The sequence below is a fragment of the Lipophrys pholis genome (genome assembly GCF_963383615.2).
Source record: "Lipophrys pholis genome assembly, chromosome: 23".
Taxonomy (NCBI): Eukaryota; Metazoa; Chordata; class Actinopteri; order Blenniiformes; family Blenniidae; genus Lipophrys; species Lipophrys pholis.
Genome location: NC_137645.1, coordinates 4219693 through 4287948, shown reverse-complemented (window position 1 = coordinate 4287948; position 68256 = coordinate 4219693). Strand labels below are relative to the sequence as shown.

General features: G+C 45.4%; 6 protein-coding genes across 12 annotated transcripts in view; 3 read left to right on the top strand and 3 right to left on the bottom strand.

The window, feature by feature from the left end:
• The window catches only part of LOC308127941 (uncharacterized protein), a 17214-nt gene extending 11964 nt beyond the window's left edge, over positions 1 to 5250 (top strand). For all 3 annotated transcript variants that reach the window (XM_080493374.1, XM_080493373.1, XM_080493372.1), the window contains 17 exons: positions 1 to 47; positions 135 to 242; positions 336 to 389; positions 466 to 519; positions 624 to 785; positions 865 to 972; positions 1056 to 1163; positions 1615 to 1668; positions 1751 to 1858; positions 1955 to 2008; positions 2100 to 2207; positions 2302 to 2355; positions 2941 to 3048; positions 3384 to 3741; positions 3827 to 4017; positions 4201 to 4443; positions 4623 to 5250. The exon at positions 1 to 47 is cut by the window's left edge and continues 7 nt beyond it. In XM_080493374.1, the coding sequence (XP_080349500.1) occupies positions 1 to 47; positions 135 to 242; positions 336 to 389; positions 466 to 519; positions 624 to 785; positions 865 to 972; positions 1056 to 1163; positions 1615 to 1668; positions 1751 to 1858; positions 1955 to 2008; positions 2100 to 2207; positions 2302 to 2355; positions 2941 to 3048; positions 3384 to 3741; positions 3827 to 4017; positions 4201 to 4443; positions 4623 to 4769 (2066 nt within the window). In that variant the 3' untranslated portion in view covers positions 4770 to 5250. The remainder of the gene's footprint in view (positions 48 to 134; positions 243 to 335; positions 390 to 465; positions 520 to 623; positions 786 to 864; positions 973 to 1055; positions 1164 to 1614; positions 1669 to 1750; positions 1859 to 1954; positions 2009 to 2099; positions 2208 to 2301; positions 2356 to 2940; positions 3049 to 3383; positions 3742 to 3826; positions 4018 to 4200; positions 4444 to 4622) is intronic.
• A 7714-nt stretch (positions 5251 to 12964) lies between these two features.
• On the bottom strand, positions 12965 to 19344 carry LOC308127848 (calcitonin gene-related peptide type 1 receptor-like). Of its 2 annotated transcripts, XM_080493211.1 has the most exons (13): positions 19144 to 19344; positions 18062 to 18137; positions 17331 to 17481; positions 16753 to 16860; positions 16569 to 16681; positions 16389 to 16480; positions 16177 to 16303; positions 15951 to 16104; positions 15802 to 15862; positions 15652 to 15718; positions 15222 to 15440; positions 14999 to 15040; positions 12965 to 14889 (listed from the first exon to the last, which is right to left on the bottom strand). In XM_080493211.1, the coding sequence occupies exons 2-13, from the start codon at positions 18110 to 18112 to the stop codon at positions 14683 to 14685; spliced, it is 1392 nt and encodes a 463-aa protein (XP_080349337.1). In that variant the 5' UTR covers positions 18113 to 18137; positions 19144 to 19344; the 3' UTR covers positions 12965 to 14682. The 2 variants fall into 2 exon arrangements, with proteins under 2 accessions (XP_080349337.1, XP_080349336.1); XM_080493210.1 differs by having other exon boundaries at positions 12966 to 14889; positions 15951 to 16303; positions 19144 to 19282.
• Positions 19345 to 20182: 838 nt separating this feature from the next.
• fam171b (family with sequence similarity 171 member B) lies at positions 20183 to 27483 on the bottom strand. Its single transcript, XM_080492687.1, has 8 exons — positions 27026 to 27483; positions 25657 to 25893; positions 25169 to 25261; positions 24894 to 25052; positions 24219 to 24389; positions 23786 to 23920; positions 23574 to 23697; positions 20183 to 23484 (listed from the first exon to the last, which is right to left on the bottom strand). Exons 1-8 carry the CDS (start codon positions 27246 to 27248, stop codon positions 22179 to 22181), a joined length of 2448 nt encoding a protein of 815 aa, XP_080348813.1. The 5' UTR covers positions 27249 to 27483; the 3' UTR covers positions 20183 to 22178.
• Positions 27484 to 28693: 1210 nt separating this feature from the next.
• LOC308127937 (SLAIN motif-containing protein 1-like) lies at positions 28694 to 35062 on the bottom strand. Of its 2 annotated transcripts, XM_080493365.1 has the most exons (9): positions 34578 to 35054; positions 33542 to 33678; positions 32517 to 32654; positions 32275 to 32394; positions 31408 to 31557; positions 30721 to 31086; positions 30177 to 30326; positions 29452 to 29770; positions 28694 to 29333 (listed from the first exon to the last, which is right to left on the bottom strand). In XM_080493365.1, the coding sequence occupies exons 1-9, from the start codon at positions 34976 to 34978 to the stop codon at positions 29258 to 29260; spliced, it is 1857 nt and encodes a 618-aa protein (XP_080349491.1). In that variant the 5' UTR covers positions 34979 to 35054; the 3' UTR covers positions 28694 to 29257. The 2 variants fall into 2 exon arrangements, with proteins under 2 accessions (XP_080349491.1, XP_080349492.1); XM_080493366.1 differs by lacking the exons at positions 32275 to 32394; positions 32517 to 32654 and having other exon boundaries at positions 34578 to 35062.
• Positions 35063 to 36732: 1670 nt separating this feature from the next.
• LOC308127665 (glycerol-3-phosphate dehydrogenase [NAD(+)], cytoplasmic-like) lies at positions 36733 to 39691 on the top strand. 3 transcript variants are annotated; one of them, XM_080492856.1, is made up of 9 exons: positions 36782 to 36862; positions 36955 to 37230; positions 37582 to 37759; positions 38039 to 38179; positions 38271 to 38409; positions 38516 to 38628; positions 38713 to 38946; positions 39101 to 39207; positions 39290 to 39691. In XM_080492856.1, exons 3-9 carry the CDS (start codon positions 37643 to 37645, stop codon positions 39384 to 39386), a joined length of 948 nt encoding a protein of 315 aa, XP_080348982.1. In that variant the 5' UTR covers positions 36782 to 36862; positions 36955 to 37230; positions 37582 to 37642; the 3' UTR covers positions 39387 to 39691. The 3 variants fall into 3 exon arrangements, with proteins under 3 accessions (XP_080348981.1, XP_080348983.1, XP_080348982.1); XM_080492855.1 differs by lacking the exon at positions 36955 to 37230 and having other exon boundaries at positions 36733 to 36888; XM_080492857.1 differs by lacking the exon at positions 36955 to 37230 and having other exon boundaries at positions 36737 to 36862.
• Positions 39692 to 55446: 15755 nt separating this feature from the next.
• LOC308127583 (nck-associated protein 5-like) overlaps positions 55447 to 68256 on the top strand; it is a gene marked incomplete at its 5' end in the record, with an annotated part of 59208 nt that continues 46398 nt past the window's right edge. The window contains 2 exons of the mRNA XM_080492715.1: positions 55447 to 55524; positions 58646 to 58719. Of these exons, the coding sequence (XP_080348841.1) occupies positions 55447 to 55524; positions 58646 to 58719 (152 nt within the window). The remainder of the gene's footprint in view (positions 55525 to 58645; positions 58720 to 68256) is intronic.

Sequence of the window (68256 nt, the reverse complement as noted above, 5' to 3'; positions counted from 1 at the left end):
CAGGAGAGTCGGGTCCCACCGGTGCTGCTGGTTTCGCTGGACCTCCAGTAAGTCTCAACAACAAGCACCACCAATGACCCGGTACACCTTTACTCTCTCAGGCTGGAGGCTTCATCTTATCCCGTCCTTTACAGGGTCTGGATGGGCAGCCCGGGGCCAAAGGAGAAGCTGGTGAGCCCGGACTGAAGGGGGAAGGGGGACCACCCGGACCACAGGGGACGGCCGGGAAATCTGGAGGACAGGTAGGAGGTTTGAATGAGGGTTGTTGAGTCGGTGGGTTCACCAGAAGTCCACATCCTCTGTGTTAGATGATCAGCCTGTGCCTGTGTTTCCAGGGTCCAGTTGGAGTGACCGGACTGAAAGGTGGAAGAGGGACTCAGGGTCCAGCGGTGAGTCTATCTCCACATCACCTCTGTGCTTATAATCAAAGCAGCTCTCAGCAGGACGCCGTCTCTCTTCCTGTAGGGCTCTGCTGGGTTTCCTGGGTTACCTGGAGGAGTGGGCACACCTGGATCTCTCGTGAGTTACAACAACTTGAATTTGGATCATTGCAGACTGTTCTTGGTCAACTGTTGGTGTTGTGAGGAATGCTGGCTGTTTCTAAACGACACCATCTGTCTCAGGGTGCTGTCGGGGCTGACGGGCCTATAGGTCTTCCAGGAAAGCGTGGTCCTCCCGGGGTCCGAGGAGAGAACGGAGGTGTGGGACGTCAGGGTGAAAGTGGGCCTCCGGGTTCCGCGGGCGGTCCAGGGGAGAAAGGAGACTCCGGCGAGGACGGGCCTCCGGTGGGTGATTAGATAATCTGTCAGTGAAGAAATCCTGAGATGTTACATCTGCTGATGAGTTCTGCTGTACCGCCATCAGGGTCCTGATGGACCTCCAGGACCGGCTGGCACGGCAGGACAGCGAGGTGTGGTGGGACAGCCTGGACTCAGAGGAGAGAGCGGCATGCTGGGACTTCCTGGTCCTGCTGTGTGTATTCTAATGTTTCCTGTTCACTGTTGGCCTCACAAGGCTGGTTCTTTGTAACTTACTGGAGTTTGTGTGTTCCTTAGGGTCCACCAGGAAAGCCAGGATCTGCTGGTACTCAGGGGGGCAAAGGTCCAGCCGGTGGGGTCGGTTTACCCGGAGCCACAGGTCCCAGAGGAGAGGCCGGGCCGGAGGTTTGTCCTCCTCAGCTTTCAATTTAAGGCTTTGAATGACAAAACTGCCTGGATTAGTTATTACAGAAGAGAAAGAGATTCTTCAAACACAGTGGGTATCAAGGCCTTTTGTAGAAATGTCCTGCTACTTTTAGTATCACCAAGAAGAAGTTTATTCTGTTTTGCACCTCGTTTTTCAAATGACTGCACAACAGTTTTCACTCAGATCTTCACACAAGAGGCTTCCTGTGTCTTTACATATGTTCAATTTGTGATATAAGTTGACAGTTGTCCTGATTTTCTCCCCAGAAGAAGCAAATGTTAGAAATTGTATTGATGTTGGTGATTTATTTGTAGATTATTTAATGTCATTTCGATAACTTCTTATCTGCTACTTACGGTCGTCAGGTGTACAGTTTCACTGAGGTCTTGTTGTGAGAAGCCTCTCTAATCTTTTGTTGTGACTCTGCAGGGCATCGCTGGAGCAGAGGGGCCTCCTGGCAAAGATGGTCTGGTGGGGCAGAGGGTACGAATGAATTCAACAAGCATTTTTGAGGTCAGTAAAGCTTTTGATGTCCACTGATTGCTTGTATTTTCTGTGACTGCAGGGAGACAGAGGAAATAGCGGTCCAGAGGGTCTAGCTGGTGTTTCAGGGTCTCCGGGGACGGAGGGTCCAGTGGGAATGACAGGTAGTCCCGGTCCAGAAGGCGAAAAAGTGAGTCTCACAAACAGAATCTCAGCTATTTTAAAGCTAAAGTAGCATCTGCTACATTTTCATCATGAAAGTGTTTGTCGCTGTGTTGCCCTTCAGGGTGCTAACGGTTCACCTGGAGTTCCAGGAGGAGCTGGAGTTCGTGGAAAAGTGGTAAGTCAAAGGCTTCCTAGTTCACAATCAGATCACTACACAAACAAAACATTTTCCAGGGTCCATAGCGTCCCCTTGTGTCTTCTCTCAGGGCCCTCAAGGACCACAGGGAGAGAAAGGAGCTGCTGGAGATTCAGGAGAGAGGGGTCAGAAAGGCCACCGAGGCTTCACCGGACTCCACGGCCTGCCAGGAATCACTGTAAGAACCATGTTAAGGCTTCCCATGGAACTTCTCGCCCGATGGTCCTGTTTGTGTGGCGACGCCAATGTCTGAGGGTTGTTTTCTGTTTCAGGGGGCAACAGGAGACGTTGGAGCTACAGGATTTTCTGGACCTGCTGGACCAAGGGTGAGTGAACATCAGACATTCCTAACAGGGGTCAGGAGGGAGTCTGTTGGTCTCCAGAAGAATGAAGAAAGAACAGGGTGTTCTCCTTTGCTTGGAGGCTCAGTTTGATGTAGTCTGGATGCTATTCAGGCCAACATTACGGATGACGTGATGTCAGAAGCTGATAACAGACATCCATCCACCGACCAACAAATTGGTTCCCAATTTGAAAACTGGAAAGTGTTTTTTTTTTAAATTTATATATATGTAGAAGAGTCAAATCTACAAAAAGTTCTTAGCAGAAGTGTCCAGCCTTGACACTATTCAGTCTTTATCTTCTAATAAAGCTGCACCACAGCTGCAGGATTACTAACTTGTGACTTGATCAACATTACATTCACTAACGGGCTTCACTGTTTAAAATCAAAAGTGCCAGTGAATGGCTGTGTGAAAATTTAAATACTGTTCAAATTCCACAAAACGTTACTTGTAACTGCGTAAACAATTCACACACGTGTAGGGTTCGTTATCACATATAGGTCAAGACTAATGTCAAACACTGACCCTCCAGTGAAGCTCTCTCTGATGATCTCATCGGTGTAACAGGGACCTCCAGGAGTGGTGGGCCCTCCAGGAAAGGAGGGGAACATGGGGCAGCCTGGACCGATGGGCGCGCCGGGCAGCAGAGGAACCGGTGGAGACATCGGAGTTCAGGTGGGAGCAGGATTCTTCTGCTGGGGTTCACGAAAACATCAAATCAGGATTATTTACCACAACCAAAATCAATGAATATTTCTAGTATTTTTGAGTTTACAATGGGGGTGTTACTGTACAACTTTCCAATTTACAAAAAATTATTATTATTTCTAGCTTAAATCCAGTTGATAATGTACAAATTATTCATGAAGATATGGATATTTCTTCATGGATAATTCTGTCCTCTTTCAGTCAATCTGACTGTCCAGCTGGTGGGACAAAAGATTTTCGAACTTGTCCAACTCTTTTAATGAAATTTGTGCTCTTCTGACTGGTGAATCTGTTTTCATCAGGGCCCCCCTGGAGAACCTGGACCTCCAGGTCTTCCAGGCTCTCCAGGGCCTCCGACTGCTGCAGTAGAAGACCTCTTCGCTGGGCTGGTGGATTATGACTTCAATGGTGGCATTCCAGAGGCTGTGGAGTTCACAGAGGATGACGCTGCGGCCGCCGCTCCTCTTCTCCCAGAGTTTAACAAGGACGAGGCTCTTCCCAACAAGAAGGCGGCAATCCTGCGCGCCGACACCGGTGTACACGCCACGCTGAAGACCCTCAGTGGACACCTACAGAACCTGCGAAGCCCCGACGGCAGCAAGATGAACCCGGCCAAAACCTGCCAAGATATCCAGCAGTGCTACCCTCAGAAGAAGAGCGGTCAGCCTCAAAACTCAGTTCCAGCATGTTTTCAGCTCCTCCATGTCACAGCAACTTCGCAATAACACTTCTCCCTCTGATGCAGGAGAGTACTGGATCGACCCCAACCAGGGAAGCACCAAAGACGCCATCAAGGTCTTCTGCAATATGGAGACTGGAGAGACCTGCGTGGCCGCCAATCCAGCCAACGTTCCCCGCAAAGCCTGGTGGTCCAAATCCAACCCCACTGCCAACAAACCGGTGTGGTTCGGCGCCGACATGAACGCTGGAACCAAAGTAAGAGACCACCCAAATTCTGGGGCAACATTGGTTGAGGAACGACTAAAGATACAGCACAAACCTGTTAACGTGTTAGCCAGCCTAACCAAACACTGTCGCACAGCTCAAACCTCCATAAAGTTGAAAGACACAAATCTTTAAAAATGTGCACGTCCTGAGTGGAATCACATCTGATTGCAGCTGCGATACGGAAACAAGGACGAGCAGCCCAACGCCGTGTCTGTGCAGCTGAAGCTGCTGCAGCTTCTGTCCAAGGAGGCGCACCAGAGCATCACCTACCACTGCAGGAACAGCGTGGCCTACAGGGACGACAAGAACGGCAATATGAAGAGGGCGCTCATCCTCCGAGGCTCCAACGGCCAGGAGGTGCGAGCGCAGGGAAACCCGCGGCTGCGCTACACCGTCACAGAGGACGGCTGCTCGGTGAGTCACTTAGAAAAGTCTTTAGAGAGATGCTGAAATAGAAATGTAACTTCACTTCACCTGCAGGTTATACAGCATCTCCTACTTCAACTTTACCAACTTTTTACATTTAGCTACGAATAAAGTCACTGCACTACTTTTAAGAAGACATAAAAGTGTAATGCTGTGTTTCTGCTCAGAAATCAAACGGGGAGTGGAGTAAGACGGTGATAGAGTACAGGACGCAGACTCCAGCCCGGCTGCCCGTTGTGGACGTGGCCCCTCTGGACATTGGAAGAACCGACCAGGAGTTCGGTCTGGACATCGGCCCCGTGTGCTTCTCATGAAAACACACACTCTTTCCCAGTGTAGCATGGACACACACGCACACACAGCCCAGAAAAGATGTGGATCTCTCTGTGTGTGTGAGCAGCTGAAGATAATTTATTCACTTCACCGTCACATCATGATCTGAAGCTGCAAGAAGTGAAGCATGAAGCCTGAAGGTCACTGACAGGAGGCATGAACTGGAAAAATGTGGGATTTGGGGGGAATATTTTAACTGATAAGTGAAGATTTAAAAACTTTTTATTCTTTACAAGTGAGAACTTTTATCCAGTAAATGCACGTGCAGAGAGAAAAAAAAAAGTTTAATTTTAATAAAATGAAACATGCAAATGGTGCTTGAACCTAAATTATTTAAAGTTCTGTGCAGGAACGCTCTTATTTACTCTTTTTTTTCCTAATTTTTAAAGCTGTAAATGGAAAATATGACTGTAAATTGTTGCTTGTTGACTTTGGATGTGGAATAAATGTTAATTCTTTGGAGTTTAATGATATTGTCAGATTAACATGAGAAACCCACTTCCTCCAGGAGGGGGAGACAAAAGTTTTTATTTCAGACATCCAGCCTTCAGCAACATGTTTGTGTAGCTGTTTTAGCAAAAGCTTTCGAGTAGTTCAAAGAATTTAGCTTCATTGCTGGATTTAAAAGTCTGGGTGACTTTTAAACAAGTCCTGGTCAAATTTCATAATTATTAAATTTTTTTTCCCAATTAGGATGAGGTTTAAGGGTTAAAACCAGCAACGGAGCCAGATGACACTACAAATGCAAGCACGGAGTATTAGAGTTAATTTGTAAGATGTAAGGCACTAAAGCAGCAGAGATCTATAGTTTGAGTGTGGAAATATGGCCTCTGTGTGGTTGTGGGTGTGAGACTGTGCAGAGAGAGGGAGCGAAAAGGCGTCCTGACAGGAAGAAAAAGAGCCAAAGATCAGGCAGCACATGTTCATGGCTCGACCTCTCATGTCCTCGCCCGCTGAAAGACGTGACACTCTCACCGTTTCCTGCAGTCCGGGCCTGCTCCACATCTGTCGGCTCGGTCATTTTTAGCCGGGGCTGCTATTTTCATATCCACTGTGGAAAGTTCCAACACATAAAAAGGTTAAAATGAAGGTGAGGGGAATCTAAACTACACAGGTGTGTTGTAGTTTGAAAAGAGTTTGAAAAGCTGAACAAGCAACTCATTAATGAAGCTGAAGCTGCTCAAGGTGATTCATTAAAGCTCTATATGTATTGACATCAAAATACTGTTATGAACACATCATATACTGTCTTTTTCTTCACTAAATCTTGCATGTTTAGAACATGCTTGACCACCAGAAGGCATCATTACAGCACACAATATGCAGATGACTCCATTACTTATCTCGGAGGCTATAATGTTGCTCTGATTTGGGCTGCAAGTATTCACAGATGTTCTCCAGGTATGAAGAGAAAAACCTAGTGAAGCTGCAACAGTGTTGAATTGTTGCTTTCTCTCTGAAAACTACAGACCAGAGTATATTATTGTGAGTGATATAAGTGCTCACAACTTTTCTAAAGATATGAGGAGGGAACAGCAGCTTGTTGCTTGACTTCCCACTGAATATTGTAATAAATATCAAAGTTCCACTGAGCTGCTTTTGGCTGTAACTTCAAGTCATGGGGCAGCAAGTATAGAGATTTAAGTGTTCAAGCTCTTCCACAGATGGCAGGAGCAGAACAGCGGTTGTTACTACAGCAACTGTTCAGTATCAGAGAGCGTCCCGGGATTAGTGAATACTCAAGTGTGCTGGAAGAGATAGAAAGTTTCAAAGAACCTTTATCTGTACTCAAACAAACGTTTCCAACAAGGCGTCTGTTTCTGAGTTTTAAAGAGTCCTGTTCCTCTGCCCATACGAGAAAAACCCACCCCCACGCCCCCCACTGCCCCCCAACACCACAGCGGCGCTCCTCTTCAGCGAACAGGAAGTCCCTCGCTCCTCTGCCCGTTTCCTGCCATTGTTGTGCAGCCTGCAGCAGGCGCTGACTCCTCCCAGGATCTGGGAAAAGGTGGGAAGTTAGAGTTTCCCCTTTGATCAGCTCCGACCTCACCCGGGGGGAGGAGAGAGGATGAGAGACGGGGGAGGCTGCAACTCTTCAATATTAACTGTCCTCAGAGGGGAGCAACTCACTAGAAATACTTTGAGTCCAGTTTTTAACACAAATATCGTATTCTTTGCTCTTTTTTTGTGCGAATATCCAATAATTGTGCATTGCTTCTGCAGTATTTTGACTCGAGTTGTTACTGTTGCTATTTTAAACCCAGTCTTCAGAATGTGGTGACACTGGTTTCCAACAGGTTGGGTTTTGAACTGGGTTTTGGAAGGTGTGTAAAGACATGAAATGAAGTAAGAGATTATCATCCACTGGGTGGATTCTTTCGGCTGGTTCCCACCTCTCTTTGTTTACGGAGAAAAACCGACTCCGATCTGCCAACTGTGGGAGCAGTTTGAACCTTTCTCAGGGTCTCTTCCCGGTCTTCTTAAGTGTTTTCAGAGGGGGCGTCGGTGAGGGTGTGGTGGGGTTGGAGGGTGCAAAGGAAGGAAAAGGAGTAGCTGGGAAATCTAATGGAGGCTCCTCAGAGAGCAAGAGACACCCAAGTCCGGATCTGGGCGTCGCTGCAAAGTCATCACGGGGTCGCAGACTCCAGCAGGCTCGGAGAGACGAACCCTGAGAGGAGAGAAGATCCTCAAGGGTTTACACAGTGGACATGAGCTCAAACACTTCAAGAGATTAACAATGACTTCTTGTTCTTCTTCTGTGAGATGAGCACAACAGGAAGTGAAACAACCTGGATCACACGGACCGGTGAGCTTCAATCTGCTCCAACTGTCCACCACACTTATGAAAACTTAGAATATTCTCCTCTCTTGAGGTGGCACATAAACAGCACAGACAACATTTTTTTGTAATTATTTTAAATACACAGATTTGATTAAGATAAAAAAGATAGGAAAAAGTTGTCACACTGTAGAAACATGTAATTTACGCAGATGTCACGAATACTCAAAAGTCATGAGAACACAGTCTCTGTGTTTTAGAGTCCAAATACCTGCATGAAGGAGTCAAAGCTTCTCTGCCTGCCAGCCTGGAGTGGTCTTGGGCAAAGATTTATTCCCTGGCTGGATGGTCCATCATTGTCTTGAGTTTGTCTGTTAAAAAGAATAAAACATAAATGTTGATCAAATACTTCAAGCAGAGTAATTTACTTTTCCTTATATGAGTCTAATTTAAAGATCAAGAATTACAATATACTTAAGAAATATGAGACTTCTGACCATTCATGCCTAAGCTGAAAAACATTTTTATAAAGGTGGAGTAAAACAAACATATTGATGAATTATCAGACAACATGTTCAGTGATCCAGTGCATCAATTTGGGCAAAGTTGAAGTGTTCATTATGAATTAATTTACCTGGAGGGCCAACTGGGCTTCATGTCATTCATTTGTTTAAAAACTAGAAACTATCCAATTCTTGCGTGCTCTCACGTTGTCTTTATTTTCACAAGTGCATAATTTTCTATTTACATGCAAAAACAACGGATACTGAAGGACGTTGGTTACCAGTAAACAGGGACACCAGTTAATCCGTAACACCAGTGCAACGCTCTGCGTCCCGTTAAATCGGTCATAACACACAACATGTGAGACATTACAACATCACAGAAGTTTCAGACAAGTTAATTGATTACAGGCTTCAATTGAATTGCTTTAACTAATAATAAAGAGCCCGAATAACGCTTCCATAGTTGGGGAAAACTTTAGCGAAACTCTTAATATGTTTGCTAAAAACATAGCTGACGCTAACAGTCATAATTAGTGATATAAAGTCAGTTACACATATTAAACTTCTGCAATTATACAGTCTTGAGGTATTTGTCATTAATAAATGTGTAGAAGTATGATGATATTATCACTTACCAATAATTAATTATTGTTAATTTTTAACATGGCGACGCAGGTGGTGCTGCAGGTAAAGTGTCCGGAAGTGCTGCTGTCACGGTGTACGAAGGTTCCTACCAAGATCATGCTCACTTCAATTGCGACTGTGGCAGCATGCTGCGTGGGGGCCAAGGAGGGGGCCAAGAATTAACTTGAGGTGGCCAAAAACTAGGTAAAAACTAGCCTGTAACCAGTACAAAACCAGCTTTAATCTAGTCCTAAATCAAGCCCAAATTTTCATTTGTGTTTTTAAACACCCGGAATATAGAAAACAAATAGCCTGAAACCAGTCAAAGTCCAATGCTAGTCTGAAACTAGTCTTCTCAGCAAAAATACATTATTTGTTTTACAACCCATTAATGTTTAACCCATGTGTAACCTGAGGAGGCCCCATCACTGCTCACATTGGGTGGAGATAGAAACTTAAGGTGTCACTTTGTTGTTTTACTTCCTAATTAATAATAGAGGACAGAAAATGAAGATCCACTGATGTTCCACTGAACAGCTCACAGCTGTTTTACAGGAGAACAGAGGAACGTGTGTGTGTGTGTGTGTGTGTGTGTGTGTGTGTGTGTGTGTGTGTGTGTGTGTGTGTGTGTGTGTGTGTGTGTGTGTGTGTGTGTGTGTGTGCATGGACAGCAGTAGACACCCAACGGTGACATCACTGCGATGATTCGTGACCCCGCCATTCATCAGTGGGCTTCCTGCTGTCCCACCCACACCTTGGTCACGTCCACATGGCTGGGCAAACCTACCACACACTCACACTCACACTCACACTCACACTCACACTCACACTCACACTCACACTCACACTCACACAGAAAGAGAAAGCGAGAGAGACAGAGAGAGAGAGAACACAGCCAAGAACTCCATCTATTGTTCTTGTCAAGAGGGAAACACTCAGTATGCGTGTCTTAGTATATATATAATATATATATATATATATATATATATATATATATATATATATATATATATATATATATATATATATATATATATATATATATATATATATATATATGTATGTGTATATATATATATATATGTATGTGTGTGTATGTATATATATATATATATATATATATATATATATATATATGTATGTGTGTGTATATATATATATATATATATATATATATATATATATATACAGTGGGGCAAAAAAGTATTTAGTCAGCAACCGATTGTGCAAGTTCTCCCACTTAAAATGATGACAGAGGTCTGTAATTTTCATCATAGGTACACTTCAACTGTGAGAGACAGAATGTGAAAAAAAAATCCAGGAATTCACATTGTAGGATTTTTAAGGAATTTATTTGTAAATTATGGTGGAAAATAAGTATTTGGTCACTTCAAACAAGAAAGATCTCTGGCTCTCACAGACCTGTAACTTCTTCTTTAAGAAGCTCTTCTGTCCTCCACTCGTTACCTGTATTAATGGTACCTGTTTGAACTGGTTATCTGTATAAAAGACACCTGTCCACAACCTCAAACAGTCAGACTCCAAACTCCACTATGGCCACGACCAAAGAGCTGTCGAAGGACACCAGGAAAAGAATTGTAGACCTGCACCAGACTGGGAAGAGTGAATCTACAATAGGCAAGCAGCTTGGTGTGAAAAAATCAACTGTGGGAGCAATTATCAGAAAATGGAAGACATACAAGACCACTGATAATCTCCCTCGATCTGGGGCTCCACGCAAGATCTCATCCCGTGGGGTCAAAATGATCATGAGAACGGTGAGCAAAAATCCCAGAACCACACGGGGGGACCTGGTGAATGACCTGCAGAGAGCTGGGACCAAAGTAACAAAGGTTACCATCAGTAACACACTACGCCGACAGGGAATCAAATCCTGCAGTGCCAGACGTGTCCCCCTGCTTAAGCCAGTGCATGTCCAGGCCCGTCTGAAGTTTGCCAGAGAGCACATGGATGATACAGCAGAGGATTGGGAGAATGTCATGTGGTCAGATGAAACCAAAATAGAACTTTTTGGTATAAACACAACTCGTCGTGTTTGGAGGAAGAAGAATACTGAGTTGCATCCCAAGAACACCATACCTACTGTGAAGCATGGGGGTGGAAACATCATGCTTTGGGGCTGTTTTTCTGCTAAGGGGACAGGACGACTGATCCGTGTTAAGGAAAGAATGAATGGGGCCATGTATCGTGAGATTTTGAGCCAAAACCTCCTTCCATCAGTGAGAGCTTTGAAGATGAAACGTGGCTGGGTCTTCCAGCATGACAATGATCCCAAATACACCGCCCGGGCAACGAAGGAGTGGCTCCGTAAGAAGCATTTGAAAGTCCTGGAGTGGCCTAGCCAGTCTCCAGACCTCAACCCCATAGAAAATCTGTGGAGGGAGTTGAAAGTCTGTGTTGCTCGGCGACAGCCCCAAAACATCACTGCTCTCGAGAAGATCTGCCTGGAGGAATGGGCCAAAATACCAGCTACTGTGTGTGCAAACCTGGTAAAGACCTATAGGAATTGTTTGACCTCTGTTATTGCCAACAAAGGTTATATTCCAAAGTATTGAGTTGAATTTTTGTTATTGACCAAATACTTATTTTCCACCATAATTTACAAATAAATTCCTTAAAAATCCTACAATGTGAATTCCTGGATTTTTTTTTCACATTCTGTCTCTCACAGTTGAAGTGTACCTATGATGAAAATTACAGACCTCTGTCATCATTTTAAGTGGGAGAACTTGCACAATCGGTGGCTGACTAAATACTTTTTTGCCCCACTGTATATATATATATATATATATATATATATAAATACATATATATGTGTGTGTGTGTGTGTTTGCTTGTGTGTATATGTGCCTGTGTGTATGTTGATGGCTACGTGTGTGTTTGTGTATAATGTTAATGTTAATGTGTGTTTCTTTTAAATGTGACTCACTCTTCTTCTTTAACAACAGTAAACAGTTGCTGCATGTTTTGGATTAAAGAGGAGTTTGTTGTCTGGTAACCAGTCACACACTCTTTCTTGAACCATCTGCTCCATCACTGCACAGCACTCAGCCAATCACAGCGGAGACGTGACTCCTCCTTCCTGTGTGTGTTCCCCACATTCCTCCACCTCATGACGAATAGGGACTTTCAAGCTTTCAGAGAGGAAAAGTCTTTGGTTTGACACTTAATAAGCTTGAGTCCCATCAGACTAGAATCTGCTGTCCTTAAACACTCATAACACTTTCTTTGTTTTGCAGCACACTTGAGTCTGCACTGATCCCTGGATACTCTGTCCTACAGCAGTGTCATGCACACGGTAGATATTGTTCTGTGTTTGCTGTAACATTCAGATCCCTGCACATGGCTGCAGAGCTGCTGTCTCCTGTCCGGTGGAAATGTCCTTGACGGACTCCCAGAGCAGCCTCCATCTGAACAAGTCCTCAGCGGCTGGACACTGCAGCTTCCAGTGGAAGCTTGCGGAAGTGGAGGCAGTAAACAAGAGTTAGTCATGAGTGCGAGGAAGTGTTTTTTGCTCGCTGAACACTGAAGCACACGGATCAAGAGTTCAATGGCAAAGTATTCTTAGAAACAGGAAGCCTGCAACACATCCACGGCTCTGATTCCCACCGAGGTAAACAGCAGCTCCTCGCTGCTGCTGTGATCAGTAAACAACACAAACACCTCTACTCAGATCGGTTACATGTTTTCACTGCAGCTTTCCTCTTCAGCAAAACCACCGCACAGTTCACTCAACAGGACCCAAAAGAAGGCTGTCAATTTACATGAGCAGGTGGTTTGTGAGAAATTTGTCCAGCTAATAGTTACTTCTTCAAAAAATTCTAAATCACATTACTCTTCAACGCTGTATAAAAGTAATTAGTAACTTGTCTGACGATGACTGATTCGCTCAGTCATGTTCATTACTCGTGGACGTGATGGATTCTGCCTTACAGAAACTTCTGGTATTCTGGTTTCAGATCTGCTCGGGGCTTTTACAGCCGGCTTGGTTTGATGGATGATGCCCTCAGAGGGGCAGATAGGGCTCTTTTCCTTTGGGACTTCCTCCTCATACCTGTTCACATCTATACGTGCTTGAGTGGAGGGGCAGACAGCGACACACCCGGCTTTGTCTGGAAACAATATTCACTGGAGTGGGAAAGGTCATACAAGGAAATCCCACCCTTCATTAACCATATGTGACGGAGAGAGAGAGACACTCAGAGGGTTTCTTCTGTTTGTCTTTCAGGGAAATGAGACCACTTATACTCTGGAACCAAACAGCCTCTTTTTATTTACAGAGCAGTGGGGATCTATTCACACAACTATGCAACACAAATACTGAGGAAACCACACCATTCACTTTGTTCTCTCAAACTCATTCTTTTCTTGTTTCATTGAGACCATGTTTACTCTTTTTTGGTCTAGAATGGACTAAAACTCCTTGTAATTCCTGTTTCTGAAGGCTGAAACCAGCAGCTCTTCACTCCTGACAGGAAAACCTCAACTTTAAGGGGCACAATATTCATCTACACATTAAAGACCAATTCATAGCACGAGATGGTGATAATCAGTGTAAAGTCAGACATAACAATTCAAGTGAAAAAAGCAATAAAATGACATTATTCCCTTTGTTTTTCTCAGATTTAACCAACTGTACTAAATATGTACAAATACTGTCCAGCATTTTGGAATAATCAGATACGAAGTGTAAAACCAGTGAACGTCAACTCATTTCTTTTTCCTATAACTTAGTAAACAGGAAATATAACATAAATACAGCACATATGTTATATTTCTAACATAAATAATTTGCCTCCGAGAAGAGTTCAGCTCTCGCCCTGTCACTCATACCTTTAATTCAAAAGGAGCCAATAGCATTTACAGAGCGACAGTAGGTGGGTATGTGGCGTGTGAAAACAGGCAGCATGAACTCATTTCATCACGGTTTTCTTTTCTTCAACTTGAAGAAAAAGTGCTTAAAAAAAGATTCACTCCAGAAAAGAGGGCTTCCAAAATCTAAGTGTTTTACAAAAAGCATAAAAACAGGAGTCGTGACCTTATATATTCCTGCCAATTTCTTTTAACTTATAAAAAGGAGAAAATAGAGAATTTACCTGAAAGAAGAGTTCAGCTCTCACCCATTGGCGCATCCTTCTAATTGTAAAGGAGCTAATATCATTTAGCAGAATAAGCTGGTATTTATATGTGTATATGACTGTGAGGTGACCTTTCCCATCTAGAGGACATAAATATTAATCTATGTAATGTTTTACATCCAACGTTTCAGCATACCATTAACTCAAGCTTGTGGCATTTAGTTAATTATGTATTAACTCTGTTTCCATGTTTTTAAAGGACCATTTTGTTGTATTTTCACATGTGAGACAAGATAGTCACTCCAAAGGTTTGACCCTGCGACGGTTTAATTTCTATTCTAGCGAGCAAAACCTGGACGTTTGGCTGTGACTCCGCCCACTAAATGTGCATTAATCAATGATATTACAAGGAGGGGACTTAAGAGGGTATTCGAACACTAACTGACCCTAAGGTGGACATTTCACCAGCCAATACGACCCTTAGGTAGGATGACCGCGAACCTCACAAATAAACACACACAGCTGCATATAGTGCTGAAGCAAGCCTTTTTTCTCCAAACCAACTTTAGTCACACAAATTCTACGAGGGCTTTAAAAAGTGGAAGTTCGGTCCTGCATGTTTCCAGTGTTCCTCTGCAAGAGGAGTCAGAACAGACCAGCCAACCATTGTCCATCTATTTAGTAATTTAGACACTCCCGAACTGCCCCGGTGGCCTCAACGGGCCCCTCAGTCTTTCTAAGAAAGAAACATCTCAGCAGAGGACTCTTGGAGTTTAATCCACAGTTGTCTCCTCATGTTAGCGCCACATTTTCAGGCTGTTTGACCAGGGAGGTTGGGAAGAACGTCGGAAAAAGTTTGTGCTTGGTCTTTTTGAAAAGTTCTCCTTCACACGAAGGGGCTGTCCGAGCGGAAAATGTCCGAGTAGCTCTTCCCGTTCATGTGCTCGGTGTGGCTCTCAATGCTATAGCAGCGGTGCACCTCGGTCAGCGACGACGCCACGTAGGACGCCGAGCGGAAGAAGTCAGCGCTGGCGAAGGTGCCGGCAAACTGCATCCGGTGGAGGTTCCAGTGTCTCCGGAGAACAGTCTGCACCTGTGAGGGGAAGAGGAGGGACGTCTGTTCAGGTAACATATGCAGGAAATTCACAAATTTGGATCAATCCACCCACAAAATTGTGAAAAAACACAAGCTCATTACTCACTTCTCCATTGAAGAAGCAGAATATTGTAGAAACCAGGAGACCCTGCAATGAAAACGAGCAAAAAAAACATCTGAAAATGCACAAATGAGAAAATCTCTCCTGAAAATATAGTTCTCAACTTTCGGTTCAGGATCCTATTGTAGAGAGAGCTGAGATCGCAGGCATGTTGGTGTGAGAATTGATGATGAGAAAGATGTTTGGCTTCACAGTGATGTTCGGGTACCTGGTAGTGCATGAGGATGTCCATGATGTACAGGTAGATCTCGGACACCCAGTGGTCGTGGGGCTTGTAGGGGAGCAGGACGAACTGGATGCCCAGCAGAGGGATGAGGATGAGGGTGGCTCGCACCGCCCGCATGTACAGGCTGGACTCGGCCTGGTGGGTCACTCGCAGCTTCGTGATCAGAACCCGGACGATGTTCAGCAGGAAAAAAAGGTTCACCTGTGTGACACATCAGCAGTGTGTGGTTCAGGTAAACAGGGACTGTAGATACAGACTGTTGCTGTCAGATGCAGTTCAGGATTACTGCGACGTCTCTCTAATTTTTAGATAACGATCATTCTCCTGACCCAAGATCAGTTTCTTGAACTGTGTCAGACGTAAAAGCGGAAACATGACAGGTGCTTATGTGTGTGTGTGAGATAATGCCCACCACCAGTGCAGCACAGATGGGCCCGTGGATGATGTACAGCAGGGAGGTGTTGGAGCTGACCCAGCATCTGCGAATGCATCAACCAGATTCATACCAGCAGAAAAATATCTAAAGTCATCAGAAACATTTGAGAGGATTACAAGGACTCACTTGTCGTTGTAGTAGCAGTGACGCGCTATGGAGTGTATCACCGCCGGAACAAGTGGGAAACCTGCAAAGTCAAGTCAGTGATGCGAGTGTCTCCAGACTGAGACAGCATGTTAACACATGCAGGAAAGAAATAAATAAAACCATCTTACCCCAGCCCAGCAGGTAATACCACACCAGATGCTGCTTCTCTGCAAACACGGCCACCACGATGAGAGTGTGCAGGTATATGCCCTCACAGAGCATCCAGAAGTAGTTACAGCTCAGCAGGTACAGGTGCACGAACATGACCAGCTTACAGCTCCCCTGGAGGCACAGAAACACGCGATACACACACAGATCTCCCAGCATGCACGCTGTTCCCGGTGGGAAACTTACCGAATCGTTGTACGTGTGTCCCCGCTTCATGGCCACTGTCGTCAGCCACACAACCGTGATGATTGAGTTCAGCACGAATGACAGGAAGAGGTTTTTATGGAGTGTGATCCTCTGGCAGCTCAGGCTCCTGAAGGCACCACGAGGAGAGACGCACTGATTTAATGAGACCGTCCAGGTGGTGTCCAGAAATGAGCAAACAGAGCTGAACCCACTTGAAATGGAAGAATATCCCCAGTGATATGAGTAAAGACACCAACGACAGTCCGTGACCGATCATCACCAGGTAGAAATGCGTCATGGCCGCCTGTTGCAGAAGGCAGAAACACAGGTTTACGTTTGAGCTGCTGGTGGCCTCTACAGAGGACATACCAGCTCTGCTGTCGCACTCCTACCGCCCCCTGATGCGTCATGTTGGCTTTACAGTTGGTGAAGTTGGTCCAGGTTCTGTTGCTCTCCGGGTGGCGCCCCCATTCGCCCGTCTCTGTGCAGATTTTGGACGCCATGGCTGGATACAGGACGTCATTATTAGAAGCAGAACACTGCTGAAATTTTAAAAAAGAGATGTTTTTTCCTCACCATGAGGGTCAAAGTCGTCGTAGTAGTCTGGACAGCCCTGCTCGGTCAGTCCGGCTTCACTGTCATCCCAGCACAGCCACCCGTCCCACGTTGTGTTGCACACCGGCCCTGCAAGCGGACCACGTGCAAAGGTCAGGAGGCCTGCTGATGCCAATGCTGTTCACTGTTTATTTCACTCCCTTCATTCATACCGTCTTTGGTATTTGTTGAGTAAAGGAGCTATGTTGAATCCACAGTTTTGTTCAGTTTCTTCCACAAAAGCAACAATTAGCCAGACAATACAGTGATTAACCTGCACTCAGAGCTTGTTTCAAAGAAAACCACGAATGACAGTCACACTGGCTGAAAGAGGACTAAAACAGCTCCATTTTGTTGTATAATTCATGTGGAAGTGAAATTTTCAGATTGTAAATAAACTTTTTAGGGCAATAAATCATCTATTAAAAACAACCCAGTCATACACGAGGGTCTTGTTGAAAGTTGCGTTCATTTTCCTTAATCCTTTGACTTCAGTACTTTAATGTTTGATTCGTTATTGATAATGTTTGTTCTTTTCGCTGCCCATTGTGACTGTTCACCGTTTGGTCTTGATTTGCGATGTGATTCCTTCGTGATCCTCTGGAAACATTCGTACTGTGCCACTGCGATCAGGTTTCTGGTGGACTGGTGCTCGCCCAGGTAATTCAGGTGGTCCTTGTAGTCGTCCTCAGAGGTGGCCGACACCAGCAGCTGAGGGTGTAAACAGACAGTGGCATGAGAAATGGCAGTAAATGTTACAAAGTAGAATTAAAGTGGAAGTGAACATCAGCTTGGTCATGTGTGAGTAACTGCGGCTTTGTAAGAACGGTTGTACATTAAATCTGTGTTTTTGGGGGGGATGTTCTCTTTCCCTCTTGGCCCATGTACATCAGTTTCTATTGGCATGCGGTGTACCGCAGGGTGTGGTTTAGGGTCCCGTCTTATTCTCCCGATTATCAAAATTATCAGCAAAATTTTCATTGTGATGCAGATGGACTCTAGCTGAATATGTCTTTTAAGCCAAACAGTGCAGACCTTGGTTATGTCACCTGAGAGCCTGTGTGGAAGCGTCTCCTCAAATGTCACTTCCAACCTTAGTAAACACTTTGTTATTGAATAAGCAAAAAGAAAAATGGTAAATCTACATTTTGTATCCTGTACAAATAAGTTACATTTGAGACTGAATAAAATACATTTTGTGTATTTATGTGTCAGAAAACCAGCTTGAAAGCTAATCAAACAGATGTGCAGGGAAGTGACAGTGTGGCGTTCAGGTGCACCATGCAGTTACCTTGTGGAGTGAGCCGAGCACCAGAAGAAGAGCGAAGCAGTTCAGATCCATCTGTATTCCGAGCTTCAGGGAGGGGCTGTGGAGACCAACACAAGTCTTTGAATGCATCGTCACTCAATCTGTTTCTGAGCAGAAAAACAAAAGACACAAAGGACCAACTTCCCTGCAGCTTTTGTGTAAAATAAAAACCACTCAGTGAGTCAATTACTGCACATCCAGTTCCATCAGTTAGTGGGACGAAGATGTTCTGTAATTTGCATGTTTGTTTAAGTGCTTGGGCTCAGTGACATCCCAGAAAGAGAGACAGCAGCTCTGCAGCGTTTCAGTTTACATGACTAAAGTAATGACACTTTAGTAACTGTATTTAAATCACAAATTTTACAATAGTAATCAGTTGATACTTCATTGTTATCAAGTCGAGCTCCTCCAAAGGCTCAGTCAAGAAATATGAGGCTGTATTTATGATGAATGTGTCCTGTAACACAGCCAGCGCAGGATTTCTTCCTGATGACCGAACAAAGACGGGGAGCAGCTCCGACTTCGATGTGTCAGAGCATCACAATTCAAGAATTTCTCCATCACACTCATCCTACTGCAAATCATTTTCATGCTGTGAGCAGTTTGTGACTCAAACTCAAAGCAAAACAACAAATAAAATCAACATGAAGCTTTGAATCGTTAGAGAAATCAACACATTCGAAGGTGAATTGTTCAAAGTGGAGTCGACTGTCACTGCTTATTCTTTAATAATCTTTTTTTTTATTTTCACAAGTGTAACCCGATTCTGAGGTGCTGCAGCAATTTTATACATTTAGTTTTATGTTCTATTTCAAAAATACAACATTTCTGCTCCACACACACAGAAAATGATTATAATTAGTGTGTTTTTTGAGCTTTTTGAGAATTAACACTGCTTTAGCACAGATCCTCTGTGCATTACTCTGACCACAAAGCAGATTTCTACATGTATTCATACTTGAATCTCACATTTTCAGTAATGATACTTTCACAATCTGAGTCCTGAGTGTGCAGCTGTAACATTTCCCTGCCTCTGTGCCAGTAAAACAATTAAAGCTGCTTACCTTTGCGCAGGTTGGAGAAAAGTAACTCAGTGATGGGGTTTTTCCAGAGTAATCCTTTCTGAGTGTGTCTGCAGAGGAGGACTAGTGGAAGTGCCTTCAGGAGCGGCTCAGACATGTGAGTGTCTGTGGAAAAGTGACTGTGGTGACCTCCCATGTTTTCCTTTTGTGCAGAGGCGTCCCTGGAGAGTCATGGTGGGCTCTGCTGAGCAGCAGGCATCATGAAACATGTTGTCACTCTTTTACATCTGTTCAAAGGTTAAACATTGGAGATCGACTCACAAATACACAAAATAACTTAATGGTTTAAAGTTTTTAATTTTATTAGTGGTTAATATATGCTGTTTCGATGTTAGAAACACATGAAAACAAGCTTCGAGAGCAGCACTTACGCTAAATGTCTCTATTTTAAGTTTTCAAGGAAAAATATGTGTTTATATCATTTTTAATTTGATGTAAGCTTCTATCACGTTTCTAATTTAAGGGTATTCATTGTTTTTTTGTCATTTTAAGGGTTAAACACAATTTTCTTGCTATGCTTTTATTTCAACTTTAGTTACGTATTATATTGAATCCAACAATGAGTATTGTGTTATTTAATCAGTTTATATTAAATCATATAGCACATGCACATTTTGAAATCTAATTGATATTCCTTGAGAGATATCTCTAATTGATTTAAGGATTTGTATTTCACGTAGATTTTTCTGTTTAATAGATAAGTAATTGTTTATATATCATAGTTTTTTTTTAAATTAGGCCGCAGAAAAACGGGCCAGTTCCCTTCCTTGACAACAGCTCCCTCTGCTGACGTCACTCCCTAACAACCACCACTATGCTGCTCCATGTTACAACCATATAATGGTTGGAAAAAATCCCTCTTTTGAATTATTTTTTCTTTTCTTTATATTTGAAGAAGGTTTGATGTGTGTAAAACTCAAACAAAATGTCCCAAGCATGCCTGAGTGTAACTGATTTGCGCAGTGTTTTCAAAAACATGTAGATGTGATTGTGTTTACAGCCATTCAAAACACTGTGCATCGCTTTCTGGTATCAAGTAAATTTATTTAGTGCACAAAAAGGCGAGACTAATAACACGACTATTATTACAGAGGAAAACACAGGAAACAGAAGCCCGAGGACGGTGACACACACACAAAACAAATCACTGTCACCAAGTACGTGAGATTTTTACTATTTACACATGGAAAAGACTTGTGAATGAGGCGTCATACATCCAACATCAACTCATGATTGAAAAAATGGAATTTAAGAGTGAATTTGCTGCAAATATTGCTTCTCTGTGGCGTGACTGGTGGTTGTTCAGTTTCCAGTGATGTGTGGGAAGCATCTAAACATCTCATGTATAAAGTGGGATGTGCTTTTTTGTGGATATCTGATTGGAGCTTAATGGCTTTAAAACAGCTGTTTAAATGTACAGTATGTCACATTATCCAACCCTAACTGGCTGAATCACTGCTGCCACCAAATGAACACAAGTGGCTTTGCTTAAATCTTTCATACTCCTTTAAGTTAAAAATAAAAGCTTACCGCTGATATAAAGATGAGAAGTTGTCATGACATTTTATCCTGAGAGGAACAAGTTATTTAATTCATTTGGATGAAATCTAAATCAATAACTACCAGCAGCTGCTGTTGTGTTAAGACAAGTTGGCGAGAATCAATTTTGCTTTGTCGTGTCTAAAAATATTAACTTCCAAATTTAGGCTGATCAGTACCCGATGGTGCGTTCATGACACTGAGGATGTGGAAACCTGTGGAAAAAAGAACTGATTCTTTGACTTTTACATTTCCCACTAACCAGTATATCATGAACTTTCTAAATGTATTTATTCTGCTCTTTTAAAAGTGTGGTACTTTTCCATTTCTCAGAAACTCTCACATTTCCATGTTGATGACATTAACTGTTTTCTTCCTCATTAGAGGCTTTTATTTTACTAACCAGTTACATTTCCCCCCTCCCAGTTAGTCACGAACGCACCATAAGGCCTGTTTAATGGGAGAGGTTCGAGCACACAGGTATGGCAGATCTACAAGGCACCAAACGTGGAGCATCAAGAAAATAATGGCAGGAGCAAACGCGGTAAAAGTCCTGCAAGGTGTCAGCTCTGGTTGTACCCAGGAGTGTGTATTATTCATATGTATTATTGGGGCCTTTGTACAAGTCATGTGGCTACTGTTACCGAGTCGTCTAACAGCTGTGATCATGTAACTCGACAGTAAAATGCAAAATATGTTCTCACACACAAAGAAACATTCATTTTCATGCATTCGAAAACACTTTAAATAATGGCAGCTTAGCTTTACAATGTACATCAACGTTTCTGCTCCAAAACCGAACCACCAGAGTCCAGCTGGACTTCTTTGTCTCACAATCAGATTATTCATCGTCAACAAATTCCAGAGGCGTTTTTTTTCTTCTTCTTCTTCTAAAAAGTGGAACAAGGCTTTGTTATCAAAACTGCAAATTGGGAAAGCCTCTGAATTTAGAGCAGGCATTCACGGTGAGGATAAGTGCACTACACATCCACCTGTCTCACCAGATTGAGCTCCACCTGTGCCTCCACGTGGTCGGAGTCCGTGACCACAGGCAGTGGGAAGGCACCCTCTTTACTGCCAGCGCCGGGGATTGTGGGACATCGTGTTCACACGGACGTTTGCTGTGAGGGGGTCTCGCTGGTGATCGTCAGGTTGGGGAGAGTGACATTAACGCGCTGCAGAAACGGGACCGGCGGCACGCGGGCGCCGCTCTGTGTCTTTAGCTAGCTTATGCATTCTTTGGCAAGGTTGTACAATCACGGAAATCAACAACAACGATGCCTGCGTGGACACAAACTCACCCAATCACTCTGTACGGGTGCAGTACGGCGGCTGAGAAAGGAGTCGGCGCAGTGTGGTGTTGTCACATATCGTTTGCATGCTGTGCTGCACTCTTCCTCCTGGGCCACCGTGGTCGCAGTGAAGTGCATGATGGGACATTAAACTGGAAAACAGATGTGAAAAAAGCTTGTGGCGCTCTAGCTTCTCTTGGTCAGAGGCCTGGCCTCTCGGACGTGCTTGGCACCCCTCTTCTCCGTCTTGACCTTCTCCCTCACCTTCCTCAGGCGCCGTGGAGGCGGCGTCCCTCTGGACTCGCTGTCCTCCTGAGCGCTGGACGTGTCCATCCCGTCCCGCTCTTCGGGAATATTGGGAATAGCCCCGCTGCTCCCGTCTAAAATGTTCCTGAGGGACGGGTCTTCAGGCGTGCAGGTGGCCGTGGTGCCGCTCTCACTGCTGCTCAGGTCCTGCTCCTCGCTGTACCGCCCCCCTCGGCTGCGGTGGGACAGGGACGAGGCCCTGATGGACGGCCTGTCCCGCTCTGTCTCGCGGATGCTCTGCAGAGGCTCGTTCATGTCCACGCCCGAGTCCAGGCTGGTGTCGTTGCTGCTGGGTGGGCGGTGGCGGCTCTGCAGCTCAATGATGGAGTGGCGGACCTGTGCGGCCGGCTTCCCGTCCAGGGAAACGAACCAGGCTCTGGCGTGAGAGGACGAGGACTTGCCGCGAGTCAGCTCCAGTAAGGTGCGCTCTGAAATGCCCTGGAGCTCGCTGGGCACCCCGTGCCCACTGCTGAAGGCCTGCATACCGGCAGCCTCATTCAGAGTCCCCGGCACAGACACGGAGGACTCCAGGAGGTTACTGTAGCGCCCCCACACCCCGGCGTTGGGACCCTGACCCTGTGGGGGAGTTTCTAGAGGCTGTGGGTCATCCTGGCTGCTCTGGTGTGGACTGCCCCCTCCCTGGGAGTGGTGGTGTTGGACTTTGGGTAGTGTCTGGGTGTAGCCGTCTTTGCTTGCAGGCTCTGAGTGGGCATCGTACTCCATGCCGTTACGGGGGAAAGTGGCGGACTTACATCCTGACAGCTGCTGCTCCGGACCCCCGAACAGCTCCGGGCCCTGAATGATCGCCACCGGCTGGTTGTAGAGATGAACCAGCTTGTCTGGGAAGAAGTCCATGTTGGCCTTCTCGGACTGCTCCCGCAGCCGGGCCAGCTCCTCGCTGTTGATGTAGTGAGGCGGCAGGGAACCCTTCAGCCGGTCTGCAGAGATGTTCTGGTACAGGGGGGCAGAGGGGCGACCCCCCGGATCCTCCACGTAGATGTTGTAGTTGGCCTTGTGCCTCGGCGTGGACAGCGGCTCGCACTGGATGCTGCACGAAGCCAGGCTGTTGTCTCCGGACCGGAACAGCAGCCCCTCCTCCAGGTCTGTGGAGGTGGTCTGGTCTTTTTTCACCACTGTGAGTTTGGAGAAGCGAGCTCTCCTCCGCCGGGGCTCTCGATGTGAACCTCTACGCGCACGAGAAAGAAGAACAGCTTCAAACTACGAGTACATGTCTACCTCTGAACTACACGAAAGACATCTCTGTGGGTTTCTTACCCGCAGTGGCACAGCAGCAGGGAGAGAAATCCAATGACGATGGCCAGAGTCCCTCCGAGTATTCCCGTCAGCAGGTAGGTGTGGTACGACATGAAATCAAAGGAGCTCACATGTGCCAGGTAATCTGGAAGGTTCAGGGCAGATGGGAGACGGGGGTCAGTGCCACTCAGGCAGCGGTCAGAGGTGAAGGTGCAGGTCTGTGAGGGATCTACCGTTCGATGATGATGATGATGACGATGAAGGCATGGGAGCAGCGATCCAGTAACCCAGGTGGGACGCAGTGTAGGTCCAGACCAGCTCGTTTCCGACTGTTTTGACTATTCCCAGTCCCTGATTCTCCCAGGCGCCTTCCCACGGGAGACAGGAGAGTTAACCAGCCTCTGCTCAACATCAGAGAGTCTCACATGCTCCTTTTATACCCAATCATGCTTCCCGTTAATCAAATCAGACCTGTCACTGCCTTCAAAATGTCAAGTTAGCTCATACTTGTATAAAACCATACATAGCAGTGACTGAAATGTGGGTTTATGGGACTTTTAGATGATTTAATCCTGTTTCTATTTGCACTTTAATCATGATTCCAACTTTTAGCTTGAGTCTAAAGTTTCCATTTTCTCAGTTGGTTGCATGAACTTGGAGTCCCACCTGTCTTCAGGTTGAAGGCCCAGGCCGGCACCGTGTCTGCGGCCCTCAGGTGTGTGTTGCGTCCCAGCGGCAGGCTGATCTTGATGGGCCCTCGGACCTGGAGCTCCTCGGCTCCGGAGTACAGCAGCACGCAGACGGCCGCCACAGCCTTCAGCTCGATGCTCCTCAGCACTGCAGAAGTCAGACATGTGACATCTCCTGCTGCTACTATATTTATCTATTACATCACAAAGAGGTTATGGACTCAGGGGACTCAAAACACCTCTGGGAAAAAATCCTGTGGTAAAAAAGTGATAATCCAAGACAAAGGCTCATTGCTTGAAAAATATACCAATAATATCCTGAAATAATTACTCAATTAAAGTAATGTCTAGATTTGTGATCAGTTACTTTGAGCCCTGATAAGAACAAATTCAGTTTTTTCTTGGAGCATGTCAGTACCTGGTTTACACTTGTACCATTTGATCACAATAAGGTCTCATCTGCATAGAGTAAAGATGGATCATGTAAATCCTTCAGGGGTCCCAGGACAGACCATTGTGGCACACCAGTACCAGTGTGAGAACAGAACGGTGGCATATCACTCCTTCAAGGTTCTTAACATAACCAAATCAAATGTTCAATCTAAACCACAAATACATTGGATTAAAGCTTTGACTCCAGTTTCTTGTTTACCTGATTTGTTGCTGATGATGCCCGGAGTGCAGTTGCTGCAGTCCTTGGCCAGGTGGCGCTGTGGCACGGTCAGATACGCGCTCACTGAAGACACATTGCTGCTGTCAGGGATGGTGAGGAGGGCTTTTGGGAACTTGACTTTGGGCTGAGAGGAGCTGTCTGTGGGAGAAAGTGGAAGTTATTCAGACCAGGTGTGTGTGTGTGTTTGTGTGTGTGTGTGTGTGTGTGTGTGTGTGTCTGTGTGTGTGTGTGTCTGTGTGTGTGTGTGGACTCACCAGGTAACTTTGCAGCAATGAGCACTGAGTCCTCGAACAGCCAGATGTTTCCCTGACTGTGAGGGAGCAGCAGCAGCGTCACTGCAGAGAAAACTAACGGAAACAGGGAAGAAGGTCAGACATCCCACTCAAAGCTTTGACCCCGGACGTCACTCAAAAGACGATGATGTGTGTGTTTCAACAAAGGAGCTGAAGCAGTAAAAATGCTGCTGTCTGAGTGATGGGCTCAGGTGTGTGTAGCCTCCAGCAGATGGCGCCACTGTGTGAGCATCCTTCATCTGCGTGAGCAGCACAAAGGAGGCCGCTGCTTCTCTCCCTGCATCCTCCCTCTGAATCACCAGCTGGAGGAGCGCAACACACACAATGGAGGCAAACCACCCCCAAACATTAGGGACCCCCCCTTTCTCCTCTCCCCCCCACACCCCCCTCCTCCACTAACATGTGACTGAGGACAAAGAGGAGTCATACACCTCCACACTGATTCTTACTTGGTCTCTTGGAGGTGCTCCATGGCAACGGGCCGGGCACGTAGCCCTCCATGCGGCCCAGCAGGATCAGACCTGGGCCCCCCGGGCTGTACTTCACCCACAGCAGGACCTCCCCCGTCTCCCCCGTCCGGGCCGAGCTGCTCACGCTGTGGTTCAGGTACACGTCCACCCGAGCCCCCGACAGGGGCTGACGGGTTACAGCGTCCTTCACCAGAACCTTCAGAGCAAACAGGGCCTCTGTGGGGAGGAAGAGGAAGAGGAGGAGGAGGAGGAGGAAGAGGGGGAGGAGGGAGACTGTAACCTCACGACATGAAGATGTGATGAGACTATGAGCAGGATAAATAATAGATCACAAACAGCAGACAGGAGCTCTACATCTAATCATTCCACCGTAAACAGAAATCATTGGCAGAATAGACTTTCAAAAAATATATTATTATCCAATAAATGATAAGAGCTTTGTTCTATTGTCTTACAGAGGGGAAATGACTTACAATCATATCAAAGTGATCTGCCTGTCTTTATAGACCAGCTAAGATTCATAAAACAGCAATAATTTCATTTATTTGAGCTCTTTTGTGAAACTTTTCCTCTTTAAAGTCATCATTATTGTCTTTTCTCCCATTTTTAAACATTATTTGATCATTGATTGTATAGAAACAGACTTTGTTTATGAGGTTCAACATGGAAACGGCACAAATAAATCAAAACACAGAGTGAAGAGGCCAAAATGCGACATGAGGTTTTTCTCATTATTTTAGGTCTCTGCAAAACAAAGAGTGACCCATTTAATAGCAGCTTTACATGTGCAAACAGAGGTAAACATGCCATTTATTATAATTTTTTTGTGCAAATTTAAAAAAATTCTGTGAAACTCAAAGTGAGTGATTTGTCTTTAAACACCGGCTTCCTTCAGAAAACAGCTAAAAGTGTAAGTTATTGCCAATTTGGATGAAAACGTTCCAATTTCCTCAACATCATTATAGTGAAAAGAAGCCTCAGAGAAAGTGAAAATATATACCTTTGCTTTTCTTTAGAAATGACGAGGACAATTGTCATTACTTTGAATATTTCCTAATATTTCCTAGGCTCTGTATTCAGAGGATTCAGCATGTAAACAAAAATAAAGCAGAACGGAGGTAAACACGTCATTTGTGGCCACGTCTGGTGGAAATGCCTCCATTGTTCCACATTATTTGAGTGTAAACAGCAGATTGTGTCACAGTTTGAAGCCTCACGTTTGCATTAACATTAATAGTGAAGGCAGTTTCCGTGCGGATCAATATAATCCTGCATAATGACTTTTAATTAGCCTGGATCTCTGCTGCCTGTGGGCCTGCGAACAATGAGCGCAGCTCCTCGTGTTTACCTGCGGAGGATCCGGCGGCTCGGTCCGGAGCCGTGCTGTCGGTACCGACCGTCCCACCATTGTCCCCGGCCGGGGAAGAGGAGGAGGAGGAGGAGGAGGAGGAGGAGGAGGAGGCCGGGCCGCCGCCCTCCTCCTCCGCGGCTCTCACCGCTCCATCAGGCCGCAGGATCAGCAGCAGCAGCAGGACGAGCAGCGGCGGAGAGGAGCGCACGGCGGCGGGCATGACGAGGCGGGGACACGGCCCAAAGACATACCGGAGAACCGGAGAAAAGCTCCGGGGCGCAGAGAGCTCACAACCCGGGACTCGGCCCGATCATGGAGGCATGGAGCGTGGTGATGGCGGAGCAGACTGAGGGGAAGACCCCGAGGAGGGAGGGAGGGAGGGAGGGAGGAGGCACACACACACACACACACACACACACACACACACACACACACACACACACACACACACACACACACACACACACACACACACACACACACACACGGGATGATGGAGGATGCTGGTGCTGAGGCTGGGCGTGTGTCACCGAGGATCCTTTATTTAGTGAAGATGAGCCACTCTGAAAACAGAGGATGTACACAATGAGGTGATTAATGGAGATCAATAAATAAATGGGGAAATTAGTTTAAAATAACAAAATAAAATTTGGACAACTAATATATTATTTATTATTAATAACATTTTTAATTAAAAATAATAAAAACAGAATAAATTGAGTTCTGTATGTAATATTTAGTGAATTTTTACATCCATAACCTGAATGAAATTACTTAACTTAAAGTTTCCTGCATGACGCTCATTATATTATGATAATTCTGGAGTTGTTGAATCTCTCATTGTCACGTATCCTGCAGCTGCCTTCACAACTGTGTCAGCAGGTGGCGCTGTGCTGCTGCATTTTGAGAAATTCAGCCTTTGTTGTGCTCCCTCAGATGAACGTAACCGCCAAGGGGGCTTTGTTTTATATATATATATATATATATATAAAGAACGAAAAATAAATAAAAAAGACTCAGACATGTGTGATTTAAAAGGATGAAACATAGATGATAGGTGCTCTAGTTGAATACAAAGTACAAATTTGCATTGTTCAGTCCTGAACTGAATCACTGATATATTATTTTTTATGGCCGATCATTGACGAGGGTAGATCTTTCCAGTTCTTTATGTTTTGTTTGAACTTTGGGTTTTGTGGTATTGTCAAGCCGAGATGATATGTACATAGCTTAAAGGGTAAATTTTCAATCAAACCTGGTGAGTTGCCATTGGATAGAGGCAAAATATAATTTTTAAACCAGTTTATTGTGAACCCAGAAAGAGCTTTTGCCCCCAAGAGAATGGGGATTGATTTCCCAGGGTTTGTAGGGACATTATCACATCATCTGCATCTACAGCTGTATGTAGGCTCATGAGAATTTTTATGCCTTTTACCTTTATTCCCTTCATGTCTGGGTGGGCAGCCCTGTTGTAGGGAATGAGATTGTGAGAAGGTGGTTGATCTATAACTATTGGTTATGACCATATATTAACTTATCCCAGGCTATAAATGTTTCACCAAATCTAAAACTGATTTACAGGCTTGGTATTTTCTCTCCACTGTGATCTCACTTCCTCACCCTTCAGCCTATAGGGAGACATCTGCATGGAAAGATGAAAGGAAACATATTTAATCAGCTTTTATTAAAATGATTGATCCAAAGTGTAGACTGAGTGACAAACACAAACAGGTGTGTGTGTGTGTGTGTGTGTATGCGTGTGTGTGCTACATTTTGCTGTCAAACATCAACAAAACTTTACATTTATTAATCACAGGAGTGCAAACCTTAGAAAACAAAGAGATTCGATACAAAGTGCAACATGAAGAGTTGTAAAGTGTGAGTGAGACACATTCAGAGAACTTTAAAAACTAATAAATATTGCATCAATTAGATTGAATATTGGTCAAAATATTAAGAGTTACCTTCATTCACATACCAAATGAGCCCAAACTGACAGGGTGGGATTGACTTTTAGCAGCATGTTGGCAGCAGGAGGAATCCCTGATTAGTCGGAGTCCTTAGTTTAAAATCAGTAAAAAGAGTGAGTTTATTGCACAGAGCAGCTTCCTATTGGCACGGTCACAGTCTCTTTATATTTGGTCTCATCCTCCCAGCGAGTGAAGCTTCGGGTCAGAGTGCAGCGGGGGAACCCCAGCCAGCGGGGCGCGCCGCTGCACCACCGCTCCATCAGTAGCAGCCGTCCCTCCAGGCGCTGTCTCGCAGGGCACTGAGGGTGGACAGGCTCTTTGGAGGCGTCAGTAAACTGAGAGCAGAGAAGCTGGTGAAGTTAAGTGTATTTATCTGCAACATCTAGATTGTTTTTGGTCATTTTTGACTGAAAACAAAGATCAGTGCAGACAGATTCTTGATATTTTGCTTACCTTCGCGTTGATTGGACCACCTTGCTGCGGGGGGTGGAGCTTGTGGTGGCCACAAAGGAGGCGGGTCGGGGGAGGCCGCTGCGTGGAGTGGTGGCAGCTGCGAATGTCCCCGCTGCCCCAGCAGGTTTACTGAGGAGGGGGATCCCACTGTTGGCCCCCCCAGCAGTGCTCAGGGCCTGCAGGCTGGTGGAGGAGGACAGACAGAACGAGCCTTTGATGGTCGGGCTGACGTACGCCGTGGCTTTCAGCGGCTGCCGTGACAACGAGGAGAAGTTCCCCACGCTCTGGACCCGGTGCTGCAGCTGGCCTGGGGAGGGAACTGCAGGGGAGGCCGGAAAACACACGATTGGACACAAATCACATTATAGATTCTACTTTTGAAAATAGAAAACAGGTTGTTTTTTGGGGTGGGTTGGGTCGGGGGGGCATTTTTTAACAGAAACTCAACAATAAAGCGTCTCACTTGTGTTTAAATAAACCTGTTTAGTAATTGAAGAAAAAAAGAAATGAATGGGAGAAAAACACAATTCACACAAATGAGATAAAATGTGTTTTTTGGATGGAAAGTCTTCATGTTGTTGCAGCATTTGCAGTTTTTCTCACAGACTCAACACAGATAATCTATCATTTAGTCTTCATTTGCTTAATTTCCACCTTTCTCCAACCAGAACTTGTTGACTGATGTCTTTTTTTTCCCAAATACTAAGAAGGAAGAGGCGTCTTACTGGAGGACTGCAGTCGAGCCAGCCCGCTGCAAGAGTCGAAGCTCTGGCTGTTACGAAGCAGTGAAGGGGAAGCACTCGGATTGGTGGGGACGGGCACACTCGGCATGCTGGGAGCTCGCACAAGGTTAGGCATGCTCCTCCGCAGCTTATCTAACAGGAGAGACACAAGAAGGGTGAAGATAAGGAGATTAAAGCAGGTCAGATTTTACTGCACCAACTCGTCGCAGAGTCCTGAACAATAAAGTTGAGAGAAGAAGAAGTTAATCGGTTCTTTTGTCGCAGGTCGCACAAGGCCAGCAGTCAGATATAAACTGCTCGCTGTGATCTCATCAAACTCTCTCCACTTGCCGCCTCGGCGATCAAGAGGCTTACGCCGTTATTCTTACATGAGCAGATGGGAAATGATCTGTGTGCAGACTTACTGTCAGAATCGGCTGGACGCCGTGGTGAAATATAGAGAGAAACATGGAGAGAGATCACATCAGTGACAAACACACTCCTACTGCAGGCTCACCGGCTGCTTAATAACTTCACAACTCCTCACCTGATCCTGGTCTGAAGGCCGGTTGCTGCTCGGACAGACACGGGCTGCCCGCCGCCGCGACCGCGCCCGCCGCCTGAAAGGCGAACCCAACGGAAGGGCAGGGCGGGGTGGAGGGGGTGGAAGGAGGGGTGTACAAGGAGCTGCTGCTTCTTCGCCAGTCTCGCATGCTGGAGAACGTGTGGGAGTGCGGCAGGCGGGTGAGGCGCGGCTGCGGCGGAGGCAGGAGGCCGTAGTCTTCGTCGTCCTCCTCCTCGTCTTCCTCCTCCAGGCCGGGGCCGGCGCTGAGCTGGCTGAGCTGGAAGCTGAAGCTCTGACTGCGGCGGCCGGCCAGGACGGATGACACGCTGGCCAAGTCCTGCCTGAGACCTGAAGGAGCGAGACATGAGGACCAGGAGGGTAAACACTCACCACACACACACACACACACACACACACATCACCTCCTGGGGTTAATGAAGCTGAAGTAGCGATGAGCTCTGAGGTCTGGGTTACGTTATTAGAGAGGAGGAAACCAAAGAGACACACAGACGTGAATCAGCGACTGAGGAAACCACGAAGAACAGCTTCAGCTAATGCTAACAGTTCGCTCAGTGTCCAGGACTCAGAGAAGTTGGCGCCACACTCCTGAACTCTGGAAACAAGTGGGAATTCCCAGTTGCTGGTTTTGCGCCTCGTGACGGGACTTACTCTCCTCCTGCAGCCGGGCCATCACCTGGACGTCCGTCAGGTCCTGTAGTTTGTATCCCAGACAGATGGAGTCATCCTCCACCTCAGACGCTCCCAGGTCGCTGTCCACGGACGACTGTGGGCTGAAGGCGGTTCCACGCAGGCTGCGGCCTACACACACACACACACACACACTCTGTCATTCTCTGCTCGGAGTGACGATGGAGAAGTGAAGAGTGCTGAGGCCAGTTTAAACACAGTCTCTTGAATTACACAGACTCTCCGGGTCAGATAAAGCACTGAGGCTGTCATCACACAGACCAACTCTCCTCACAGGAACTCGTCTTCACAAGTGATCCTGAACTCCTTCCTCTAATTTACGGCTCAAAAGAGATGAAGCTGGTGTCAAAACTGTTTGTTTCTACCAAGTACAATAAGTCCAAAAGAGCCATTAGTGGTGCTTGCATGAATCATTCCACACAGATTAGATGTGAGAGGTTAGAAAAACCTTTACAAGGCTAACAATAACGCCTCGCTATTATTTTAATCACTCTGATCACTCAGGCCAACAGATCGGCATATTTCAGAGCTTTTTAGCCTCAAGCACACGCAAGGACCTATTTTGCAATGCTTGTGGTAAAGGTCCTCTATAAGTCTGGCCCCTGGGGCAGTTTGATGCCAACAACGGGTTTTTCCCTCAGTAATAATGCACTGCAATCTGCCGCCCACTCACCCTCCAAAATAGTTCATCCTGGAGCTAATGAGCAACAAGCTGCAGTGACTCCATCCTCACTCCTACGCCTCACATGAAAGACAGCCAAATAATCTGGAGAAAGAAGCCAGAGCGTGACCCACTTCTCTCCGAGGGTCCAGAAAAAGGATTCTTACTGCGAGCCAGCGGGTGGGGGAAGAAGGTGGGAGTCCTCTCAGCTACGAGGGAGAGCTCCTTACCGATGGGGCTCAGGGTCTGATGGAGGGACGAGTGGAGCGGGGAGGAGAAGGATGGAGCTGGGGACCACAAACACACAGACTGATGGATATAGTAGGTCAAAAATAGACAGGATGGAACATTTCAGCCAGGTGTGCATTGACGGCCGGCCGGACAAAGGACTGGTGTGAAGCTGATGTACCATGTCTCTCGGACTGAGGGGTGGAGCAGGGTTTGGTGGACGGAGACGCCGGGATGGGAGACACTCGGCTCAGAGGAGGTCCGGGGGAGGAGCAGGAGGAGGGAGAGGGGCTGGACAGGGAGCTACGCCACCTGGAGACTGAGGAGGGAGGAGCACAAGGTAAAGAGCACGTCTACTCAAATATTTTTCTAAAAAAGTGCTAAAGCTGATGGTAGCTATGAAGCTCTCCCTGTAACCGTTAGAAGTGAACATTTCCCTCTCTTGCAGCACTCTTTAGCCGGCACTGATCCCTGGATGCTCTCTTCACGATTACCCAGTAAACAGGTTAAGTAACAGTCTTTTCCTGTGGATCACCTCGGAGGTGCGTGGGAGCCGTCAGACTGTAATCCTTCCACAGCTCGTTATCTAACAGCTCGATGACTTAAAGGAAGCTGTGAACGTCTGAACATGGACAGACACTTTTCTGCTTCCTGCTCCGACTTAAACGATGCTGGCGATCGGTGGCCAGATGAAGTTGCTCCAGCTGTGCGCTGTGTTGCATCAGTATCAGACGCCCGGCCTGCAGTCCCTTTCTCTTTCTGTCTGCGGCTGGTTACAGCAAGATGGAGAGCCGTTTCCATAGTAACCACTTACATGAAAGACCCCCCCCCCCCCCCCCCCCCCCCCCCCACACACACCTCTTGTTTCATCGTCTGACAATGTAACACAGAGAAAATCCTCCTTTTCAAAACAAGTTTCCTCTAATAAATCTGAATACTGAGAGAGAAGTGCGTGTGTGTGTGCGCGCGTGTGTGTGTGCGTGCGTGACCAGCTTGGAAGCTTTGAATGAGGCTTTGTGCTCGTCTGTGTGAGCCGTTAGTGACAGACACTGCTGGTGAGGTAACCTCTGCAACAGTTTGTGTGTAATACTGGTTCTGTTTGGTCGACATGTTTCTTTTATTTTTGTGTCGACTGATTGAACCTTCACTCCACTGGTAAGTCCATTCAATGGTTGGACGTCAGCAGTGAGATGCACACACACCTACCTTGTTCCAGTCGTAGAGACAGTGAGCGCCTGGCTGCCTCCACCTCTGACTTGGGGTTGTCCAGGCCCTGCCGACACCACTGTAGAGGGGACAGAGAGTCCCGGGGGGGCTCTCGGCCCCGGGGGGCCACATATAACCTGGAAGGTCAGGAGGGAGACGTCTCAGTGGAAACAATAAAACCTGACCAATCAGATCTTAATGATCCTCGTGCAGAATGAGTCAGAATTAATGATAAAACCTCTGCTGACAGGTCACTTGAGTTTATAATCAGACAGAGTCAGAAGTCAGTGCTTCTCAAGTACCAAGTAAACATGTGTTTAAAATACATCAAACTGTAACTAGTACACACCTTGTGTTAGAATAAAGTAACAACAGTCACTTTTCCATGCAACACTTTAGCTTTTCGTCATAACCAATAAGCAACAGCACTTTCTAAGAAGTAACTAACCAAGTACTCATTTTCAGTTCCATTACTATTCCAAGTAACTGCATATTCTATGCAACTAGTTACTCTTATTTACAGTAATTAGTAAGTCATTTCCAGTAACTTGTCCCAGACTGATAGTAATAAGATTGAAATTAAGTGACTAGTTACTTTTCTATGCAAGTTAAGAGTTAGCCTTTATATTCAGTAATCAGGTGGTGATTAATTCAATTAAGTCCTGATTTTTAGAGCCGAGGTGAACTTAAAATATTAGGCTCACCTCCTCCATCTTCACCTCCTCCTCCTCATCATATCTTTACCTCCTTCTCCTCGTTATATCTTCACCTCCTCCTCCTCATCATCATCATATATCTTCACCTCCTCCTCCTCCTCCTCCTCATAATATCTTCACCTCCTCATCATCATATCTTCACCCCCTCCTCCTCCTCCTCCTCCTCCTCCTCATAATATTTTCACCTCCACCTCCTCCTCCTCCTCCTCCTAATATTTTCACCTCCTCCTCCTCCTCCCCTCTCGGGGCCCTGCAGGATTGTGGAGCCCCAGAAACAAAGCCCCCTCCAGGCTGCAGCAGCAACAAATGGTTGAACTCACCAGGTCTCATCGGAGGACTCCGCGCCGTCCACGCAGTCCAGGTCCAGGAGCTCCAGCTCGTCCAGAACCGACGGCCCGGGTCCGTCCTCCTCCTCCTCCTCCTCCTCTTCCTCTTCCTCGTCCCCGGCAGCTCCGTGCGGCTGGAAGTAGTCGAAGGGCTCCTCCGTAGAAACGAATGACCCCCGGGACGCCTGGCAGAGCAGAGCGGGCAGCGAGCCGGGCAGAGGGCCGGGCAGGCAGAGGCCGGCGGTGGAGCCCAGCACCGGTCCGGAGCTCCGGTTCCGCAGCTGCTCGTTCTGCCGCTCCAGCCTCCGAACCAGCTCCTGCAGCTTCTTCACCTCCAGCTCCGCGCTCAGGCTCTTACAGTCCACCTCCGGCATGACCAGCACGGCCGCCTCCATCACACCGCCACCCCTGATCAGATCCAGGCGGTACGACAAGCTGTGCAGGGCCGACCGCTGTGCCCTCAGTCCGGGTTCTGCTGCTACTCCTCCGCCTGGTACCGTGTGGTTGTTCACCCACCCCATCGGAGAACACATGACTCCACCCCGACACACGTGGTCTCTTAAAGATGCCACACTGTCACTTTGAAACAGTCAAAACTTCACACACTGTTTATATCCCCGTGGAAATACTCATCATTTTTACGTCCAAGTTTTTTTTAAACCTTTTTATAATGATAACTAATGTATTTAGTGATTATGAATCGAACACGGTGAGTTAATCAAATAACGGTGACACGCACCTGTTCGTTATGGTCGTACATCTGGTGACACCTGGTGGTCAGAAATGGTCACAGCAAGCAGCAGGTGAAACAACCAAAAACATAAAATCAACAAAAACACAACATAAAAATTGCAAAAATGTAATTGTCAAAACACACTGCATTATTTGATATCATTCCAAATGTATATGAAAAATAATATGAATAATGATAATATTTTACCAGGTAAATAGAAGACAGAATGAATAAAACATTAAAAACAGAAAAAAACGTTATTATTTAAGATTCCTTATTATAATTATTGTTATTATTATTATTTTAAATGGAAAAGAGGTTGAATAATTTCAGTGAAATAAATTAAAACGTATAGTAACACACCAAAGAAATGTATTAATGTAACTATGAAATACTCAAAATGCTGATAATACTACTACTACTACTACTACTACTACTACTAATAATAATAATAATAATAATAATAATAATAATAATGCATTTTATTTATAGGTGCCTTCAAAACACTCAAGGTCACCTCACAAATGTTTAAAACAACAAACAATATAACAACACAAAACAGAACAAAACAAAACACAGCTAGAATAATTAAAAGGACAAACAACAGTGCTTTGTGTGTGTGTGTGTGTGTGTGTGTGTGTGTGTGTGTGTGTGTGTGTGTGTGTGTGTGTGAGTGTGTGTGTGTGTGTGCGTGTCTTTTTTTCAGTTATTCATATTTTTATTTTATTTCTTAAACAAGATCAACAACAACAAAAATACAAAAAAAATATACAAAAACAAAAGTAATAATACAAAAAGTTACCTATTTGGCAGTACACAATTCGAACATCACAGTAACATACTCCCATAATTCTATTGTAGAAAATGTAAAGCTCACGCTCATCTTTCTGTCAATCCATCTTCACAGTGTCACATCAGTATTTTAAATGATTAGTTTCATTTTTATTTTTTAAATTCACTCTGGGATTGATGTAAGTATTCTCTATTCTATTCTATTCTATTCTATTCTATTCTATTCTATTCTATTCTATTCTATTCTATTCTATTCTATTCTATTCTATTCAAGCTTCGGATTTACCATGGCAACGGAAAAACCCGCCTTTTGCAACATCTGATTGGCTCAGTTCAACGCTCTTGTAATCCTAACCAATCATTACGTCCCGCAGGGGTAACGGAAGTCTTCACGACTGGTGTGTGGTAGCCAATCAGAGGCGAGAAGGGGCGGGCCAAAACGCTTCCAACGGAGCAAATGCCAACGGGGCAGTTTAACTATCGTTAGAATTAAATTAAATAAAAAAATATATTAGTTTGGATATATTTATTTGATGTATAAACGAGCTTTGAATACTTAAAGTAATGTGTTGCACGCTTATAGTGTCAGGAGCAGGAAGAGCAAGAGGCGGAGGAGGCGGAAGAGGAGGAGGAGGAGGAGGAGGAGGAAGAGGAGGAGGAGGAGGAGATGTACAGGGCGTGTAAGGAAGTGATCCTGAGAACAACAGGAGCTGTATCAGCAGCCTTTTCCACTGTCAACATGCCTGCTAAGAAGGTCTGCATCGTGGGGTCTGGAAACTGGTAACTGTGACTTTCTCCTGTGATCTGAACCTGAAGCTGATCCTCCAACCTGCGGCTTCCTTTCAGCCTGTGGTTCTTCCTGCATGTTTGACGGCTGCTGCTGCTGCTGCAGGACCTTTCCTCGTCTTCTCAAAGGACTGAAGCAGCATGTAGCAACTTGCACAAGGATTTCCTCTCTTTCTTCTCTCTGTCTGCGTCGTAAACAGATTTGCTGTGGATCTCTGTGTCTCTCGTAGATTCTCTGAACCGGGTCACATTTTTAACCGCCAGCGCTTCATACCCAACATCTGTAATAAGAATTGTCCCGAAACAGACTCCAAATGTTGTTTTTGTTGTGGAAAGGTTTGTGTGACGCACTCTGTTTAGATAAGGATCAGTGAATAAGCTAAAAGAAAAAAGCTTATAGGCCGATTTGAAACCAGTCAAACAAGCATTTTGAAGCATTCTCGTTTAGATAGAAATGATCGTGTTCAGCCAATGTACAATCATCTTGACTCTTGGCTAAGAGCAGTTGAAAATTAGTGAAACACCTGCTAAACCATTCAGTGTAAGCTGCTGACAAAAAGATGTTCAGTTTCTTTTCACATGCCCTGCTGTCAGACTTTTTTATTTTATTTTGGACCTCAAACAGCCCCTTCAGTCCTAAAACCTGCATCTCTGTTCCAAACTACGGTGGCTGGTTTCTCTCTGCAGGGGGTCATCCATTGCCAAGATCATCGGGCACAATGTGAAGGGCTCGAACCGCTTCAACCCGATGGTCAGCATGTGGGTGTATGAGGAGATGATCGAGGGCCGGAAGCTGACAGAGATCATCAACACGGAGCACGAAAACATCAAATATCTGCCCGGACACAAGCTGCCCAAGAATGTGGTGAGAGACTGAGTTAATTTGAATAGTAAAGTTTAGTTTGAGGCAGGAAGCCAAAACATGTTGCAGTGAAGGTGCAACTCAAAAACTAAATTCACCAGAGACACGGAATCAAAAGATAAAACAAACAAACACTGAATTTAAACTGTAAAGGACTCAGAGTCGATCCCTCTGGTCCCACATGGAGTTAATAAACGCAGGAGTTAATGAACAAAAAAGAAACGTTGGTGTTTCTAATAAAGATATGAGTGTGATCAGATGTTTCTGTGGTTTAAATCTCAGGTTGCTGTTCCTCACATCACGGAAGCTGTGAAGGGCGCGAACGTCCTCATCTTCGTCGTGCCGCACCAGTTCATCGGCAAGCTGTGCGACCAGATGAAACCTCACATCACGGAGGGAACCATCGGCATCTCGCTCATCAAAGTATGAGCCCGCCGTGCTCCTTCAGACATCACGAGGAGTCCTGTGACTCAGAGAGGAAGTGTAACACGGGAACTTCTTGTTTGTGGCTCAGGGTGTGGATGAGGGGCCGGACGGACTGAAGCTCATCTCTGACATCATCAGGGAGAAACTGGAGATGGAGGTCAGCGTGCTGATGGGCGCCAACATCGCCAACGAGGTGGCCGACGAGAAGTTCTGCGAGACCACTATCGGTCAGACCCCCGATTCATCTACTTTCACAAAATATGGGTGTGTGTGAGCCAGTTAAATACCTGTGTGTGTGTGTGTGTGTGTGTGTATGTGTTTGTGTAAGAACAGGGGCTAAAAACGAAGCAAATGGGCAGATCTTCAAAGAGCTTCTTCAGACACCAAACTTCCGGATCACGGTGGTCCCAGAGAGCGACACGGTGGAGCTGTGCGGCGCCTTGAAGGTAAAACATCCCACAAAGACTTCATCTTTCAACAATGGTTTGTGAGGGTGACCTCCTAACAGAGGAGGCTCTCCCCGTTTCCAGAACATCGTGGCAGTGGGCGCCGGCTTCTGTGACGGGCTAGGTTTCGGTGATAACACCAAGGCGGCGGTGATCCGTCTGGGTCTGATGGAGATGGTGGCCTTCGCTCGGCTCTTCTGCACTGGCGTCGTCAGCTCGGGAACTTTTCTGGAGAGCTGCGGCGTGGCTGATCTCATCACCACCTGCTACGGAGGGAGGAACCGCCGCGTGGCCGAGGCCTTTGTCAAGACCTCCAAGGTTTGGATAAATATACATTATGTATATACACTACTAGATGCATCTATGTCTCTCTTACATTTATATAGTGCGGGACACCTTTTCCATCTTAATTCTAATTTATTTCAATAAAAATACAGGTCTGTTTTTTTAATGTGTGTGTGTGTGTGTTTAGTCGATCTCAGAGTTGGAGGCTGAGATGTTGAACGGTCAGAAGCTGCAGGGTCCACAAACATCAGCTGAAGTCTTCAAGCTCTTGAAGAAGAAGAATATGATCGACAAGTGAGTCAACAACATCACATACACACACAAATTCTGTGTGACACACTGTTTGCAATATCTGTGTATGTGTGTGTGTGTGCAGGTTTCCTCTGTTTGTAGCCGTGTATCAGATCTGTTTTGAGGGCAGAGCGGTGGAGGAGTTCATCACCTGTCTGCAGAACCACCCGGAGCACATTTGAAGGCACGTGAACGCAGCACGGCTGCACCTGAACGCACCAGGACTGCACCCGCAGTTCACCACCAGCAGGGGGAGAGAGAGCCCGTGGAGAAACTGTCAGGAGTAGTTCTGACTCCTCTCAGTTTTTAATTCGTCACATTTCAAACCCAAAGCTGCACAATTTTTTCAGTCTTCTACTACATTTTGTCTGTTGTTTAAAAATTGTTTAAAACACTTAAAACCTAAAGTGTCCTTGTATGCTGTTAATCTTCAAACCAAGAATCCTCTTTTTGTTTTGTGAGTTTTGATTTATAATTAAAGTGACTTCATTGAGGTGCAAATAATGTGTGTGTGTGTTTGTATATACTATGTGTAAGTATGGTGAAAAAGAGAAAGTTTAAACATTGTTTACTTCACATCACTTCTCTCCCCTGCGGACCCCCGGACACAAAGGCCCCGGTGTCATTTGGGGGCTGTGGTGGTCCGAAGAGACTACTACAGGTTCCCATGAGAACGCAGCGTCCCTCAGGTCTCTTCTCCAAGCACACACTGTCATCGGGACCTTTTTCAGTCCGGCCCCAGAGATCGCCTGATTCAAAGAGAGGACCCACCTTCATATGAAAGGGGAGCTTAATCACCAGGGTAACACACACACACACTGAGGGGCCCTTGGAACAGCACAGGATGGATTGTTTGTGAACTTTTTGAGCTGTGAACCATAAAATGTAAAATGAGCCTCAACACAAAGAAACATCTCATCAAATGAACTACGGTCCACCATGAACGAGTACTCCAAACACACACACCTCTTCTCACCTCTGAAACACTGTGGTTAACGCGATTAACGAGAAAACAATAACAGGCAGGTTCTTGGGTTAGAAGTAGTTGAAGCTGGAGTCAAATTACAAGTGGGGCCATCAGGGATCCACATGAACAACAGGTAAGAATGAAGATCCGCCCCTGATGTCAGCCTGGATTTAGCTTGGAATAAGTTTATTCACATGGACGCGTGGTGGCCCAGTGGTTGGGGCTTTCGCCTCATCCGCCTCCGGGTTCAAATACTGGCTGGGGCCTTTCTGTGTGGGGGCAAGATGCTCGGCCCCCACCAGCTCCCCCGAACGCCAATGCTGTGGCTGTACACCGATGGATCAGTTCCTTTAAAAAAAAATAAAAAATTCTCCAAGGGGGTTTAATAAAGTATGTTATTATTAAATTTAAAAAATAATAAAACTGATCTTGCCCAATTTAACAAGAAAAAAAAATTACCAATCGGAAACCTCTATTTCTCCGTTGTGCCCATTCATCCAAGCCTCTTTACCAAATTATCCAATAAAAATGCAAATTGATATTGATACTTTAATCTGATTGGTTGAGCTCTAGAAACACGGAAATTAATGCGGAAGTGAACGATAGCGTTTTTCAATTGAACGTTTTGTATCCCAAATAAAGACTAAAATGATGTGAGCAGCACTCTTAGGTAAGCTTTTGTCACAGTTTTATGATATTTTATTAATTACACGGCCCCCTCCCTGTAGTTATCAAAGCTATGATGTACACTTTTAGTAGAAGGTGGCGTGAGGATACGTGTGTTACATTAATGGTTTGTAGGAGCTTGACTCCAAGGTTACGGGATAACTTTTTCATAGCTTTTTGATTTATTTAAAGCTTTTAAGTTCAAATGATTAATTTTTTTCTAATAACATACATTCCCCCCTGGACTATTAACTAACATTTATGTAATTAAAAACTCAGTTTATGTGTTTCAGACCTGAAAAAAAGTTCTGACTTTGAGGCCTTGGTGCTCCAGATGTGACTTTCCAGACTTTGTTCCAGGTAAGGAAAATCTAAACCAGCATAACTCCTAAAGAAGTCTCTGTGATAGGAGTGAAATGTTTCTGGAATATAAATATCAATGTTTTTAGGGAGACAGAAACCCAAATCTACAGAAGCACAACTTTGATAATTGAGAGTGAGAGCAGTGTAAATATATAGCAGCATGACTACCAAATTGTTCATTGTGAGCAAGTTAAGTCTTCAGCTTTAAGAGGTTTAAACTCCCATGACCTGCACATGTTGAGACCTTTCACACAAAGTGTCTGAAATGTTTTCTGGATGAAGTCCTCCCTAAAAATAACACGTTCCAGCTGTAACTTCTGAAGGTGTTATTCACAGCTGGATTGTCACACCTGAGTGTATGTAACGAGTTTTCCCCTAGTGCTGCATTTTTAAAAATAACATGGCTGACATGGCCCACCTAACACACACAGGGTTTAGTAGTTAATAGATTACTCATTATGTCATGCAATCCTATCCATCCCTCTTTTCTGGGGTGTGTGTGTCCATCATGCATCCACAGCTAATTACAGTCCTCTGATCTCGTCAGCTGTCACCACCACACTCTGTTTACATGTCAATGATGGCCAAATGAGAGCTGGTATCCTTCCTCCACTTCCTACAATGGCCTCATTGAGACCAGGAGAGAAAGCCGAGGATGCCGCTCCTCATCCCAGCTGGCGAAGACTCAAAAGGCCACCGGGTCCTGTCCGTGAAATAACAACCACTCCTCAGAGCCTCCTCCCCCTTCACCTCTGTCTTCATCACGGCCTCGGTTTAATCTGGGCACGTCCACGGGTACGTGCACCAGCCTCTGCCTCTGTCTTTATGTGATGAAGGAGGAGCAGGAAGGAGACTGCAGTGTGGCGCTGCATACAAACACAGGGTGAAAACACAGGCTGTGTTTGTGTGTTTGCTTTACGCTCACCTCCTCTGACCACACTTTGGAGATTTGGCAGCATGTCAAAAAAGCTAAATCTAAATGTAAAGCAACATTACTAAACAAGTATTCATATTTGAATGGGTTTATAACAATTAAAAGGTATAGCAGCAGAAATAAGAATGTATTTTTAGTAAAAGATATTCAAACTATGGTGATTATTTAAGTTATTATTTTCACTATTGACAAACTAAACCTAAAGTAGCATAATTGAATAACTAGTTTGAATTATTAGTTTTATTGTCAATATGGAATTATAACAGTATAACTGCAATATAGTTTGGATGGTTGATAGTTTCATAAACAAATTGTAGGATAATAAATATTCATCATTTAAAGTTATGGAAATCTAAACCTATAGCAGTCTAACTGTTGAGATTATACAAGTTGTTGGCAATAAAACTCTTTAATAACATAGCAAATAAAGTATGTTAAGGTTGAAAGTAATGCTAGTAGAGATTTAGATTGTGCCATCGATTGTCTGAAAGTGATCAATCTAGAAGTCAGATCAAACAAGTTTTTACAGTAAGGAAGCCCCGCTCTGTGAAGAAGCAGGATTTATCCCCTCAGCCTGTCTCCTGTGGACTCCCAGCTGCTGACATCGGCACAAACGCTTTATTCTGATTTGTGGAGACTGAGATCTTCACCGTGTGCACCGGGCTCCATGCTCACATGCACATAAACAAGCTTCCTGGAGCTGCTGGTGTGATGGCGGGCTCCCAGTGCAGCCGCAAATAACATCCAGCGAGCATTCCTGCACGTTAGCGTAGGACAAAGAGTCACAGCGGAGATGTTTCCCAGTGTTTGGGGATGCAGACGAGTCTGAGGCAGAAGATGAGCTCACATGACTGTCAGGTCTGAATGAAGTCTGCCTCCACTTGAAGCTGCGGAGCTGTTTCCATGCTGCTCTCTGTGGTCAGCTTTATGGTTGCCTTGCACTCGGCTGATCCTGAGGGAAGCGCTGAGGCTGAGTGAGAAAGCAGCCAAGCATGTCTGCAACAAGTCCCATCAGCTCCACTTTATCATCAGCAGTCTCACTCACTGTCTCAAACAAGGGGAAGCTGCTCAGATGCTCACATGGTGTTTATCTCACTCATATCCAGAGTTATTTCTTTAAAAAGTAGTTACTGTTGATACAAAGTAGTTACATTCTTAAAGATCCTGTGGTAATACTGTGCACTTCGTATTAATGTGGTGTCAGCATTAACGGAGCTCTCAGCACTTTGTGTTGACAGCTGAAGTTACATCAGTTCGTGGGAGGAAGATGCTCTATCATCTGGATGTCTTGGTTTTAGACTTGTTGGAGACTAGTTTGAGGCTAGTTTTACATTTGGTTCCAGACTTAATGTAGACTAGTTCTGAGTTAATTTTAGACTTGGTTTGAGACTAATTGTAGCCTAGTTAAAAGATAATTTTAGGCTTGTCTTATTGTAGAGTTATTTTTGGACTTGATGTAGATCAGTTTTAAGCTTGGTCTCAGACTGATTGTAGGCTCGTTTAAAGTTAGTTTTATCCTTGGTTTCAGACTTGGTTTTGAGTTGTGACAGATGTATTAGATTTAAATGGTCATTAGTTTAATTATCATCCGTCCTCCTGCCTTCAGCTGCAGTCTGCCGTCCGACTTCAGCTTCATGCAGGAGGGAAAAACAGCGAAACAAACACAAGTTGTATTTTCATGCATTCAGCAGAAACAGTCAATGACCTACATATTTCTTGCTGCAGCTGAGCTGTGGATGGGTGGCAGGGAGGAATGCAGCGCTGTGAGGAGAGCCCTGCAGAGAGGCCAATGAAAAGCAGAGTGCCGGTGGCGGAAAGAAGCCCACTTGGCAGCCAAGTCGAGAGTCATGTGCCTCCTTTTAAATGAGAGGAGGCTGCAGACACTGCAGGAATGCAGCTCGCTGTGACTCAGAGTCCAACATCTTGGTGAGCTCAGGCAGCGAGAGCCCGCACGGGTCTGCAAATGGTCTGCAGGGGTCTGCAGGGATCTGCACAGGTTCAGGACATGGTTTACATTCCCTGAAGGGTTCTGCACAGGTCTGCATGAGTCTACACAGTCTGCACAGGTTCTGCACAGGTCTGCATGATCTGCACATGCACCAGGTTTAAGGAGTTTTACACTCAGGTTCACGGTGTAGACAATTAGGAAACATGTGTGAAAGACAGTGAGTTAATAAACACAGTCCTGTCAGCAGCTGCTGGTGATGTAATGTGGAACTTCTCCTGATCCTCCCACCCCACCACTCCTCCTCCGCCGCCTCCTCCTCGCTCGTATTTACAAGTCTGCCTGGGTGTTGCTGCAGACTTCCAGCTCTGCCAGCAAAGATATTTTGTGGGGAATTTTCGACGGCTGCCTTCAGAGGAGCGCCCACACCTTTACCATCCTTGTGTTCTTCTGCAGGATCCTCGGAGGGAGCAGCAGACCTGACCAGTGGATCCGACCCGGCTTCCTCACAGTGAGTTCACCTCCTGACATTGTGGGAAACTCAGCACATGTTTGCACAGACACAGAAAACAGTTACGTATTCAAAAAATGTTTAACTTCAAAGTCAGGCAGTCTTACTGGTTAGAAGTCTCCTGTCAACAGAAGAATGTCTAAAAGATGCAAATGAATGGAAACGCTCAAAATGAGAAATAAACTCATGTCGGCTGCTGAGTTCGCTGAAATAACAACACTAAAATTTTAAGTCTGAAGTTGAAAAATTGGCTTGATTAATGTTTTGACAATACAGGCGACACATTTCAGTGTGCTCAGCTTTTGGAGAGAAAACAAATAGTCCCATTGAGCTGGTTTGACATGTAATTACAGTGTTCACAGCTGTTCTACAGTGAACAGGATACACAGATATAAAAACTGCAACACCTCAAACTAATTTCAATTCCATTTTAAAATTTAAGATTATAAATTATCACCAAGCCATGTAAACTGAAAGTGATATATCAAGAATATTTAGATTAATAGTCCAATAAAATCATACTAACACACCACATGTGAAATATATAAAGAATGAAAAAATATGAAGAACTTTAAGATTGCAGGAAAAAAAGATATTACTGACAATACTAAACTCCAAATTAGTGGTAGAAGTGCACGTTTAGTTGCAAATGTCAACTAATTCTGTTTCAGTAACTTATTTGAGGAAAGTCCCCTGGTTACAGTTTTCTTTATGTGGTCAAGATGATAAAGCTGGTGTCAAATTACAAGAATTGAATGAAATGTTTTTTGGGAGGCAAAACTTTTTTTAAAAGGCACAGCTTCAAACTGTTATGCTGTTTCTTTGCAAAGAAAGTTTCAGTTTTGACCACTAAACTTGATTTTGTCTCAGATTCATTCTTTATCTATGAGATGATGAGGCTGATGTCAAATTACCAACTCTAAGTGTCTGCAAGTTCATTCCTGCTGAAGTGCCTAGCGTAGAAAAAAGTTAGGATTAAAAACGAAACAGCAACCTTATCATGGAAAACTCTGAAGTGACCCTCATTTATGTTGAAAATGGGAGGCTGGTGTGAAATTACAAGCTTCAATATTAAATACAGAGGGTTGACCGCTGTGTGTGAATGTGATGCAACGTTCAGGTTGATGATGAGGACAGAGTGTGGCATCTGGCTGCAGGCTGGGGAAGGACAGGAGAGGACCAGCAGGGGGCTCCAAACCTCCGAGCAGCAGCACGGCTGCCAGCTTACAGATGGAGCTCCCTCTGCACACATAAAAGCCCACATCAGACACTCACATGCTTCAATTTTCTCCTCAATGAATGGAAAGTAATAGCCCCCCACCCCCCACAGGAGCCCTTCCCACTTCCCCCAGCGAGGAGCAGGCGAATTAAAAGAAAGGTATAATCTTCTCGGCCGTTCATTCTTCTGCCCGGACACGCCGATCTGGATGAATCATTGAGGAGGAGCACACTCGGCTAGGATCAGGACCACGTCTGACCCCGTTTCAAAGCCTGGCTCAGGGCACTGTGACAAAATGAATTGGTTCCTGGCAAAAGAACCCCCCCCACCCCCACCCCACCCCATCATCTATTTTCAGGCCCTGGCACTTCCTGGCATGCTGCTCTTTTTACGAGGGGGTTTGATCACAGAGGTCTGGTTGAAGCAGAATGCACCTCAGATTCACTCTGCGCTATCTTTGAACCTCCACATGGATGTATGTATATCATTGGAACGTCTGTTCTCCGTGCTCTGTCGGTCCGGACAACGTCACCCTGTGATTTCTAACAGATGAAAACATTTAAGCCCTGTTTCAGATTCACACCAGATTACGTGGAGCTCCTCCATAGACAACACCAATGAAGAAATTGATTTGTAATGAACTAACAAAGACAGCTTTGTGGCACTGAGATACAAAAATTGGGGGTTTGTAGGGGTGGGTAGGCATGGTGGCGGGGGCTTGTTACTGTATGAGTGGGGTGATCCTGCCACTGAATGTACAGCTGCCTGATTCTTGCCTCCATACAAAGGAACAGTATCGAATCATGACGATGCATATTCATGGACAATCTGTGCTGATTGTGGCTGTTGACCCGGGCTGGCGGCCTTCTTCCATGGTGATCGCTCAGCTGTTTGCGCCCCCAGGAGAGTCTCTGTGACCTCAGCTGGCTCCTCCTTGTTCCTGGAGCAGATGTTAAAGCAGAGACACCCCCCCCCCCCCCCCCCCCCCCAGCCCCCTCCACCCTGGTATCTAATTAGGCTTCGGCACAAAGACTCCCAGATGTCAGCGTCCTCCTGGCCTCCTTTGATTGCATCCTTTCCACCCCGCTGGCTGGCGGGCGGTCTGCGGGGGGGGGCCGGGCGGACGCTGGGCGTCGGCGCGTGTCGCTCTGCGGAGGTCCGCCGCAGACCGCTGTAACTTATCAGTAATTAGCTTTGGTGTAAATCAGAGGGACTCAGGCTCAGAGGGGATGTGGGATGGCCATTAACACTGATTTATTTATGTAACTGGATGTATCACTGATGCGGCCAAGATGACGAGACTGGTGTCAAATTACAAACACTCAGTCTTTTGGGGGCAAAAATGTCCAGAAATGGTCTGTATTTAACTTCTTTCTGAAGAACATTCAGGCTTCAGTTTGGACCAGCTGACACCATGGATGGAGGTGATAAAATGATGAAGCTGGGGTCAAATTACAATCGGTGCCGTGTAGAGGCTGTCAGATAAAGACAAAATTCTTCTTGGAAACTGAAAAATAAAGAGCCATCCATTTGAAGAAAAAAATTAAAGGCTTGCTGAAGGTAAGTGGAAGAATTTCAAGGAGTTTCAAACAGGATCATCAAAACTTTTCTTCTTTCCTAAAAAGCTTGGATATGGCACTCACATAATGTAAAGATTTTGAGTCTAGTGTCAAATTACAAGCTGTTTCTGTGTTTAATTCTGCTGAAATATTCCAGGTTAACTCCTTTATTTTTGTCTGATCGCTTCCTATTTATAAACCTTGTTGACACGCAAAATTTCTGAGTTTCTTACACTTGACCATTTGAGGGCCTGTTTCTCTGTCTGGTAAAAAGTGCCATTGTTCCTTGTTCCAAACAGTAACCTTCATTTTTACACCAGCCCTTTTCATGCAGCTGCTTCAGGAGGCATGTTGACATGCATCTAAAGCTCTGTGCTTGTTATTTGACTCCAGTCTCATGGCTTGTAGTATGGTCAGTTTCAGCATCTCTTCTGTATAGATTTGTGAATGAAACAACAGTATTTAGTGGGTTTATTGGAAATGACCTCATGTTTTCCACACCAATTCACTTCCTGCTTATGAACTAGTTGCCACCCACATGGGATACCCTCGGGCCTCGATCTGTTCGGGGGGGGACGGGGGCAGGAGGCCATGTCGGGTGGAGATGCTTGGTACGTTCAGACTGAGCAGGTCGGGCGTGGACGTGTCAGAGTGATGCGCGATGTTGTTTGACGCGTGCAGTCATGCTGCTGAAGCCTCAGACAGGCTGTAACCGATACTGCCCACTGCAGACGCCTGGAGAGGGTGGGTGTTGGGGGTCGGGGCGAGAGTGCATTAGTGGGTGAGTGAGCTCAGATTGAACCTAGTATTTTGTTTATCAATACACACCTCCACAGTTCACACAGGATTTGGATACACACCTCCACAGTTCTCACAGGGTTTGGAAAACAGTTGTAGAGCTGCTGTCTCTCTCTGTCTTCATTGAGATCAGTTAGTCACGCAGTAACAGATTTCTTTAAAGAAACAATGAGTCAATGTAATCGTTTCCTGTTTTTACCAAGTCATTCTTCCATACTCATGCTCTAATTGTGTTTCGCAGCCAGTGTTTGTGTCCCAGCAGCCGACCTTTGACCCCGTCCTAGCCTGGGACGAGGAAGTGGTCTCAGTGTGAAAGCATGGCGGCTTTTTAAAGGAGTAGTATGCGTGAAGTGAAGTGTTTATCTTCTACAGCGGGAACGGTCGGGCCAGGTCCAACCGGTCCCGGCTCTGTTTGCAGAGGCTTACAAAAACACAGGGTGGGACAGGGGGCGTGGTTTATTAGGGTGTGGGGGGGGGGCCCTGTCAGGCGCGAGGACCAAGCTGAGGGCAGAAACAGGAAACAGATAAAGATAAAAACCCTGCGGCTCCTCAGTCAGACTCTGATCTGCTGTAAAAGGTGACAGCAGAAACACGTGTGACCGGATGTCAAGTGTTGACTTTCTCCTCCCCCTCCCTGCAGGGCCCCCCAGGTGTGCACATGCTGCAGGGCAGAGGGACCATGAGCAGACACCTGTAGAGAAGGGAGCACCGACAGAGGACATCAGCTCTTCGGTGAGTTAATGGTTTAGCTCTGTTTGCTCTGTTAGCTCTGTTAGCTCAGTCACTGAAGCAGAGAACATGCTGAGGGCAGAGGTTTGGATCAAAGTGGATCTGAAAGACAAAATAAGTAAAATCAGAGGTGTGAACTTTAAAATCTGAGCTTGCTGAATTTCACAAGATGTTTCATTTTAATTTTTCTGTTCCCTTGTGTCATTGCCATGGCTTGTTTGGATTGCGTTCTCAGCTGATATAGCTTGTTGCAATGTGTGCCTATGTGTGTCTGCGAAGCCTCAGATGATTCACCGCAGCTTCTTCCATAATGTGACTCTAATGAAGCCGAAGCATGACGTCAGGCTTTATTGAATTGACCTGACTTCACTGCGTTCTGCCGACCCACTTTAACCTCCACTTACAGCCCAGGATGACCCCACAAAGGCTCAGGAAACACTAAACAGGACATGAGAGCCTCCTCATTTCCTCATTTGACCGTCCTTGAATGCCTCACTAAAAATCATGAATAACAGGAATGACAAACGCTGAACAATCCGTGAACGCCTCAGCAAAATTAGCTAGAAACAAACATTGCCAACACTTTTAACTGTCTTTGGACTCCCCATTAAAAGCTGCTTAAACCAGATGATCAACATTGTGAACTGTCCCTGAACGTCTCTCCAAAATGGTCAAAATCAAAATGACCAACACCCAAGCTCCTCACAAAGGCATTCCACTGTTCAGCTCCTGCTGTCTGTCGAACAGCTGTGAACAGCTCAGACATGAGCCGAACATATCTAGAAATTCGGCAGCGGTTTGATCTGCCGCCTGTGTTTTATCTTCATGAACATGTAATCGTGGTGACTGTGTGGCGTCTGTCGGTGGCTGACTGCAGAAGATTACAGTTGATACGAGAAACACTGCAGCTTTAATTGCTCTGATTGGAAACACAGCGACCTGATTTACCGTGAAAATGAAAGTGGGTCATATTTGTGATGCCGCTTTATGATTCCACATTAATCTACCCATGCATGCACTTCCTTCCACTCTCTCCTCCTCCTCCTCCTCCTCCTGCTGGCTCTGGAGTGCACTCGTCTGTGCCTCCTTCCTCCTCGTCCTCCGTCTGTGGAGGTGGGCTCTCACTCGGGGCAGTGGGCAGAAGGTTTGCTGGCTCTTTGTGGGACGAGAAGCGGCCTGCAGCGTGTTGGTGGAGGTCCAGCTCCGGTCTAGTGGCAGGATGCAGGTCGGACTCCATGAAAAGCTGCTGCAGAGGAAGTGTGGCTGGTTTCTGCTCTTTATCACTCCTACTGTGCTCCGTGACTCAAGTGAGTCTTTGTTGGTCCACAAGTCACTCAGTTCAAGGCCACTGGGTTTAAACTCAAGTCTTTATCCTTGCAGTGCTGATGGAGGACATGATGTCTATGGCTCTGGTGCAGATAAACCCACAGAGTCATGTAAACAGACCTTTTCCTGCAAGGATATGAGCCTCCCGTACTTTTATTTATTCAGGCATTTCAGACAACACAATGCAAGCTTTCAGGCTCTGTCACCAGGTTTTCACCAGTGCTGTGAGAGACACTGCAGATCAGGAACTGGAAGATTTTTCTTTAAAAAAGTAGTTTACTGATTACAGCAAATGGAAAGTAACTGATTACTTGGTAAAGTTCCAAGATGCTCAATGATCTGGACGTTAGCTGAAGCTGAAGATGCTCTTTCAAGGCGATTGTTCATGGTGCATGCTTAGTTAGTTGAGGTTTAATAAGGCTCCTTTAGTGAACAAGAGCTTAATGTAACAGTAACTGCCAATATTCCATCTTGGCTAATGCTCCAGTGAGCAGTCATGTTAATTTATAAAAAGTGAGAAAGTGTACATAACATTTCACACAAAGTCAAAACTATTCTCAGAAATATAACCTAAAGGTTTCATAGGGATTCCAGAAAAAACTAAACTTTCTAGCAAAGGCTAAACATCCCAGAAAAGTTCTGAACAATCTCCAAAAACTAAAATGTTGAGAGGAAAATCTAAACATTCTTCACTTGAGACAATCGGGAACATTTTGGAAAAATTTCAGAAAGGTTCAAACGTTTGACAACCATGGGAACATTTCAAGAAAAGTCTGATGATCCCTGAAAGAGTTTGGATATTTTCTGAACAGTCAAGATGTTTCCAGATGTTTCCACCTTCGAAAAAGGAGTGATTCCAGAAAAAATTAAAAAATATTTGGATTTTCAAATATTGCCTGTGATGTTTTGGTGAATCAGTGTGTGTGTGATGTGGATCAGCTGGGAGTCGCTCACTCGTCTGTAAACTGGGCCAACTCACGATTACGGCGTTACATAACCGCCATCACTGCCGCCGTGTTGCTGGGTGATTCTCTTTATTTTTATCGTTTGATGCTCGCCTGCCTGCGGATGAGGCTGCAGCCCGACGGCCGCGGACGCTCTGCGAGCTGTTGCTATCTGCTGCCAGCCAGCTTTAAGTAGGTCAGAGCAGACGCTCCGTCAGAGGGGAGACTCGGCTCCGCTCAGCAGGAAACACACACTCACTCCTCTGCCCTGCACATGAATGCACAAGTCACAATTGAAAGGTAAAAACACCAATATGAATGTAAAAGATGTAACAGCTGCACTGGCAATGGAGAAGTTACAATGTGAATGCAAACAGGGTTTTTTTATTTATGTTGCACACACACACACACACACACACACACACACACACACACACACACACACACACACACACACACACACACACACACACCCCTCCAGGATGCGGTCTTTCTTCTCCTCCTGATCCCTGATAGTGATCCTCTCAGCAGGAGGCTTAATAATCAGCAGCTCCTCTGATTAAAGGCTCTGTTTTCTTTTTATCTGCAAAGTGTTCATGTTGACTTGAATCTTCTCTTGTAAACGTGCTGATTTGCAGAAGCCTCAGTACTGCGCTTCTCACGATTGAGCTGGTGGACTCCAAACTAACTGTTAGCTTTTTGCATTATCACGGCTTTAGGATGGTCTGATCCTCCTAATCAACCTCATTAGCATTAGCACTGTTACTATTTCACGAATCTTCTTTTTACTGCAAGAATTGTGCCTCATTGTTCCTGACCTAACTCAAGCCTCCTGATGGCAACATGGAAGATGTTGGGATGGGAAGAGTGACTGGCTGTAATGTGACTGGCTCCTCTGATGTGGAGCTTTGATATGTTAGCGAGCAGCTCAAACTAATTGAGTGTAATTACAGAGTGGAAATCTACCCGGCATCCCCGTCGCCGGGCCCCACTATGGGCCCCCCTCTCCCATGCCAAGTGTGTGACAGGACGCCATGCTTGCTGCTTCCTGGGTAACTGCTGCTAACTCACGTTTGAGGTCAGATCTGGTTACATAAAACATAATTTCTCAGAGCAGCCTGCTTCCAAATGAGGTTTCTCAGCAGGGGTGTACCATCATCCAGTGGGGCCCCTGACGGGCCCCTCAGCCTGCAGGTGACATACCACACATACCGGAGGAGCCACTGGGCCGCCGGCTGTGGGAACGTGCTCCTGTGACATGAGGCTTCCCCGTTCTCCCCCCTCCTCCCTCCCTCACTTGTAGCACCAGTTTTAATCACTTGTGTTTTCCAGGCTCTGTTACGAACTCGTTGCTCTGGTGTTTTTGGGGGTATTTGTTAATGAGTTCATGATGTGAGCACCAGGTTCAGTCACTGGGGCCCACAAGGTCGCAGCGATGCAAAAAGCACGACACGAACGTGAAAGGTGCAACAATTTGCACTCCTGTCATGACTTCTTGTCACTTTTATAATTGTTTTGTCTTCAGTCCTCTTGCTGCTTTTGCATCATGCATGTTTCCCGTCCCAGTGTTTGCACAACGTTGGCCCCTCTGGGCCTCCGTTCTGGTGCCTCTGACCTGCGTGCTCGAGTTGCGTGTTTGCAGGTTGAAGATAAGCGCTGAGGCGGCTCGTGGTGATCAGTGTGAGAATAAAAGAGGAGACTTTGGGTCGGCTCCACGGCTCCGCCTCCGTGTGTGTGTCCCTCGCTCTCTCTCGGGGTTCGCTGCCAGCTCCCGTAATTGGAGGTCCGTTCCCCCCCGTCCAATGAGAGCTTCCTTTGTCTCGCTTTGAGTTCACGGGCCAATTACGGCCTTTCTTCTTCTTCCAATCAGGACAGAGATCAAAGTTGATGTCAGGGGCCGCGTGCGGCCGCACTCACATGCATGGTTGGGCTAACGTCAGCGCTTAGCAGTCAGCCGTGGTCTCCCTGCAGGCTTTCACCTCCCCAGAACTCATCCCAGGAGCTTCTTCACTTGTTGCTGCCATCAGTGAAAAAAACACGAGAATAAAGCTTTGATTATGCCATTTTTAGGATTCACTCACATTCAGGATCAGATGTTCAAAGCTTCCCTCTTCTTGTGACCACAGCTCATGTCTTTATCCCCACAAACAACCAGTGGAAGTTCACATGTGTTAATAGAGGCTCGAGGCCTGCAATGCTTGATTCTTCTCACTATTTACCACAGTATTTCATGCACACTTTCAGTGTGAAACATGATAAACTTTCTAAAATGGAGCCAAATTTGCCTCTTAGGTCAGCTACAAAACAGGCTGTTTAGATGCATTCACCAACTTCAAAGAGAATGCCATAATAATCAATTTTATCCACTGAAACTACTCAGAAACCCCTAAAAACCTCTCTAATCTGATCTAATGTTACAGTTTCAGGTTTGTTTTCCACATGTGAGGTTTCTCTACTTTAATTACTTTATCAAATTTGATCAAAATATGGTTTATATTTTAAGCAATTAAACATTTTTTGTTGCATTTTTGCACTGAGTTTGTTTTTAAATAGATGAGGCAGCAGATTTTGTGTCTCATCCAGGTGAAGTTTCCTCGCTCAAATCTTCTCATACCCTCCACAGTGTGAATATTCTGCAGTATACCGCAGTAATCACCTCTAATGTCTGAAATCACATCACATCCGTCTGACTGAGGAATGAACTGTCTCATTTACTGAAGATTTATCACTGAAACGCTCCGTCTCCGCTCTCCAGATTCAATTTTCAGGACATTAGTGTCAGCGAGGATTTTCTGTGACTAATGAAGTGTCCTTTATTAACCTCTGATTATTCTTCCTCTCTTCTCCGTCACCATCTCCACCTGCTGCCGTCTCCACCTGTCAGTCAGCATTGGAAACACAACACAGCGGTTTTCTCTGAAATATGTACTGAGGGTGGGGGGCAGTTATAGGAATGTACTTGAGTAGGGTGGAGACTTTTACTCCTGCTCAGGGAAAAATACAGCCTGTAAAGCTCAAATACACCTGACCGGCTTTTTACCACAGTCTGGTTCATCTGCACAGAGACACACTCTGGATTGAGTTCATTACAGGATAGAGTTATACTAGTTTTATATTAGTTGAATGTCACTTCCTAGATTATTTTTATATTATTATCTGGGCCAGTTTTGGCACCTGTTTTATATTAGTTTCTAGACTACTTGTAGATGAGTTTTATACTAGTTTCTTGTCTAGTTTTATATTTGTTTCTCGCCTAATTTATACACTACTTTGAAACTCATTTTTACACTGGTCTCTAACATAGTGTATACACTACTTTTAACTATTTCCTAGCCTAGCTTATACACTACTTTTAAACTACTTTCTAGACTGATTTTTAGTCTAGTTTTATAGTTTCTGGACTAGTTAATTTCTAGCTTAGTTAATACACTACTTTTAGACTAGTTTCTAGACTAATCATCAGCTCTGATGTTAGTTTCATGCAAAATTCGAGACTAGTCTTATACCACTTTCTAGACTTTTTATATTACTTTCTGGGCTAGTTTTATTGTAGTTTCCAGACTAGTTTTAGATTAGTTCCCAGATTATTTTTATACTAGTTTCTAGTCTAGTTTTATAATAATTTCTAGACTAGTTCCCTGCCTAGTTTTATAGTCTCTGGACTACTGGATCTAGTTTCTAGATTAATTTTGTATCAGCTCCAATATTATTTTCATCCAAATTTGTTGGGTAGTTTTACGTGGAGGTTTCTATTACTTTGAAGACTACTTTTCATATTTTAGGCCAGTTTTATATGAGCTTCTTGGCTAGTTTTCTACTGGTATTTTAAGATGAGTTTTATAGTTGACTTGTTTTGGATTCATTTGAAGCTTGTTTTTTGTTTTATGTATGAACTTTATTATAAACTAGCTTCACTGTTACACATTTAATGTATTCTGATGTTGTTTTCCTCTATTTTCAGACTTTGTGCAGACTGTGGAGTTGATGTTTAGATGCATATTTGTTAGACCTGGACTGGTATTTTCTGACTGCACGTGGACGGATTAGTTTACAGTTGTTTTAACTTGAGAGTGGGAGGTTTTAAACACATTTACGACACATTTAAGAATTAAAATATGTCTGATAATGCCCTCGAGGTGATACGGCCTCAGATGCTGCTGCATCATCGCATGCATCATCTCAGTCGCACGCCGCCGTATGCACACTTACACACACACACGCACATGCACACACTGGTTTGCTGGCTGGGGCAGTAGCCTCAGAAGCAGCACACTGAGGAAGATGAGCGGCTGGGTGCAGCGCGGCGTGGCGTCGCTGTGCGGGAGGATCCTGAGCCAGCCGTTGCTGGAGCTGCTGGCGGTGAGTACGGCTGGGTGGGTGGTTTTGTTGAGGGCATTCAGTCTGGAAGCAGGTCTGATCATTAATGGAACGTCCTCCATCACCTACATGCTACATACCTCAGACAGCGGGCAGGAATGGCACCAGGAAGGAGACAGCAGGGGGTAAAATCCATCTGGAGCGAAGTCAGAGGTCAGATTTGGTGCCTGTGTGCAAAAGGTTTCATGGTTTTTGATACTTGTGATACATAAATCTGTTCTTTTTCACAGAGGTGTTTTCCGCTCATGCATAAATATTTGCAGCTCGGCCAGCTTCTACAGTGAATCTTTTTTTGCATTTCTGGCCAAAAAACTGTTTGCAAATTGGCTCATATGAAAAATAACGGCTTTAAAATCGCATTGGACCTAAAATCCTTCACGGAAAGTGTACTAAATAGGTCAGTTTGAATGCATGCGTGCAGCAGCTGTGTGATATGATGGTATGTGGACAGTTTGCATGGTTTCTTGAGCATCTGGTGCAGAAATTTGTTATTTTTGCACTTTTGCATGAATATTTGCAGCTCATTTCACTTTTAATCTGCATATTTCAATTTTTGTGTTGCACAATTGTCAGAAATTACATATACACTTGAAAAAAATTGAAGTTAAATGTGCATTGAAATGGAAATCCTGCAGGAAGGTGTAGTAAAGAGGTCAGTTTTAATGCGTGAATGCAGATTGTGTGGATGATCTGATGAGTTTTGATGCTCCTGGTGCAAAAATTTGTTTAATATTGGTTTATTTAGCAGCATTTCTTAAAGAACGACATGTTTTTTTGCACTTTTGCATAAATATTTGCCCATTGTTTAGCATTTTTAAGGATTTTTTTTGCCACACTTGTTAAAAGATGAGTGTACAGACATCTGGAAAATAATTTAATCAAACAGGAGAATGAAGAGAGGAGAGCAGGAGGAGGAGGTGAAACTCGTGAAGTCTGAGTCATAGTTTATGTTTCATGCAGAATTTGTGTCACCTGATGGTGTGTTTAACAGTTTATGGTGCATTCAGGTGCAATTGGTGCATACATGTACTTCCTTTTAGATTATGATATCCCAGCCAACTGAATTAACTGAAAATATAAAAATAAAATGTGTTCAGTTTAAAATGTATGCCAAATCTTTTGTGGATTTGAATTTGAATAATTTGGATTTTTTGATTAAACAAATATGTGCACGATCCTCCTCCTCCTCACATTAACAGGGGTTGGATGGTGACTGAAGGAGGAGCAGCGATGCATGATTGCGTTTTTTACGTCTTATTTCACTCTGTATGCCTTTTAGCATCATAAATCCATCTTTAACTGGTTTATGGTCAAACGTTTGAAGCAAAAATAAAAAAATTGTTCACATTTAAAACCACAAGGTTTTGATGTGACGAGTATCAAGCATATTTGTGTTTCCTTTGATTTCATCATCCCCTGACTTTGGCACCATAAATCAGGTGGCAGAGGTTTTTGGTTCTTGTTCAGTCAGTCAGTCAGTTTGATCAGTTGAACAGAGATCCTGATATCCGGAGACTTGACGTTCATCAGAGCTGCTTTGACCTCCAAGACGGTTGGAGGATGGCTGAGGTGGATGGAGGATAATTGGCAGTTCTTCTGGTATGATGAGGAAGGTGTGAGTCTCCTAATCAGGATGGGTTTTTTTTGGGCACAATTTTAGAATATTTTAATGCCAGTATTGGGCCAGTTCATGTTATATTTTTGCGAGCTGATGGCTTGATTTCAGGTAACCGTCGTTTGAACCCCATCGTTTGATTGTACGTTGTGTTGGTGGTCACCGAGGGGCTATTGTGGCAGAGAGCAGGAAATCAAACTCTGCATACACCTGGCACCACAGGCTTCATGTTATTGTGTCATCAGCTCCATTTTACTAGGATTAGCATCACTTGGCATGTAATAACTCCCATGAGAAGACAACCCCCATTCTTAATCTTCACTCTGGGCTCATTTATAGATTGAATAATGAATTGAAGCTGATTGAGTTCATTATTGAACCTTCCACACGTCTACACAGTTGGTCCAGAAAATTGCCGCATACGGAAGAAACCTCTCGTTTTATTATTTCCTTTGTTGAAATATCAATTCATCAAGTATTTATATAATTTCCGATTGCTCAAGCAGAGTATGTGAAAGGACAAGGCTGGTGTGAAATTACAGGCAATAACAGGTGCTTTCCACGTCAGTCTGAACTTTTCCCATCACTGAATCACTGATGTTGAGTCTGAGCAGAACATCATGTGGCTCCACCGTTCAGGAGCGCTGACTTGTTGACTCCAGCACACCTCCGGTGAGCAGAGCCGGCTGGTCCTCTCAGGTCACTTTCAGCTTATCTGATGTTCTTCCTTCAACCCAGCTGAACATCAGCACCTCTCCACAGTCCCAGTAGATTATCTTTCAGACATGGAGATACGTCCTCCTCCTCCTCCTCCTCCTCCTCCTCCTCCTCCTCCTCCTGGGCTCTGACAGAGCCGCTCATTCATACCTGCTGGAAACAGTGGACGACCTGTTCACCGTGTGAAGGAAACACACTGACATAGCAGCATCTACCACAAACTATTCTACCTCTCTACCTCTGAATCTGCAGGTTACTGAAATTGTTTTATTTATTTGTGTCCAGCTCGATAACACCATTGCGAACGACTGCGTTATTGAAGGCGAATGTCGCACTCTGTCGAGAAGCACGAACGAGTAGAGATAACTGCACGGTTACGCATGCTGACCTCTGATCTTTGGAGCTTTTTGATTCAGCCAACCCTACTAATCCTTTCAAACAAATCGTCAGAAATGTACTTTGAATGTAATACTTTGTGATATCATCATCTTAATCAGCTTTTGCCTTTCTGTGTGAGAAACGACATGAATTAATTACCCCGCCGTGTGGGGATCCTTGGAGGGATCTGCTCTGCTGAGATAATGCTTTCCCAGGAGGAGGCGGGCCATAGTGTGACGTCATGCAGGGCTCTGAGAAACACGTGTTTGAACCCGACACTTCTTCCACTGACCTCACATTGAAGACAATCATCTTCCTCCCACCGATTGATGTAACTTCAGCTGAATTGAAGACATTTAGCTGACCTGTTTTCCTCCTCTCTCCTCCTCTCAGGAGTACATGGACACTAACAGGTGTGTGGAGGAGCTCCTGCAACAGCTGGAGGAGGAGCGTTGCAGCGTGCGGAGGTGAGAGCATCCCCTGTGTTCAGTGTGTGTGTGTGTGTGTGTGTGTGTGTGTGTGGTGTTTATATTTGAATGAGGCGGGCGTTGCTGTGGTGACAGAGGACGGAATGGTTTTATGTGACAACTTTGACTTTGGCATGCCCAGCCCCCTGCAGTACCTGCACTGAGGCTCCGCCTACTGCAGAACCTATACTGAGGCTCTGCCCCCTGCAGAACCCTCCCAGACATCATTTTTCAAACGTGGCCCCTCTTTGTGCATCTCGCTCAGCATGTGAATGTGGCTCTGAGTCATTTTCCGGCTGAGTGAGCAGCGGGGGACGGAGGGGCCACACCGAGGGGATAAATGACCACTGACCCCACTTTTACCAGGCCCTTCATAAAGGAAGCGATGTGTAAAGGAATGACCCCCACCGCTCTTTATAAGACGTCTTCAGGGACCCCCACAGTGACCTCTGAGGGGAGTCGGACCGTGAACTTGTGGTGACTCCTGAGGAGCCGAGCAGCTGTGAGAGGAGTCACTAAAACATGGAAAAGGGCACAAATTGTATATTCAATTCAAAGATGTGTGTGCAGAGTGATTCTCTGAGGGGGGGGACTGGACTGTGGCAGTTCTGGTCCTGGTCTCTCCTTTTCCAGATTCATCAACAATGACACAACGCCTTCCTTTTCTCCTCCTCCTCCTCTTCCTCCTCATCAATCCATCAGCAGGAGAAAGGACGCCTCACATTCCTGCATCCTTCCTCCTCCTCCTGCTTTCATGCCACTCATCATCAGACCGTTTCACAGCTCAGACCAACATTTATGAGGTGTTTTTACCTCCCACACATCCAGAGGCAGCGATGCGGCTCAGAGGTCAACAACAAACACAGGAAAATACAATAAATAAAATAGTTTTCCATTAATTAAATTAAATACAATGAAGTAAATACTTTTTTTAGATGCACTTAATCAAATACAATCAAATCAAATACGACATAAAATGGATTTAATGTTAAAATAATGTATTTATTGTTTATAGAAATTATCATGATAAAGTTCTATGAAAATAGAAAGGGTCCAAAACAAGATTTTTTTGTCAAAGAATTTTAAAAAATGCACAAAATGAATCAGCTATACAAAAAGCTTACAAATACATTTAAAAAATATAAATTTAAAATTCAAAGTTGTTTTTTATTAAATCAAGAAATATGAAGAATAATTATATAGACTAGTCAAAAGGTTATTAAATATTTGATAAATGAAATTGCATTAAGAAAATATAAAATAACAATTACACATAAAAATTACAAGAAATGTAATAGAAAAAGAAAACGTGTCCGCTGAAAAACATCTTGTAGTTACATTAGAGTAACTCCACTACTCTACATAGTAACTAGCAAAGTAACTAGTTACTACTTTGAAATTAGTGATTGCAGTGATTTAACTTGGCGTGGTGTTATTTAATTCAACCTGAAACACATGGAAAGCTACAGGCGTCTCTCTAACTTAAGCGTCAGCATTATCGCAACTGTGTTACAGTTTCACTAAACTCCTAGTTTAGCATGAGCATTAACGTGGTGTGTAGCGTCTGTGTGGTAGACCTGTGTCGGGGGGACATATGTAGGCTGAGTGGAGATCAAACTGTGTGACCTCTTTCTTGGTCGCTCTCTAATCTTACTGCTGGATTAAAACAATGTGGCTTACATGTTCTCCGTGTTCTCTTTTTATCTTTGCCACGATCCTCTCTGGTGTTGTTTTCTAGGTTCAGGTCCTGAAGCCCACCTTGCGTGCCAGTTTCAGGCAGTCCGAGCAGTGGGGGGAGGCAGGGAGAGGCGGGGGGCTCAGGACGGTTCCTGCAGCTGCGGCCAGAGCCGGGGGGACATTAGCAACGACATCTGCTGATCAATAAGCTATTTGTCACGTTGACGGCGGTCAGATCTGATGCTCTCTGAGCCTGGGGGATTATGGGTAATGGGAGCCGCTTTGTGGAAGTGAATTTGTCCATGGGAGGGTAGCGGGGTGGGGGAATTGAACGTGGACCATTTGTGTGGTGTTTGTCCTCTTCTGATCCCACAATACTTTTTGGCTGCTAATCACAGCTACTGTGGATACATGATAATGGTCATATGACTTTCATGATGCTGGTTGCTTCTTCATGGGTGGTGTGGGGTGCATGTAGGGGGGTCTGAGGTGGAGGTACCCTCCAAATATCGCCCCCAGGATCACGTTTGAAGGAGAACCGCCATGTCTTACTATCCTTAATTGGATAAGTTGGCCGGTGAAATAATTTGATAATGCTCAGCTCCACAGAGCTCTAATGCACTCTCACAGTTTATTAGTTTGCCCTCTGAAGTGAATGACTGAGGCTAATCCAGCCTTTAGGGGGCACTTTAAGATCCGGGACGCCCTGATATCTGCAATGGGCAGTGAGCGAGGACATGAATCAGTCTGTGAGGCATTTAGGCTCCATGGGAATGTTAATGTTTGTTCTCTTAAATCAGAGGGTGGTTTGTAAAATGCTAATGAGCTGCAATTTACTGAGTGTGTTGGGGGGGAGGGCGTCCATTAGACATTTCCAACCACAAACTGATGCTCCAATATCAGACAAATATGGGGCTAACAGAGACAGACCGTAAGGAAGAACGGTTTCCAGTTAATCCTCAAACACCTCCACATACCCCCCAGGCTCACATACCCCCTGCCTTCATGTCCCTCTGCGTGATGCTTTCAGTGTAGAAAGTAAAGCTGTAGAAATCCCTGCTCTGCAGAGTTTCTATAAAGAGGTTTTTGTTGTAGCTCTCGGGGAAGTTGTGGTTTCACAACATGGAGATTTCAGAGATTTACTGGACTTGAGACACGTTTACTTGGCGTCGAACAGAATCGGGAATTATCTACATTCCTCGGAGCAATTAGCAGTTTAAGAGGCAAGTGTTTTCCAGCAGCTCTTGCATAACTTCTAATTACAGCGGTTGTTTTCAGGTGAAGGCTCCTGCAGCAGAGAGAGGAGCTCTGGTAGCATCTGTTAGCGTCTCATCTGCATCACAGAGTTTATTTTGACTATCAGTCGAGCAGCCAGGCTCCTGGACTCGTCCTCGGGTGGAGATAAGCCCACCTGAGACCCCCGGTGGTCTCCATTGTTGCTGTCACTGCTCACAAAACATCCTGCTGACTCCTTTCATAGAAACTTGTGAACGTCACAACATCTCCAACGACTCGTGAAGTCCATATTCATTCAAGTGAACTCAGTGTGAAAGCCAAGAGCTTTGGCTAGTGCTAATGCTAAAGTAAACAGTAGGCTTTGTGAAGACGATAGAAGACAGCTTCTGCTAATGCTTTGGCTAACAGTGGAGTACAACCGCTTACCTAAAGATCAGCACAACCTGTTGACAGCTCCTGAAGCTAATGCTACTGCTAAACAGGAGTTCAGTAAAATAGCAACAAAGCGCTGGAGAAAACAGCTTTAGCTGATGCGAAAGCGAACAAAGGAGGAGATTGAAGCTGTGTTAACGAGCCCAGATTATGGTAACTGTAACTGAGTAAGTCATTACTTGAAAGTTACAGTGACGTGGTGTGAGCATCGTGAAGGACGCTTTTGTGTGCGAACAGCTGAGATCTGACGTCAGGAAGAAGCAGATTAGATGTTTTTAAAAGAGTTGCATCAGTAAATGCTGTGTGTGTGTGTGTGTGTGTGTGTGTGTGTGTGTGTGTGTGTGTGTGTGTGTGTGTGTGTGTGTGTGTGTGTGTGTGTGTGTGTGTGTGTGTGTGTGTGTGTTTTTTTCTGTAATCACAGCAGGAATGTGAGTTTTTGCAGATTTACTTCACTTTAATTAAAGATTAGCTGCATCAGTGTTAATCCTGCTGATGAAGTCTCACTGGACCACCATCTTGCAGCACACACACACACACACACACACACACACACACACACACACACACACACACACACACACACACACCTCCTGCAGCCGTCATGTGACCTGCATCTGTGTGGTGGCTGCTCAGGTCTGTTGGCTAAACAAACACACTGTCTGTCTGCAGTTTAACATTTCCTGCTGCACCCTCCTCCTCTTCCTCCTCCTCCTCCTTTTCCTCGAACCACTGCTCACACTCTCCCACAACCGCCAGCATCACACACTGCACCACCACGCCACGTCCCGTTACCTCAGACCACCCTGCACCCGCTACCAATCCATATCGACCCGCTGGCCCACCATCCCCCCTGAGGAATGTGTGTGTGTGTGTGTGTGTGTGTGTGTGTGTGTGTGTGTGTGTGTGTGTGTGTGTGTGTGTGCATGCATGCGTGCATGCATGCGTGCGTGTGTGGTGGAGCCAGCCTGGCTGTGTGGGCGGCCGAGTGTTTCCAAACAGTGGAATCTGTCACTGACACCCCGGCACAGCAATAAGCAGCCGAGTCTTAATGAGCTCAGCAGATCACTCAGCAAGCGTGCGCGCACACACACACACACACACACACACACACACACACACACACACACAAACACACACACGCACGCACGCACGCACGCACGCACGCACGCACGCACGCACGCACGCACGCACACACACACACACACACACACACACACACACACACACACACACACACACACACACACACACACACACTGCCACCAGCGGAGGATCTTGAGAGAAAACCTGAAACGATTTGTGCTCATGTGACGTCTGAAACAAACCAAAGTGAAAACATTTGTCAGCTTCTTTTTTTTTTTTCTTTGTGCACAAATCCCCAAAATATGTTTTCTACAGTGAACTGGAGGAAGAATGGAAAAGCAAAACTAGTTTGGCATTCATAAGAATATTGACTCTGTAAGGTCACAAGCTACTATAAGCCCCTGGGTTCCACTCTGGATCATAATGTCGGAGTTATAGTGAGTAAATTCTACTCACAATGGAAATGAAAACGAGTGTGAATAATGGATATCTGTGCTAATGACAGTGTGTGAACAGAGTAAATATGATTACACCGCATTATGGAACCTTGTGGGGGGGCTTCTGAGGGGGGTCCGCCCATGACTCCAGGTGCTGCTCTGGTCCTCCTCCCTGCAGGATCACGCACACAGCCGCAAGGCGCTGACGTGTGTTGATGCACACACAGCCTGAGGTGTTAGCATGACGCTAACAGACACACTCGGGTGTGTGTGTGTGTGTGCGTGGGTGTGTGTGTGTGTGTGTGTGTGTGCTGACTCAGCTCCTTGTTCATCCCTCTCCTTTAATCACCTGCCCACCACCTGCTCATCAAAGCTAATCAGCACAATTAGCATTAGCATTAGCATGAGGTTCAGGGTGCTGGTTGAAGTGATGCCTCTTTAACTGAGTGCTCCTGTCACAGGGATCCTTTTAATACCCCTGCACCCCCCCTCCGCTGGTGCTATTGGGGAGCAGACAATGGACCCCCCCCCCCACCGCCTGCACCCCACCGCCTAGTCCAGGCTGCAGTTTGTCACAGCCGTTCAGCTGAGACCGATTCTGATTGCAGCAGATGGGTCGAAGTCACTCAGACCCCCAACACCTCTGCTCCTGCTTCCTACCTCCTCCTCTACACCCACCAACCCCACCCACCCCCTTATCCCCTTCCCTCCTCCACTGCTACTCATTACATCACAGTAATATATTACTATATAAAGTAGTGGATTACAGTTACTCGTTAGTTTACTGTGATTCATCAAAACTTTCTGCAGATGTGTGACTTTCTTTTATCTGTTGATCTTCTCTTCATCACCTCCTCATCATTACCTCCCCCATCACCTCCTCTTCATCAACTTCTTCTCTTCACCTCCTCTTCATCATCTCCTCCTATGCATTGCCTCCGCTTGATCACCTCCTCATCATCACTACCCCATCCCTTCCTCTTCATCGCCATTTCTTCATCAGCTTCTCCTCTCCTTGTCCTCTTCATCACCCTCTCCTCTTCATCACCCCCCATTTTTGCATTGTTGTCACCTCCAAAAAGCAGTTCCTCCTCCCTCTGTGCACACCCCCTCTATAGCCCAGCCTCCCTGCTTCAGAGAGAGCTGGGGGAGGAGGGAGGGGGAGCAGGGGGAGGTGCTGAGCTGTGTGAAGAGCAGCGTCTCTGTGAGTGAGAGGCAGAGGAAGCGTGAAGGCAGCGGAGAGCAGCCAGAGAGGCAGCGCATGTCGGCACTTCGAGGGAGACGAGGAGCAGACAAGGAGGAGGAGCAGAGGCGGAGGAGACGAGGAGGCGCTTTAGTCTGAGAGAGCAGTGCAGGGAGGCAGCGGTGCTGCAGCGTGGATGTAAACTTTGAGGAGAGCGAGCTGTCGGATTATCATGAACGTCCTCTGAATGCACCAGGATGCTGCATCTCCTGCAGGGTGAGTGTGAGTGTGTGTGTGTGTGTGTGTGTGTGTGTGTGTGTGTGTGTGTGTGTGTGTGTGTGTGTGTGTGTGTGTGTGTGTGTGTGTGTGTGTGTGTGTGTGTGTGTGTGTGTGTGTGTGTGTGTTGCCACAGAGAAATGCCCCTCTCTGTCTGGAGGAGGGTTTTTTTGCCCTGGGAACGGCTGCTTCCCATCACAGAGGCAGAAAATAGTGTGTGAATGTTTGAGAGTGGATGTAAATAAACTGAGAGCAGCCAGAACGTCTCTTCAAAACAAACACGCAGGAAGTTTCTGGACTTTTAACTCTGAGTCTGCACGTCCGCTAACGTGACCATCAAAGTATTTGACTCATGATCAGCACAATGCTGAACCTAACACAGCATGAATGCTCCATCTACAACATTAAGGCTAATGTCGCAAAACAAATACTGAAGCTCCAATACAACTCTATGCCAAAACAGGACCACAAAGCCCTAACACTTATACTAAAACTACAACAGAAATGCAAAACAGCTGAAACACGTAAATGCTAAAGCTGTAACTCAAATGTCATATCTACATTACAAATACTAAACCTTCTACATGTATGCAAAGCTACACTGTAAAATTTATAGCTACAACAAATATGTAACCCCAAATGTTACATCTCGAACACAAATACTGAAATACTCCAGCCTGAAACTCCAAAACTACCACTGCAACATATGTCCTAAAGTTGCAAATAAAAATGCTAAAGCAGCAACATGAACGTTAGCATCTCAGCGCAAGAAGAACACTCAAATGCTAAAGCTGGAACATGAATTCAAAAGCTGCAACATGAATGCTCAGGCTGCAGCAAGAATTCTGAGACTGCAATATGAATGCTGAAGCTGCATGAATGAAGAAGTTCCAGGGAGGTTGTTTCGTTCTCGTGTTGCAGCGTTTCCATTGTGGTGACCCTGATTTTGAACACTGTGCTGAACCAAAGTATTTTAATTTCCATGTTTTCGCTGCCCGTTCAGAACAATAATCATGTGAGGCTTTCATGGGAGCGGAGCAGCAGCTGGTGAAATCATCTCACCAGCGGGGGCAGATATGTGGCTGCACGGGGCAGTTTGAGCCCGCTGCCCTCTGAAACCTACCTGAGGATTAGCAGATAAGAGGATTTCCAAGTGGAGAGATTTGATTTTATAGAATTATAACTGTAATTCTCTGAAACAGTATTCATTTCTCCCATGAGGCCCCTAGCTCGTTAGACCAGCACGCTCCGTCACTATGCTGCATGCTGCACATGCACATGTTTTGATGCATGTTTCTCCTGTCTGGTTGCCTGTTAGCATTAGTATAGTCTAGAGCAGATGTTTCCAGTGAAGAGCAGCTTTCTTACATTGATGTCAGTTCTGCATGAGCATCATGAGCATTCGCAGCCTTGCAGAAACTGCAGAACTCCCCTGACAGCAGCGTGAAAGATGAACACAGGAACATGACCAAGTGACTTTGTAGCTGCTCTACCTTGTGAAGTAACTACTTTTTGGAGAAGTGTAATCAAGTAGATATTTTCCACTAACTTGCCCTCTAACTCCTGCCCTCCCCCTGGCTGTACGTGGTGACCTTTGCCAGCGTGTTGCGTTCGGGTCAAACTGAATTACTGAGGAATGTTCCTGCGTTCAATGACCGACTCAGTGAGCCTCAGCATGGGAGCAGTGTGTGTGTGTGTGTGTGTGTGTGTGTGTGTGTGCGCGCGTGCGTGCGCGTGCGTGCGCGTGCGTGCGTGCGTGCGGAGCCTCTTTAACGATGTGTACGTGTGAGGAACATCTCAGCCGGTGTGACTGCGGGCCATCCAGCTCAATTAAAGCTGTTCTGAATGCATTCCTCCTCTCATTCTGCTCCACATTTATGCCCCCCAGCCCCCACCCACCCATCCAGCAGCAGCAGCAGCAGCAGCAGCATGTGGGAACTGTAAAAACAGTCCTGTCGGCACCAGAGCTCCATGCTAACATCACTCCTTCACTGCATATTAACACGCAGGAAGACGAGACGATCAGATGTCACTCAGGAAAATATAAAGTTTAATGGCCCGACGCCATTTATAACCAATAAAAGCTTTTTATTTGAGGCTATCAGTGCTGCCTGTGGAGTGAAGTCATCAGAACGTTCCTGTGGTTTCTGGAGGGATGAAATAGCTCTGTGTGAGTGCAAAGAGGTGTGAAGACTCTTTTCTCTCTACTGACTGCACATATCCTCCATCTTTTCGCTTGTTTATGTACAAACGTCCACGTTTCTGTACACGGCTGTCAGAAACAATGCAGGCATTCACTGTGCTGTCTGTAATGATAACATAACACAGTTCACCTATGTTTTCACTTGATTATGATGAATGCTGACGTTAACCACTAATGCTAAAGCAACATCGTGCACAGATGCAATATGTAGTTACTGTTTAATTACAGTAACTAGCAAAGTAACAATGACTTCCTACTTAAATAAACTCAATTCAAAAGCTTTCATGAGGTTTGTTTGTTTGTGTTACATTTGTAATTTAAGTAGATTTTGTAATCAAAGTAAAGTTACATGTGTTTAAGCTATTTATTTTTAACTCCATGTTTTGTGGTTGGTAGGTTGGTTGGTTTGGTTGACTGGTTGGTTGCTTGGTCAGCTGGTTGGTTGGCTGGTTGGTTAGTTGGTTGGTTGGTTGACTGGGTGGGTGGATGGTTGGTTGGTTGAGTGGTTGGTTTGTTGGTTGGTTGGTTTGCTTGTTGGTTGGTTGGTTGGTTGGCCTTTCTCCTCCGAATGTGAGGAAGGAGGTCAGAGGGGAGTTTTTAGGAATATGCGGGGCAGGAGCATCCACAGTGGTGCCCTCTCTGGGCTGTAAATCACGGGGTGATAACGTGAGGAAGATGTTGTGTCAGCTGGAGAGGAAGCGGCGAGTGGCTGCAGGAGAAGCTCACCTCTGAGCTGTAAAACTCTTCTCCAAACATCTGCTGACATTCTGCACTCTGGGTGAGCAACACAGAGACTGACTGTTACAGGCGTGACGGAGAGCCTGGGAGACAGCACCGTGGTCACACTTACCCACAAAGACACATATACGGGAAACAGCGATTATGTTCCAAACAATCGTCTGGAAGCATTCTTGCTGATCACTTTTCATGATGTGGGACCAACACAGCCTCACCACTAGTTATCTTTGGTTACCAAGCAAATCCAGTGATGGAAAAGACTCTTGTTTAGC

Coding starts and splice junctions, on each gene's coding strand:
- LOC308127937 (XM_080493365.1), bottom strand. CDS start 34,978: ATGGAGGCGGCCGTGCTGGTCATGCCGGAGGTGGACTGTAAGAGCCTG. Junction 31,558..32,274: donor CCCCCACCCGCTGGCTCGCA/GTAAGAATCCTT, acceptor GTGTGTGTGTAG/GCCGCAGCCTGCGTGGAACC. Junction 31,087..31,407: donor GGCCCGGCTGCAGGAGGAGA/GTAAGTCCCGTC, acceptor TCGCTCCTTCAG/GTCTCAGGCAGGACTTGGCC.
- LOC308127665 (XM_080492855.1), top strand. CDS start 36,776: ATGTACAGGGCGTGTAAGGAAGTGATCCTGAGAACAACAGGAGCTGTA. Junction 38,947..39,100: donor CCTTTGTCAAGACCTCCAAG/GTTTGGATAAAT, acceptor GTGTGTGTTTAG/TCGATCTCAGAGTTGGAGGC. Junction 39,208..39,289: donor AAGAAGAATATGATCGACAA/GTGAGTCAACAA, acceptor GTGTGTGTGCAG/GTTTCCTCTGTTTGTAGCCG.
- LOC308127848 (XM_080493210.1), bottom strand. CDS start 18,112: ATGGATCTGAACTGCTTCGCTCTTCTTCTGGTGCTCGGCTCACTCCAC. Junction 15,441..15,651: donor CCATCTGTGCTGCACTGGTG/GTGGGCATTATC, acceptor TGTGTCACACAG/GTGAACCTTTTTTTCCTGCT. Junction 15,041..15,221: donor ACATCCTCATGCACTACCAG/GTACCCGAACAT, acceptor TTTTCATTGCAG/GGTCTCCTGGTTTCTACAAT.
- fam171b (XM_080492687.1), bottom strand. CDS start 27,248: ATGCCCGCCGCCGTGCGCTCCTCTCCGCCGCTGCTCGTCCTGCTGCTG. Junction 25,894..27,025: donor AGCCGCCGGATCCTCCGCAG/GTAAACACGAGG, acceptor TCCTCCCCACAG/AGGCCCTGTTTGCTCTGAAG. Junction 25,262..25,656: donor GAGCACCTCCAAGAGACCAA/GTAAGAATCAGT, acceptor TGTTTCCGTTAG/TTTTCTCTGCAGTGACGCTG.